Genomic DNA, 52,782 nt, shown 5'->3' on the forward strand with positions numbered 1-52,782 from the left:
GATCATTGTTTTTTAAATTGTTTGCTGTAAACAAGTGGATATACATTAATTGTTACCTTATTTGGACGGATGATTTGCTACAATCCTTTTTGAGAAGGTAGAGCTATCTTGAATTCCACTTCACTCTAAAAACAGTTTTCATGGGTGGGTCCGTTATACTGAACAGAAATATTAAGTGTATTTCCATGTACATTTAATATTTGTATTCTAAATATTTAAGTCTGACTACATATATCTGAATGCATTAAAAAGTAATTAATGTACAGCTGCCCCAGAAGGAAAATAACACTTGAAGATCCCTGTACTAATTTCTCATTGGTAACTTTATACATACATACAAGGTTAATGCAATTGGACTGGTTGGTTTAGAATTCAACATCTTTGTATGAAAAACAAACCCTCTGGTTTTGATTTTGAAACTGGCAGGGTAATACAATGGTAAAAAAATGGTAAAAAGTTAAGGAAAAATACCTTGTTTAGTAAATGCAGAGAGAGTGCCAAATACAGATCAGGAATTTCAGCATACCTCTTCTATCTTCAATCATCTGAAGTAGTTGTTTGGCACTGCCTGCCTCTCTGCTACTCTGAAATGTCCCAGAATGTACTGGACTGATAACGTGAATGACAAGCAGAGTGCCTGTCTTGGGACAAAAGGTAAGTTGAGCTTTACGCAGTTCTGTGTGAATATTATTCTATAAATCACAGGTGTGCAGAGTTTTTTAATTAACCAGTTCAAGTTCAGCATCTAAGAGTCTCATCATCTTTGATGTTTGAAAGGTGGAAGAGGAGACAATTAACTTTAGTCAAAAAGGAAAACCTTCAAGTAAGTACGAACTTTGCTTTCACATGGTTGCAGTAGAGTATACAGTAAGAGTGGTTTAAAAGCAAACTCTTATGAGAATGGCTGTTTGCACCCTGCAGCAGGCTGCATGCTCTATACTCATGTAAATGCCAATGTGACTGCCTTAGGACAGTGTGTACATGGGCATCTGTTTAAGAAAATTTTGGTAGTGAGGGTTTTGTAATGAGAGATGGAGAGAAGCCAAGACCTGGCCAATTACCATTGATTGAAGTCTCACAGCTTATGTTACATGCTTTTGTTGATACTCAAAAGTAGATGCTGTTTAAAAAATATTGCATCTTTTCTGTTGGCCCTGTGGTGTTGCAATTCAGAATCAAAAGCAAGTGGTGCTCTGTGTAGGTTAAAACTTTCAACATCAGACAACAAAATTCTAATAAAAAACTTTGTGCTGCAAGACTTTCAGTCTTTGTAACTTAAAAGTAATAAATACTCACTTGGGATAATTGGGGGGAAAATGGCAGTCTGAGCACACCTTTAAACATAAAAACTTTGAACCTACACCAGAGAAGAACAGGTATGAAATTGTCACACAGAAACAGCTGCAAAGGGCGTAATGCAGATTTTGAAGCCGTTTATTTAGACTTCAGAGAGGAGTGTAAGATACTGTATCTCAGTTACAGCTGTTAGCAAGCAGGAGTGTATGCAAAAAGCAGGAGGTTGCTTAAAAGCTAAGGAGCTACATATTCCCTCAACCAATAAACATAAAATAAAACAATCTAAATGTTATCTATGTATTTCTGAACACTTGGGATGCATAAATAGAATGGGTAATGTGCCTATGACATGGTCATTTTTCTTTAAATATATACTGGAAATGGATGTTGAGTTTTTTATTAAATCTGAGACTCACACCAGCAAATTTGTAACAGATGCAGAATCAACTTAGCGTCCTTCATCAGGTTACTTTCACCAATATGCACTTAAAACTAGGATCACCTGGGGCACAGGGAGATACCTGGGGTAAACTGTTATTTTGGGGAGGGTAGAGTTCAGACCTAAATGGAAATGAACTATTCTTCACTTGCAATATGGCAACAACGCACTTTTAAGGCTGCAGTTTTTAGCTATGAATATGTATGTCCAAAGACCTAGCTTAAAGAGGTGCTGCATCTGAAAAACATGTTGCCACACACACTGCCACGGTGAATAGCTATGGAATGAAACCTGGTGTAGAAGGGGGGTGGGGGGAGTCACTCTTAGTAGGTTTGATTAAGAAATACTGTTAAATCTTTCTCTGTCCCAACAACTTGATGACGATCTCAGTTTCAATTCTGAAGTCTTCCATTTTCCTCTTTCCACAGTTGGTGTCCCTAGCTTCTATTTTCAGTCATCTATCTTTCATTTGTTATGACTGTAATGCAAAGACATTTCCGAAAGACATTGTGACTTTCTCATTTTCACCTTTCTAAACTTAATATAAATGTTCTTGAATGTTCACACGTTACATTTATTTGCATTGGAATGCCATTGTCCTGTAAAGTGCAAATTTTAAAAATACAATTGGCAAAAAGCTTTGATAGTTTTACAGAAAGATTTGCTATCTTAAACTCAGACTGTTTTCTATTTTCATCTAAATGACTGGGATGCTATCTTTGTAATTCTTTGAGGTCATATTTGTGAAATAAACAATACATGAAAGCTTTCCTGTCATATACACTATATGTAGTCTGGAGTGTTGAGCAAACTTGAGTTCCCGAGTTGTAATATCTATCTACGTATGGTATTTACAATTTTGAATGTGTGCCACTACCAAGATAATAATGCTGTACAGTTTTGAATGGTGGTAGTTTCTGTATGGCAGTCCAGCTAAACTATTTTGATGTACTGCTTAATTTTTGAATTTTATTTTTTAAGTTGTATAATTTATTTTCTTGCAAAATAAAAATGTAATATAAAAGACTACTCATTTAGTAAGGTATTTTCGTATCATTCCCTGCAAAATTTTTAAGACAAATTTGGGCACTGTTCCTGAAAAATGCCACTGTAAAATGTGCCTGATTCTAAGAGAAAGACTTCCAGTTCTTTCCTTTTTGTGATTTTTTTTTTTCAGTTACCTAAGGTGTGATGTAGAGCTATTCTAAATTGTATTTAAATACAAGGTGTAGTCTTTCCACTTCACTGTATCAAAGCCTACCCTGCCAAATGTGGCTGGAAGTGCCCAATTTGCTTATGACAGGGTTATGTCTCTCTGTAACTTACTGAGGTATACTCAGATTGCTGAATATTTTGGTTGATTCTTGTCTCCAAAATTGCTTACAATGAGTGTCACTGAAAATTACTGGTATCACCAGATTGTTGAGACCCTCAGGTACCTGATCCCTGCAGTAAACAGTGATGTGAGAACAATGGATGGCATGAAGGAGAGCTTTTACCACAAATCCTTTTCTTCTCTGATTGTCCTTGCCTTTTAATGTGAATCTCTTTCTACATTTCAGCTCCATTGTTCTTTGAAATGCACCAGCTAACATCAGCGTTTTGTGCTTTGTTACATGCAAAGATTAGAAATTACTTGTGTGGAATAACTATTCTTGACTATTCGAATGTTCATGGCAATTTGCAAACTGGCAGTTCTTTGTAGGCAGGACTTTGATAGCAGGCTGCCAGTATTTCCAAAGGCTTTTTCTGTGTTAGGGCTGAGTGTGGTCTTTCACAACAGTGGTTTCCCAGGTGGAGTTGTTCTCTAGAAGTAAGCTAGTTATCACAGGAGTTGCTTAGCTCAATCAACTCCTACCAGTAGGAATTGATCACAGTTTAGGTAGAATCACTGACCTAAACATGAAAGGCTCTGGACCTGCTTCATTTTTCTGATAAACTAAGAAGTTAGGTTGCTTTCTTTTCTTCATGTGCCCACATAGAATCCTAGAGTTGTTTAGTCCTTAAGGATGGAGTCCAATCATGTATCTTAATATTGACAAGTCCACAACTAAGCCATGTTCCTCAGCACCACATCTACACATTGCTTAAATCTCTCTAGGGATGGTGACTCCACCACTTCTGTGGGCAGCCTGCTCCAATGCTTGACAACCCTTTTGGTGAAGCAAATCTTTTCTAATGTCCAACCTACATCCCCTAGTGCAACTTGAGGGCATTTCCTCTCATCCTGTTGTTTGTTACTTGGGTAAAGATACTGACCCTCACCTTGCTACAACCTCCTTTCAGGTAGTCATAGAGAGTGATAAGGTCTCCCCTCAGCCTCCTTTTCAGACAAAACCCCATTTTCCTCAGCTGCTCATTGTAGGACTTGTGCTCTAGACCGTCTATATATACACACGTCTCTTTTTGTCTCTCTCTAGGTGTTGGTGTGATGCCTGCATTTCACCTGCATTTTAGTGATGGAGATTTGCTATGTAACTTCAGCTGGATCCTATGCTCCAAGTCCTGCATGTGATCTGAGAACAGCTGGGACCTGATGCTTCAATCTGCTGATCTGAGGCACAATCAAAGCAAATCTCATCACCCAAGCTAAGGAAGAGCAGCGCAGTGTGGCTGTGTTTAAAAGACTGAACAGTGAAAATTAGCAACTTTGAAATTAGTATATTACAATTGATCTTGGGTGAGAAGAGATGCTGAAAGAAACTGAGAAAGGGAATGGAGCATGGGTTTCTTCCTGGTTTTAAGACCACAGTCTAATACTAATATGTACAGCTTGGGATTTGCCATCTATTGCAGGTGCTGATTTCTACTGCTGAAGGCATTAATGAAATAACCACACTCCCTGCTTTCTTTTTCTGTTGTTGTTTTGTTGTTTTTGTTTTTTCATTGTAGGAGGCAGTTGGAACTTGCTTCAAGCTGTGGTGTTGGGTTTATTGCACCAAACAGGTGTGATAGATGTCGATAAGCCCCAGATGAAATTCGGTCATCACTTCTGAAGGAATGGAGGTGTCAAAGGGAACTGCTGGCCAAAGTGTGTCATGTGGTTCTAAAAGCCACCTTCAGTGGCAGGGGACTGATGGGTTGTCAGCAGCTTTTGACTAGGTTCCCCACCAAAGGGTGGGAAGGAAACCAAATTGCCATGGAGCTAGGGAAGCTGGAGCTTCAGCTAGGAAAGGAGAATTCAAATATGGATGTGACCAAGCTTTACAAAAACATCAGCAGTGGCGCTACTTGATAAAACCAGAAGATTGCTTTAAAACACTAAAGGAACACTTGTTTCCAGGGTGTGCTGGGGAGAGTTTTCTAGGGAGAGGTATCAGCAGGTTCAAAAAGGATTAGACACTTTTGTGGGTAATAAGTATATGCTTTAACATCACTAAACAGTGAAGGTAGATGCTGGGGAAGTCCAGAGAAACTGCTCTGATTCTTCTGCTCAGCCTCAAGTAGTGGCTGTAGACAGTGCTCCTCTCCTATAGTCCCTGTTGAAGTCCCGAATCTGCTAAATATGGAAATCTTAAAGCCTTCCCAGAGGAAAAGGGCTGAAGAGGGGAAAGGTGGGGGCAGGGTGGAAGGGGAAATGCAACTAACTTACTAGAGGCAGCAGTAGATTGAGGATGGGCAGAGGGAAGATGTATGAAGATCAGTGTCCTGGGACCGAACATATACCATGTTGGAAGCACCCTTCTCAGTGCCTGCTATCTCCTGGAGATGTGCAAGCAGCTCCTGGACACTGCCTCATAGGGGAAGGACACAGATCCCACAGACAAAAGGGTTTCCTCCTGCTCCAGCTTGCTCCTGCAGGGCCAGTCGGCTAGGGCTAGCGGGTGGCTGGGGGAGGGCATCCTGCCACTGGCATAGCTTCATGATAGGGAGGGTGTAAATCAAGAGCTGTGGGAGAAGGTGCAGCCCAAACTGCTGGGAAAAGGACTGCACCATAACCCCAGGACACTTGTGCAGAAGGGAATTCCAGTTGCAGTGGATGTTGTGTTTGACCTTCTAAAGGCATTCCTTCTGCATTGATACTGCATTAGAGGATTTTTGTCCTGAAATACATCTATTAACTCTAGGGAAGGGATATTTCTTTTTTCTTCACTTAGCTTCTCTATGCACTGGAGTTATTACATGGCTCCAGATCACTTTTAAACTAATGTTACTTTGTTTAATGTTATCTTGTTGGAGACTTGAAGTTGTAGAACAATTAATTCATTTTATTGTAGTCCTATGTTGTAGTTCTAAATTTAGTTCTAAATAGAGTCAATATTTTGCTGAAAACTGGTAAATAATCAACTGACCTTGCTTACCTTGTAGGCCAGAGATGTGATCACTCTGTACATTACAACAGCCATATTTTAGCAATGCCCTAACCAGAAGACCATTTTATACCAATGACCTACATACAGTTAACCTGAGAAGGCACAGCCTTCTACAGCTATTATATGACAGCACAGCCTATGCCCTGTTATGGTGCAGGATAAGCTTGACCTTCTGGCCTGTCCTAGTCTGCATCTATCCTAGGGCGACAGAAAATACTTGGTCACCTAATTGTAACAAAGGAACACAGAGGAGTTTCCTTCTGGCACTGGCAATTACCACCTGCATGTTGTCTTCATCTCGGAGCAAATCAGCATGTTCTTTGTGGATATCCTTTTGACAGAAGAAATTATGACCAAAATTTTTTTTTTTTCCTCAGAAGATCCTACAAGACCTCTAAAGGAGAAAATGCTGGGGAACCTTCACAAATGGGATCTGCACCACCAGCCATGCTCTGACTGGAGGTGTGTCTGATGCTGCTCAGCTCTGGGTTCCCAGTACCTGAAGGGAGGTAGGATGATCTTTATTGTCCCCTTTTTCCTCCTTGTAGGAGCTCCAATAAAGGACCTGTTTACCAATATGTCTGGGAGTCCAAGTGCCTTTCTGACTGGGATGACACAAATGTTAGTCCTGATGCATTAGCAGGCTGTATCCCAGAAGAAGGGCAGCATGGTGTAGGAGTAGGGGCAAAGTTAAATAAGAGCATTCCTTTTTCATTTTTCTTTAGGGTTTTTTGTTTGCTTTGTTTCATTTTGGTTTTTGTTTTATATGCTTTTAGCATTACTAATTTCTAAAAAATACCCTCATCCAACCAAGTTGGAGGTTTTTCCTGTGTGATACATATATATATGTTCAGGGTAAAATCTGAAGTTTTTCTTGAGTCAATATTTGTCAGTTCCTGTTAATCTTGGGTTTGTGCTTGAAAACTTCAGCTCGAAATCAAAGGTCTAGACTAGACTGGTTAAACTCTCAGGACATCAGCTATCAGTGATAGTCAAGGATGCAAAACAGTACAAATACTTCCCTCATTCTTACCAGTGCTAATCAGCCTCTTACTGCATGTCTGGAGAATATGTGGAAAGAAGGAAAGAATTATTTTGAGAGGAAACACAAAGGGAAAGTGAAATCCTCTCTTAAAGTGAAATGAATGAGATGCAGAACAGAAGATAATCAGAAACAGTTTTGATGAGTTAGTTTTACAATGTGAAGAGAAAATAATAACAAAATCAGTCAAGATAGCAAGTGGATGGTAACAAGCTGTTGAGATACTCTTGTTTTTCCAGATGCTGTATTCAAAGCGTGCTTCTTGGCATTTGTCCCAGCTTGTGGCCTGAAGGTGCAAGTAAATGCTGCTTTACCTGGCTTGTAGATACCAACCCTGATGAATGCAGCAGTCATGGGTTACTGTAACAGAAGGCACGCTAACTCCTTCAAGAATTAAAAAAGTGGCTGAGGGGAAGGTAAGTGAGACTGAGCATTAAAAAATACAGAACTGCTAGTACTAGTTCATGGAGAATGTCACCTTGCCTTTTGAGCCTGTTCTTTTGAGATACAAAGCTCAAGACCAGGAAGAACCAAGCTTTCTTGGCTTAGCTCTGTGCATGTTGGATAAACAGTGGGAACAGGCATTGTCAGGCAGGCAGACAGCTGTAGAGATTTCATACTGGCCTTCATCTAGAAATCTAGATTGAGAGGCAAAGAGCATAGAGGGGTGCGGAAAGCAAAGTGCTGGGAATACCGTGGAACTGGTATGGACACCCTGAAAACCAGCTGGGGTCGAGTGGGTAGTAACCTTCCTGTAAAGGCAGGTGCCTTGACAGGTCTCAGCCAGGTTTGAATTTGAAGGTAACTCTGTTAGATAATTAGAGCAGGGCTAGACAAGAAGGTTTTTAAAGGGAATTATGTTGCTGGATTTTCCAAAAACAGCACAAGGGCACACTTAACAGAAAGTGGCCCGGACTCAGAAATACTCCAGAATTGGAGTGCTTCTGATAGGAGCTCCACATGGAGCTAAACTCCTTTGTCTCATTTCAGCTCAATAGGGGAGAGCTGGGCGAGGGGCTGGGCCAAGGATCGCAGGTGCGCAGCCTTGGAGTTGTTGTTGGAACCCTGGAAGTTGGTTCCTGCCCCGCAAGGATCCTCCACGCTGTCTTCATGTTGTTCGTTACTAGTTATTATTCTCAGCACGGAAAACACGTTTGCGCGTCCCCTACCCGAGGCGGTCCCACCGGTGCTCCCTTCCTTCTTCTCAGGACGCCTCTGCTCCGCCCCACCTGGCCTCCAAGAGGCAGTATAAGGAACGAAAGAAATGTGTCAGTCACTGCAGAAAGGGTTCCTAGGGAGGACAGCGGTTCCGCAGCAGCGTCCGGAGCTGACAGGCACCAACTACACTCCCAGCCCTCGGTGTCCGGGCCCGCCAGGGGCCGCTGCCTCCCGTCTCGGCTCGGCCGTGCTCACGGCCCGCCTTCCAGCCCAGCCAATGGCAGGAACTAATTTGGCACCGCCCTCGGTCTCAGGACCAATAGGAGCTGGGAAGAGGCGGGGTTTCGCCGTCTATAGGCCGCGGTGGGGGCGGCGGTGAAGGTGACGAGGGGCGGCCGGCGGCAATATGGCAGCAGTGGCGATGCTGGGCTGGCGGCACCCGGGCCAGAAGCTGCTGCGGGTGAGGCGAGGGGCGTGCAGAGCGGGCCCTTCCTTTCCCTTCCTTTATTCCTCCCTCCTTGTGCAGGCCTCCGCCTGCTGCTGGGCCTGGAAGGACTTGGCCAAGGTCACACCCACGTCTGTGGCAGAGAAGGCTTCGTCCCCCTCGCCTCACCCATGCGGCGCGGCGGCAGGGAGTTGCTGAGGGGAGGGAGCAGGTTCCCAGGCCGGCTCCTGCTGCGGAGTCTCGACCAGGGAAGCTAGAGGCTAGTGTCCGTCGCGGCCTGCGGGGCCGGGAGGGTCGCGTCGCCCCGGAGCTGTCTGGTCGGTGAAGGGTGGCTTCTGCCACCTCGGCAGCCCCGTGCCGGCAGCCGTGCTAAGCCAGAGGGACCTTTAGCCGCGATCCTGACACCGGCTTTTCTCCGGTGCCTGTCAGCCCAGGGAACGCAGAGAGCTGAGCGGGGCTCTTGCCGGACTCTTCAGTTCTTTCCGTCATAAGTTGCTCCCCCTTAGAGTCGCGTATCCGTCGCTCTCTTCATCGATAAGGTTGTGTAGCTAGCTGTCAGTAGCTTCTGCTACCCGGGGCCGGGAGGGGAAGCAGGTAGCGAACGTGGCTCCGTGTGCACCAGGGGAGAGTACTGGGTGCTTCTGCCTGAAGGGCCACATGTAGTACGTGGTTGCTTTGGGGCACTACTTACTTTATTGGTGAGGGTGCCTGGTTGGCCTGGAGTGCTAGAGATCCTGTCACTGGTGTAGAGATCTGTACGACCAAGAAAAGGGCAGGTGAAGTGCTGCTCTGGGTTGCATGTGGGTTGGAAATATTGCCATATGCAAAGCAGAAGGTTGTGTCTCACCAGCTGTAGAAAATGGCATGGGTGGGGTTTGGTCGGTTTTGTTTGGGGTTGGTTGGTTTTTTGTTGGTTGGTTTGTGTTTGGTTTTGTTGTTGTTTTTTTAAAAAGTCTGTAATTGACACAGACCATGAACACTACTAGCAGATGCCAGATACACTTAGAGTATTGTCTGGTTTGTTCAGGTTACTACAAAGGTAACCTTTAGTAGTAGCACAGTAAGGGCATGTTACTTTGCTAGTGGTTTTGTTTGTTGGGTTTTTTTTGATGCTAACCCTTGAACCCCCTCTTATTAAAGCCCTGCAAGGGCATAATTCATTCTTAAAGAGAAGTTTAACTTAAAACTTTCTGCTGGTTATTACAACCTGAACTAAAAACGCCACACCCACAACAAATTTAAAAGCAGTAGAAGCCTTTTTGTTAGTCAAAGATTGTCAAATGAAGAGAGAAACAGACTAAATTTTCCTGTTGTAGGCACAATGGCAGAAAATATTCATTGGTTTATAAAATTGATTGTGTTTTTCCTGCATCTATAAGTAGGTATTATTTTTAATTAGCATTTATTTAGCCCTTATTCATTAATTAGCAGAAGTTTCCAAAGTCCTGAAATATTGTCTAAGGAAATGGCTTAAACTCTTGATATGTTGAACCACTAATTGAAAGATAATTCTCTTAATGTATTAAACAATTCCCACTAATTAAATGAAGATAGATGCTGTTGAATTAGCCTGATCAATCAGATGCTAACTTTCATAGAATCATAGACTCACAGAATCAACCAGGTTGGAAGAGACCTCCAAGATCATCCAGTCCAACCTATCACCCAGCCCTACCCCATCAACTAGACCATGGCACCAAGTGCCTCATTCAGTCTTCTTTTGAACATCTCCAGGGTCGGTGACTCCACCACCTCCCTGGGCAGCCCATTCCAATAGGCAATCACTCTCTCTGTGAAGAACTTCCTCCTAAACTTTATTTTTCTTGGTTTTGTTGGTTTATTTGGTGTATTTTTTTTGTCGATTCGGTTTTTTATTTATTGTTGTAGCATTCTGAATTCATTCACCTCATGTTTGCTTATGAAACACCAATGAAATGAACCTGCAGACACAAACTACCACTGTTTTAAAAACAGTTAAATTAATGAGAGCAATGAATGAACCCAAGTCTGGAGAAAAGACAGAGAGACTAGTGAACTTTTTCAAGGTAGCACCACTGCCCTAGTTTAGATGTATGCTATGTGTGTACATAACAGACTTGGCCAAAATGAAGTGAGTTTTGGTTTTAAAGGAATATCTGTCTTTTGGTTTGGGTTGGTTTTTTGTTTGTGTTTTTTTTTTTTTTTTTTTTTTTTTTTGGTTTGTTTTTTTTTTTTTTTCCCCAGAAAATATTTTAGCACAGATGTTATGGTCAAACTGAACTTTTTTAAAAAAGGCATGTTATGATTGAAAATATTTTCCCAGTGTTTCCTAGATACTCTTTTTTCAAAGAGTGATTTCTGTGAAAATGGTACATTACTGAATTGTCATGGCATTGGCTTTCCTGATATGAAATTCTGTGGACTTTCTCATTTTCAGGCTTTGAAGTATACAAGCCGTGGCTATGCATCACAGCGTACTTTAAATGTAAGTAATAAACGACTAGTTTAAAGCTGTTTCTTAATTGCTGAAGTTTTAAAAAAGTTAGCACCAAATAAAATCTACATTGAAGGCAGTGTGAGTGATATCCAGGTCATACGTTACTGAAAAATACAGAATAAAATATTTCCTTTTTTATTTTGGTTTGCTAATTGGTAGCGTGGGATGGAATTGGGTAGAAATGTGTCAGCTAACATAGGCTTAGTGCAACTATCTACCCATTCCTGAAACATATAGCTTCTGAAGTGATTTATGTGTTATCCTGCAACTTGCTGTTACAAAGTAACCCCCCGATCTCTGGAGTCTTGGAATTCTGAAGGCTTGCTCTACTAGTGAAGAGTAAGATGAAGACAACATTCATTACCTGAGCCTTTTCTGTGTCCTGTGTCGCCAAGTCCCCCCACATTTTCCCTAGACTTTCATTTGCCTTCAAAGTGCTTATGAAAGCCTTTCTTGTTGCCTTTGATATCTCTTGCCAGATTTTATTCTGTTTGGGCTTTAGTTTTGTCTGCCATATTTTATTCTCTTTGGGCTTTATTTTTTTCAGCCTCATCCCTGCATATTCAGACAGCGTCTCCCAGATTCTCTGTCTATGCTTCCACCTTCTGTATGTTTCCTTTTTGTGAGTTTTGGCCATCTGTACAGACAGTGTGGCTTTTTCACCTGACTTTTCTGCTTGTTGGAATGGATTACTCCTGAGCTTGGAGGAGATAATCACAGAATTGCGAAACAGTAGAGGTTGGAAGGGACCTCTAGAGATCCTCAAATATTAACCAGCTTTCTTTGATGATGACTCCTTGCAGGGCTTTGGGATTGTTGCAAGCATCATCCATCCCAAGGCTGGGCTTAGTGCACTCCAGCTGTTCTTTCATGTAAAGGACAACTCCCTCTCCTCATCACCTTGATATGTTCTTCCTAAAGAGGCTGTACTTCCTCCATGGTAGTAGTACTCCAGCCTTGGGAGCCACCTCATCATTGATCCATGATCCCAACAAGATTGTAGTCCTGCAGGTCTACACCAATCTCTAATTCCTTCTGTTTATTGCCCGTATTACATGTATTAATAAAGATTATTTTAGCACTCTAAAATGCATGCAGGATAGGAAGGAAGCTGTGGTGGGAAGGAAAGAGTAAAAGTGAATAAATTTAAATAGTGGGTATAAGTGTGCCTTTGTGAGAGAGAGTGTGACCTTTACTCCATACTTTTCTTAGGAGGTGGTGATAGCAAGTGCTGTAAGGACACCAATTGGATCTTTCCAAGGATCTCTTTCGTCATTGCCTGCCGCTAAACTTGGTTCCATTGCAATTAAGGGAGCAATTGAAAGAGCAGGTATATGTAAATCTTTTTTCTGTGACAAAACCTGAAGTGTCTCAGAACAGTATCCTTCTGTCTTCAGTTGCTTGGTATATAAAAGATCCTGTGCTTTTTGCTGCTGTAGAACTCTTTAGAAGTCTTTATCCGTAAATGGTATTTAAGTAAAGTTGGCTGTTGAGCTTTGCTTCAATTTGAATTATGTACTATTTTTAGGAGCAGAATATTACTTAGGGATATCTGTGCCAATGCAAATCTGTCTGAACACGTTAGTTGTTTTTCTGGGCTGGGGTTTTATGGCACACCTAGGCCGATGCAAAGGCTACTTGTTGCTGAAACCAATGACCCTTCCTTTCCCTGCCTATTTTTTTTTTTTTTTTTTTTGCATGGAAACACCCTCGTGAGACAATTGATGGATTCAAATTAACAGAAAAGTCTCGTAGAGAGGGTTACTTTTCTCCAAATTTGGCTTTTTGAAACAGCACATTACAAGAACTTGAATCAGGGTTGTTGCGAGACATGCAGCAGGAGTGCAGCCTCTTGTGTCCGGTGGGAACTAGCTATGGCTTTGGCTTGCTGCTGTTAGGCAAACAGACAAATATGTTTTTTTAGGCATAAATGTGGCACGTAGAAAGCTTTGTGCATTTAATCATTCATGGAAACTAAGACTTGAAAATATTTGCTTTAGTAATCTAATTGTAGTTCTGCCATGTAACAAGGGAGTTCTGTCTGGGTCACCAGTTCACTGTGGTCCATGAATATGAGGGTAAAGATCTGGAATGCACCCAACAGGGGCCTGTGTGATGTAAGCACACAAATGGGACATGACACATTTCATCAGTCTTTGACAGAAAACTTTAGTGGGAAGGTTTGTTAAAGGGAATGATACCTTCCATGCAAAAAATCCTGAACTGGAAAAATTTTGTTTTATAGGTATTCCTGCAGAAGAAGTGAAGGAAGCATACATGGGTAATGTGTTGCAGGCTGGACAAGGACAAGCTCCAGCAAGACAAGCAGTCTTGGGAGCAGGTATTCATTGTCTTGTTATTGGGGATAAATGTTTGCTATCTTCATGCAGACAGCGTAGATTACTGAGCTGTGAGTTAAAGCAAAGCAGTGCCCAGCCCTTTGACAAGACATTCCATGTTTGCTTTTTGTCCTGTGGTGGGTGAATGTAAGTGAGCCTAATCATGTGTTCTCAGGAATCAATTTTTGTAGCCACAATGGGTGTAATAGTCTGTGGTATTTGCACCATGGAGAAAACAGTACTGGAGACTGGGCTGATACTTCTGGAGCATATTAAACTCCTGATGGGTGCTGCTCTTTGAATCTTTCATGAAACAGACTTTTTCTTCAGTGTATCATTACTCTTAAGCCTTATTGGGTAAGGGGTCAGTGAGTTTCCTTGAACTGCAGATAAGAGTACATCGTTACATTCTTCTTTTGGAGCGTGGAGCTGTTACTGGAAGGATTCACTTTGTAATGTTAACTACAGCATGAGTGTTATTGGGGTGCAGCAATTCTTTCTTCTCCCTTTTGCTTTGGGAATGGGGTGCCATACTTCAGTATGAATCTAGGAAAGTCTCTGGATAAGAACTGGATACTTTTACGTATCTTTTTGAAAGAGAAGGAACTGCTTCCATTTTGGCAAAGGGATGTATACAGCTCTCTTCTTTCCCCTGGCTAGTTTTTCCCACCTCGCTGTTGGTGATGTGCCGGTAGCAGCGCCATAATACTGGAGAGCAAGCCCAGGGCAGAGGCAGAGATGCAATTGTCTTGAGCCAAGCTGTGAGCAGCTGAGCTCAGAGCTATTGTAATGAACTGTCAAAACCAGCAACTTGTTAATAACCTTGTGAATGACACTGACTCCTAGGGCTTTTGGTCCTGTCCAATATTGCGTGTGTTTAGAGTCGCTTACATCTGTGGTCTGTCTTGTTGCCATTTGCTAAATTCTACAGCCCCCCTTTTCAGTTGTCAGTGTTTCTTAGAGGCAGGGATCAGGGTGTCAGGAGGAGGAATAGTTCTGGAGTTGCTTTGCCACTCTTCTGTCTCTTCATTTGCTTGGAAATCTGTTGTTGAGAGAGGAGAAACAGCAAGAATCTTGAAGGGTAGTAACTAGGGATGAGGGTAGGTAAGTCACTCTGGCTAGCTAAAGAGTGCACAATAGACATGCTGGGCTTAGGTAAAAATTGTTCTCATGAAATACTGCAGAAACACCAGTAAAGTGTTAGTCTACCCTTTAAATAACACATTTGTTTGTACATCATCTTTCACTCAGGTCTACCAATTGGCACTCCTTCTACAACTGTCAATAAAGTCTGTGCTTCAGGAATGAAATCGATCATGTTGGCAGCACAAAGCTTGATGTGTGGGAGTCAGGTATGTGAATTTTAGTGCTATATTATGTAAACCCCACAAAACTGATGTTGTAGATCCTGTCCTACTAATGACTGTGCTCTTTGATATAGGACTGTGCTTTAGTTTTGGATAATAAAGTCAATTAGTAAGGTTTTTGTTTTGCTTATGCAAAATTTTATAGTCATTTAAGTGTGTTTTGCTTAAAAACATTTTTAGAAGTGTATCATAATTAGGAGATTGTCAGATGAAGGAATTGGGATAGGGTTTGGTTTTGATTAGACATGTAATCTTGACTTGCAGACACACAAACACTTAAATGAATGAAATACGTATTAAAGCAGTGTTGTTTCAGACTGTGTGATCTATTGCCTCTGAATAAGCGTTTTCATTGCAGAGAACTTGATGGAGGAGAATTGCTTATCTCTGTCAACTGTGTTACAAGGTTCTCTGTACAATAGGGAAAAATAGCGTCACTTATTGGGAGGATAGGAGAATATGCCATCTTCAGCAAGCTGTTAAATGCTGTGCAGCAAAGGATGTGGGAGAAGTGTGAATGTGAAGACATTTCAGTTTTGTTTTTAATTCCATGCTTACAGCATTTGGGCAAGAACTCCTCTGAAGTTGAAAGCATTGTCAGTTCAGTATCTATTTTTGGTTTACAAAGTCAGTGGTTTATAAGTGAGAAATGTAGTTATTGCTTTATGTTTAATTTTTTGGTGTTAGTTTGTTTGGGTTTTTTTTAGAACAAAAGTAAAATATTTAAGTTTCATTTCCTTTCTGTGAAAATAATGCTGTAGCTAAGCTAGGCAACTTCTTATTGCTTTGGCCTTGCTCTGCAGAGAACAGCATTTTGTCCAGTGCCTACTGAAGGTGGTGGAAGTCTTGAACCAGGCCCAGCATGTCTGTGTAAATAACTACATTTGGATGTAATAATTCATCCAATGACTTGGTGTGAGTGGTTGTGCCTTTGGTTGGTTTGACAGATGCAGACCATGAGCTCTGAAACGTGGAGTTTATCATACATGGTGTGCTGCCAGTCACAGCGAAAGCAGACTCCACCAGTTGCTGGTCACTTAGAGTTCTAAATTATGGGGGATTTTGGTATTTGTTTTTCCTGGCTGTGGACTGTGAGGTATCTGTGCTATGAAAGTCAGTGATGGTTCCCAGTGCCTTGAATCAGTTTACATCATCATATAAACAATTGTATTACTTCTGTCTCCAGTTCTTTCAATTTTGGAATGCCAGGGACTCCTGTTCCTCTGATCTGTTGCTGCATCCATATGTCAGATACCTTTTGATTTATCTGCCTTTCTAGTTTGTCCCCTAATCTGTTCTGAAGAAACCATCATTTCAGAGTTGTAATTTAAAGGAACCAAAACCCCTTTGCTCTTTTTCTTATTGCTGTTTTGATGGAAAAATCTTTTTGAATTCATGTTGACAGCACCATTGAACTCTCAATAGTTCAACCTAGCCTGGTTATTGTCGGTGTGGGGGGAATTTCAGCTCACACTGACACAAAGACTCAAACTACAGTGTGTGACTTTTTCTTGAATCTATCCATATTTCACATATGCCATTAAATATAACTCTGTCTATTCTTCACATCCTGAGATGCTAAGGATTTTGGGGGTAAAGGCCTGATGAAGAGTAGATATGTTTATGGTCCTTATAGCTTTGCTGTTTGTAGGTTTTCTGTTTGGTTGCTTTCTCTCAGCTTGAAAAGTGTACTAATTTATAAATTCCCATAATGATTCATCTTAATTCAAGTTCCCCAATCATTAACATCTCTCTTTTTTGCCAACGATGTTATTAGTTATCTCTCTTTACACAGTAAGATGAAGCAATATTATTTTAAACTGCTGTTTCACTTGTAAATGTCTCTTCTTAATGGTGTCTTAGATTCTGTTGCTTGTTCCAGAGAGATATGGAGCTGCAAATGAAAAATAAAAATGAGAAATTCAGAGAAACTAGTGAAAGTAAATTATTTTTTTAATTTCAAAATTTCAGAAGGACATACTGCATTATTAATTTTAACTTGTTTGCTTTGAGCAGGATGTAATGGTTGCTGGTGGAATGGAGAGCATGTCCAATGTTCCCTATACGATGAGCAGGGGATCAACACCTTATGGAGGAGTAAAGCTGGAAGACCTTATAGTAAAAGATGGGCTGACAGATGCTTATAACCATATCCATATGGTAAATATTCCTGCACAGTGGTAAATTATCAGCCATAAACCTGGTGCAGCTTTGAAGAGCTTATTTGTAACGATCATGAAACTGTTTCATCTACCAAACTTGGAACATTCCATTGTGATCCATGTGTTTCATACAGACCTCCCTATTTCCATGTGCAATTCATTCTTTTTGCAGCGTAGCACAATGCTTAGGCTGTTGGTTAAAGTCCACTTCCACATTTCAGCCAAAATGGATTGTAATTGTGAGGATTTTTTATAGGAATGTAAATAACGATTTTGCTAGTTCCTGTATGTGGGGGAAAACTCTAGGAGTTGGTTGCACGACGTTTGCAAATGTTGTGACAATATTTCAGAACCTTTTGTCTTCATTGTAGCAGCTGCAGATGTGAATATACTGGAACTCCCATCCTATGGCCGTAGGAATTTGTCTGTGTTTTGGCAGTAGACTTAGGTTGCTGGTGCTATGAAGACTTTAAATTCCTTAACTACATAGATGTGAGCTTGCTTGTTTGAAGAACTGGATGAACAGGGTACCAAAGGGTTTTGTGTTGATTCACCAAGTTTTCTACAGAAACGAGAGGTGGAACAAAATGTGTTTAAGAACAAATCTTCCAGGTTGACCAAATGAGTATCCTTTTAAAATTACTTATTTTGTCACCAGGTATTACAGTGTGGGTAATGAATTAATGATTGTATAATTATGATTGACCTTTTTATAAAATTATTGGTTTCATTCTAGTTCTTTCATTCTGGTTATTAGACAAAAGGTGTTTGTACTTTTACTTGTATAGATTTTAGAGTACCAGATCTGGAAGGCTAAGTAAGCCCAGCATGCTGACCTGTTCATATAACCTTTGGAATAGCAACCTTTGGAATGAAAACGTGACTATGATGATGTAAACATTCTGTTCCGTGGCTGAACAGTCTCTGAAGACATCAGCCCTAAGCACTTTAAAACTTACTTTTCCATGCAGTTTTTTAACTTGGGTGGGGAGCAGGGGGAGCCTTTTAAGGAAAGTTCCTTCATGGCTTTAATTATTGGGTTCCAGAAGACTTTTCCTACATCTGAAGATCATATTCCAAAACCAAGTTCCTGTTTGATCACAACTATGTAAATTTAGAGGTGGACACCGAGTGCTAAGTTGCATTCAATTCTGGAAATTGGCTGGTTGAGTGTTTTCAATTACATGTCTATGTCACAGCACCAGAAATACCAAACCTAACATTCCCGGTTTCCTCCAAGGGCAACTGTGCAGAGAACACTGCAAAGAAGTTGACAATTTCACGAGAGGAACAAGACACTTACGCCATAGGCTCTTACACTAAGAGCAAAACAGCCTGGGATTCAGGAATATTGAAAAATGAAATAGTTCCTGTCACTATTTCACAAAAAGGTATTATGGAGAGGTGTGATGAGTTGTGTTTCTCATTAAAAGCTGTAATGTCATCTGTGTTCAGTGCCAACGTTGTTGTTTAAACAAGCAGATTTGGGGAACACAAATTTTAGATTAGAGTTTTTTGTTCTGCAGACTTTCTGTTGGACAGCAGTCAGTGACCTGTGATCTGGTTTTGGTTTTAAATTTTTCTTTACTGCCATGTACCATGGCTTCTTCCTTCTTTATGTAAGTGGAAGACTAGCTATTTTATTTAGCTTGTATGGCTTGAGGACACCTGTGGTCTTAATGTCTGTATTAATTACCTGAATTATATGTTCTTTGTCCCTTTTATTCAGACACTAGGAAGTATAAATGGATTTGCTGTGTATAAACTGTATTAAGGAATAACTTTTTCAGTTTTCGTAAGGATGTTTCTTGACATGCATTTTACATGTTTGTTTTTTTACTGAGACAAATTGTTTAAATAAGGCAGATTTTAATCCAAGTACTGTGTTAGAATGTCTTAAGCATAGACTGTCCTATAAAATACTAACCCAAATCTGTATTTCAGGAAAGCCAGACATGGAAGTGAAAGAAGATGAAGAATACAAACGTGTTGATTTTAGTAAAGTTCCAAAGCTGAAAACTGTCTTCCAAAAAGAAAATGGTAACTATTGATAAATTAACTGCTTAATTTTCTACAAATGCAGGGAAACTTTGTTATAGTAAGAAGTACTGTGGGAAAGAGCTGAATGCACTAACATTAACTTCCAAAGGTCTGCTAAGATGAAGAAATGTGTCACAAAAGCATGAACTGGCTTGGAGTAAAAGGTGGTCCAGGAACCTTAAACCAGGAAAAAAATGGCTTTTGACATTTAAAAAGACTGAAACAGATTGGTTTCCGTTTAGCTGTTGCCTTGGTCTCCATGAAGTACAAGCACCTGTTTCAGTGGGAGCTGGAGTGCCTTTACCTGGTTGTCTGTTCCAAGTCTGTAATCAGTGGCTAAATAAAACCTGCCACTCATTCACAACCCTTTGTGAGTTGGAATCTGGGTTAATGCCAGCAATGGAGCAGGAAGGTGTGATCTAAGCAGCCACTGGACAAACATATGAGTGGGTGTGACTTGTAGTTGTTTAATCCAATTTATGTAAAAAAACCCTAATTTTACGTTAACTCAGTGCAACAGCTATCACCATATCATTAAGATCTTCTGTTCAAGGGCATAAGTTAAAGCAAAAATCATTATGCATGAGTTATGTGACCCTTTCCCCTCTGTTTAAACAGCACTTTACCTTTTCTAGGAACAGTTACAGCTGCTAATGCCAGCACTTTGAATGATGGAGCAGCTGCTCTGGTGCTGATGACTGTAGAGGCAGCCAAGAGACTGAAAGTCAAGCCATTGGCACGGATAGTGGGTAAAGTTTTTCTTTTGTTATCTCTGATTACAGTCCTGGAAAATACTCCCCTTGTATACTCACAGACTGGGAGTGCTGCTTGGGCAGTTATCTGATGTTCATGGCACAGAAAAGCTGAGCCCTTAGGCATTATGGCTGCATCTTCTCAATGCAGTGCTTGAAACTTAAGTGTTGTACCAAGCAGGCTTTCGATCATAAAGAGTTTTCTATATGGAACGATATTAAATATTGAGAAAATTCTTCTGCAGCTCACTTAAGGTACCACACTTCAGATTTATATGTTTCATGGACCATTATATGCAGAATTTTTCTATCCTGGTTGGATTTGCTGCTTGCACAGATAAAAATCATGTCTGGTTAAAAGAAAAGGTCTTTAAACTAATCTTTTTTGTTTTTTTTACAGCTTTTGCAGATGCTGCTGTTGATCCCATTGACTTCCCAATTGCACCTGCATATGCTGTTCCCAAGGTAGGAATAAAACTGGTTTTATGAAAACAAACAAATCTTCCTAGCACTGGATCACTGGTTCATCACTCAGGTGGATCTTCCTGTAATTAGGATTTAAATTACATCATAAACACAAATAACTTGTTCAGAGCTTCAGTGCTAGAATTCAGATTTTTGGAGTTTCATGTTTTGAAGGAGAATATTGATTTATGTCACTTTCACCAACTTTGGGCTTGTTTGAATGCTTGAGGCTTTACAGCTAGTATGGCCAAAAGGCAAAATAAATGTGGTTATACAAGTGTAGACTAGTTCAAAGGGGAACTGAAAATGAGTGTGTGGTGACAGGCAAGACTATCAGTTTTAATGCACTTAGTGTAGGAACTCTGTTAGGATGAAAACCTGTTCTTGGCACAGAGTGCTCTCCGGTCTTCTCTTGCAAAAGCTTCAGTTTGGGCTTCGCTGTCTTGTTTTCTGTTTTTCCCATCTGACAAAGAGGTTCTGAAGTGTGAACTAGAATCAGACTATGGGCAGCCTGAGTCACTGACTTGAAAACAGACCTTACTATTTCTAGAATTAGTTTCCTAATTTTTTTTTTCATAGTAGCCATTATTCTTGTTTCTAGATTCTAAGTGAGACAGGGCTGAAGAAAGAAGATATTGCAATGTGGGAAATCAATGAAGCTTTCAGCGTTGTGGTGCTGGCCAACATTAAAATGCTGGGTATTGATCCACAGAAAGTAAATATGAATGGAGGTGCTGTCTCTCTTGGACATCCAATAGGGTAAGTAAAATATACACTGGTTTTGTTCTGCACAGAGGTGCTGTTTTCTGGTAATAGAAATCTGTTATCAAGCACACAGTGGCTTCATGCAGGTGTTAAATTTCAGGGTACCTTGAAAAGAGCATGATCCTATTTTCCCCTTCAGTTAGTTTTCACCTAGTTTTTATAAAGGATTTGTTAGCATAGCTACATGGGTTTATGAAGTATTTAAACCAGATCACTATTAACGTAACAGAATAAACAATAGTAATTAACCAGTTAGTATAAGCCAATAAAATTTACAGGTAAACTTATGAAAATAGTGAAGGATGTGGTACAGGGAATTTTAATTTTCTTATGTTAGCAAAGTGAAAGTCAAAGCATTTTTGGAATTGAATCCAAAAGTCTCCAAGCACCTAAGGCAGCAGATAGGGAGAGCCTGGGGAACGTTAGTGGGTCTTTTGTTTGGAGTTAAGTCAGATCACCTGCTGGGCTCCCCAACAGCTGTAACTTACTCATGACTGGTGTATCCCATTAATTCTCCCTAAGGGTGATCATGCTGCATGGCCCAGGTCTGTGAGGAAAAACCCATTTCAAAACTTAAGTAAATACAGATGTGAAGTAACCACACTGTACATCAGGAGGCAGGAGGACTTCATGGTTCAGAAAGAGCTCTTAACAAGGCATAATCCTGCTAGACATGCTTTCCTCTCCTTTGTAGTATCAGCTGCTTCTGATAAGGGAGTATGTTGGGCTTGTGTGGTTTTTGTGGGTTTGTTTGGGGTTTTGGTCTTAATTTTGACAGTGTAAGGACAGAATTCAAATACCTGATTTTGCACATTAGTTGGATCCAAGTAGCATACTGCAGTACAGCAAGCTCTAAGCAAACACATCTGACTTGGAGGCAATTTCCTTTTCCAGAAGCAATGTTCCCTAAACAAGGAGGTTTTGTGTATATGTAGGAATATATTTAAGTACTGTAGCTAGAGCAAACTAACCTGTAAGTGTAGATGAAGGGGGTTGTTTGGGCTTTCACTGGAGAGGGAGAAAAAACACCAACAAGATCAGGGCTATATTCTGCCAATTTAAGAATTTCATTTAACCCAAACCCATGTATATGTATTTTTTTTTTCTTCTGTTTATTTAGAATGTCTGGAGCAAGAATTGTTGTTCACATGGCCCATGCATTGAAACAAGGACAATATGGTCTTGCAGGAATTTGCAATGGAGGAGGAGGTGCTTCTGCAATACTGATAGAGAAGCTGTAGGCTTAAAGAGCATTGAAAACAAAGCCTTGAAGCCTCAGATCAGAATGTTAAGTGGTATATCTTATTTTTCAATAAATGGATGGATGCCATTGATTATTGACACAGACAACTGGGCTTTTATTACTTTTGACTCAGTGCAAGTTTTTTACAGTGCCAATAGAAAGTGTACAAGTTATGGTTATCAAGTTATGGTAATATCCTGACACCTGACAATAATGAATGTTTGTTAGCTACATCTATGAATGTTTGTTAGCTACATCTCCTCTGTCACTGATGTACGGTTTCACAAATGCCCCTGAAAACTAATTCTCTTGGCAACTCATGTAGAGCTTCTACTAGAAGTAGCTAGTTTCTTGCAGTTTTGTTGCTTAATTTTCCTGAATGCTAAGTGATTTTTCTGTAGAGAAACAGCCTTGGAATTAAACTATTTTTCCCATGGTGTGTGCATCACACCCCAGTTAAATGCAAAGGGGCCCTTGCTTGGGGCAAGTATTCAAGCAAACTAGGAGAAATAGGGTTGTACCTTAAACATGCAAGTACTAATAAAGCATCAATGTGCTACTAACAGTTTAGGGTTGGTTTGTTTTTCATTTAAACCTCTGTGCTACAGTTTCATAAACATGCTATTAAGCAGAGTACAATTACTGTTGCTGCTTGTCCATTAGGGAATGCCCAATACCTGGCTGCACCCTTGTACTCCCAAACACTACGGTGAATTCAGGGTCAAGCGATTCTGTTGTGGGTAGGGGAAGACAGGAGAATGCTTCTTTGCAATTAACCTTGTTCAAGATTTCAGTAAGCAGCTTAGTAAAAAGCCTACTGAAGAAATTGCAAAGAGGTCATTTCACCACTGTAAAGCCTATTCCCGTATTGCCTTTATCACAAAGGATGAATGTCAAACACTTAAGTTTTAGCTGGACTTTAGGACAACTGCTTGCTTATTTTGACGTTAATTGCAACAGGAAATCATCTCTACCCACTGATTATCACCACATTTTCCTCCATAAAGTAGAGAGAATAAATACTTTGATTGGGCTGTGGTGGGATCTGTTTTTTTCTGGGAAGCAGAGTACTTGAAGAGGTAGCAAATGAAGAATGGGGTTTAAATGCTATTTAGTAAGAAAATTAACCTTTCGTCATGCTCTGAAACCTGTTACTTGCCCTAGAACAGCAGTTTCTTCCTTTGAAAATAAGTGAACTGATGCCACGATAATTCACATCTTTAGTACTACCAGATCTGAAAGAGTATTGTGGACATTGACTGTCCTGTGGAGGTGCTAGAGTCTCTCCAGTAAATAGTAAATCTATTTAAAAATACGAGATACCAGCAGTTAGAAATACTATTAAGCATAAAATTCCAGCATGTAGAACACAGAGTTGTTTTCTTGCTGCTCTGACAATGGCTGCAATTGGAATTTAAATGTTTAGTACTGAGCTCTTCCTCTTCAAAAAACGAGTGAGCGACATTGACTCTCTATACATTATCCCCAAAGCTGCTTAGTAAACACAAAGCAAGGCACACATTTTAGTAAAACAAAAATATTTATTCAAGCCGTAAATGCTATGCAGTATTTAGTTATTGGATGGGTTTAATATAAACATCTACTGCATAATATTGGTTCCTTAGGAATCCTTGTATACTATCTGAACCATGGCCCTGTTGCTGTACAGATTTCTTACTAGAAAACTTGCATTTTCAAAGACCTCAACAATTTGAGAACAAAGGAGCAAATACCAGTAGAGAAAATTCTGCAGTACTGGAACAAGACTTACTGTGGTAACTTTCACCCATGCTAATTATTACTACAAAGTTAGGCTGAGCTTCTCCTGTGCCTGTTAGAAGAGAGTTTTATAATACCTGTGACAAATTCTACATAAACCAGAAACACTAGATGCAAAGTTTTCCACGTACAGCTAAAAGTGGATTAACAAACACTTTCTCAACTGTACAAATGACAGTTAAAAGAACTGACTTTTGCAACAGAACAGGTCAAAATTATTGTCTGGCTCTTGCTAACCTCTAAGTATTCATATCGGGATACGAGTATCGGGGTTAACCTACACAACAGCACGTTGTTTGAAAACGGTTTTTTGCATTCCAATGACACACTGTGCAGAAAATGCTGTAAACAGGTGAGGCCTATCTAAAGTTCTTAGCTGAACGACTGGTTGGGAATAGCTTCATTAGATGAGAAATACTTTTGGAGGTTTTACAGGCCTTATGCTTAGTTACCAGTATTGTTGTAAAGTCATTCACAGCCTTATAACATGGGTCATGAGACAAGAGTATTAGTACAAGCCAGTTACAGCTGCAGATTAAGTCCCTTTCTGATTCAGCAAGACAACAGGAAGTGGCCAAGTTAGCTGCCCATGTCTCAGCCCAATGAACTACAAACACTGCCTTCAAATTCACAGCCTCTCCCTGGACTGGGTAAGTAGTTCAGATGGGTGAGTAGAGAATGCAGCAGAACACAGACAATATGGTGTAACAGAAATCTTACAACTTTTCTTACATTTATACAAATGTACAATTTTGCAAATTCCATGGCTCTATAATTATGCAAGTGCTTGTTCAAAAATAAACATATACCAACTCATTGATATTTACACTTAGCAACCTGCTTCCAGAACAGCATGATTTTGCTATAAAGTGAAACTTTAGTGCACTGTAAGTGCAACTTATCTTTTAGAAGTAGCTTCGCTTCCCATGCAAAACCTCAGCACACCACCACCACCACTTAGCTTTAGACAGTTCAACCTTTTCTTTTTTTCATTCATCGTAATGCAAAGACAATAAAAACTTGTCCACATCCATTCCTGCTGGAAAAGAATTTGGTAGCTTCTTTTTCTGTAGGAGAGGAAAAGAACAGGTGGGTTAAATACAAAGAAGCTGGGGCTAGTGCAGAGTCTGTAGACACTCCTTTCTTACTCATCCTTACATCTACCTTGCAGACATAACTGTACAAGGCTTGCCTAGAAATCAGACACCAAAATGCATATACACTGAATGCGTGCCCACAAGCCATGAAGAGCATAGCTCTGGGCCAGGATTAGCTGAGCTCTTGGTTCAGCAGTGGCCCACCCAGCTCTCAGGAACAGCCTCTCAACTCTCCTCACACACACCGTGTGAACAAGTGAGCACTTTTCAGTTACAGTATTTCAGGAGTACTCTGTAACTGAATATGGTACAAAGTACAGTATGGTACAAAGTTATACCATGTCTCCTTTCTGATTATTTGCAGACATTCCCTTTTCACCCCTCACACCTTTACTATTTGCTGTTAAATCCCAAAGTCAAATGAAGATGCGTTAATAGCTTGAGGCCTAGTATGAGTTTGGCCTAGTTCCTACATTCCACCCAGAAACTTGAGTCTAAAGTTAGAATTTAGAAAGTCACCCATGTTTTCAGAGAAGTAATTGATTTTCAAAGGGTAGAGTCAGTAGGAGTTACTTGTGTTTATCTGAAGACTACAGTTTTTTTAAGAGCTTGTTAATTCAGAGTTGGCTCAAAAGCAAAGTTAGTAAAACTGACATAATGTCAAGGATTTGGACTAGCACCTCTGAACCATCCCATTACAAATAATACATATACAGACATCTACCATGTAATCTGAGTTTTAAATTAACGAGTACTTGCCTTTATTTTCTTCTTTTTTGATGGTGTTGGAGAACTTTGAAGTTCTTTTCTATTTGCAGAACGAGAATTCCTCTCACCCTCGTTCAAGTCCTCTAGTTTCCTTTTCTTTACTGCGCTCCTTAGGGGTCTGAACTGTTGAGTATTGTCCTTCAGGGGGGTTGTGGTGCTAGTCCTTGCAATAGCTGCCCGTGACAGGATCATCAGCGTGTGAGCAGCCATACTGACGCTGTTCTCACTGCTTGTTTCGCTAGCTGGGCTGCAGGCCGGCAAGTCTGGTGTGGCAGGGGGGACCATTATTCTAGGGGTTGTGCTGTCCTCATTGAAACGCCGACAGGTGGGTGTCCGTACGCTATCTGTAGTATCATCTGCATGCCTGTCCCCAACCCCAGATGGTGTACGGGGTACCGGCAGTTCTCCGTTTTCAACTGTTTTGCTGGTTGGGCTATGCCACTGAATGTCTTGCAACATTTCCACGCACTGTTTAGTGAACGGACTTGACAGGCAAAGGCCTTGGTTAGAAACTTTCGCTGGTTCTCGCTTTGGTTCCTTTGAAGACAAGGAAATGGACACTGAAGTTTTGCCATTCCCGTTTGCCAGTGACCCTTGCTTTTTGTTCAGCTCTTGTACCGAAGCAACAGTCTTCTCGTTCCATAAGCTAACACTTTGTTGGCCATTGGAGAGTTTGGCAGTGTCCTGGTTCTTCTGTTTTTCATCAGTATCCCTTCGTAATTCATTTTCCTTATTTGCTGTAGTCTTGTGGAAGGGATCTAATGGAAGTCCTGCAGTTGCCACCTTCCGCTCAGGCTGTGGCTCCTTTGCAGATGCACTTCTGTTGCTACCAACTTCTGGCTTACAGAGAATTCTAGGCAACGTTTTCTCTTTCTCTCTCTTTGTTATTTGTGCCTTAGCAGAGTCAACAGCAAATAAAGTATTTTCGTTTTTTTCTTTTTGGGCTAAACTCTTAGTAGCCTGAAACTGGGTGTTTCCTCCTGGAGCAGGTGGGACATTATCAAAGCAAAGCACCCTCCTGTGACTTTCACTTTGTCTTGAATTTGAACTTGTGCTCTCTACTGGTGCAACAGGTAAGTTATCCTCCGCTTTCTTTCCTAGATCTGTGGTGATACGCTTGTCTGAATTTCCAGTCCTGAAAGTGAGACGAAAACAGCTCAGCAACATACTTGTCCTTATCAGAAAAGTTAGTTTCAGCTGGCTAGAAGTCCCTACCTGCCCCTCAAAACACCTTTCAAGCTCTCTCCATTCTCCAAATGTAAATATTTTATGAACATACACAGACCAAGAGTAAGGGATGACAACTTCAGAAAGCTCAGCAAAGGCCAAAAAGGTATGAAACAGTCGGTACAAAGAACAAAGACTGGGGCTCTTCAGCCTGGAAAGGGAGATGGGAGAAATGCAACAGAGCTCTGGGGAAAAATAGCCAACCAAAAGGAAGGTATTTGCTCTATCTTCCAGTGGAAGGACTAGGGGCAAGTAAACTAGTACCACGTTTAAAACAAAACTAGGAGGTTTAGACACTGCATATAAATAAGCCCAGAACCTTTTTACCCCAAGATATTTGTGGATATGCATAGTTTACTTGAGTTCCAAAAGAAACTGTGTACACTCATAACAGGACAGTCCACCCCAGAATACTGATTGTGGCTCTGTAAATCCTTGGAGCTCGCACTGCTGAGAGGCTGCCAGAATATTCTGGGCAGTACCATCATGCACATGCTTTGTACTATGCCCTATGCATCTGCTGTAGATGATGGAATAGAGTGCAGGGAAAAAAAAATTTAGGGGGCATCTGGATGAGAACATACAAACTCTTCAGGGCTTGGTCTCCACCTGGCAATCTGCCACATTATCCTGAGAAGACCACCACTGCACTACAGCAATGTCAAAAGAAAAATACTTCTGCTCTGTCAGCTCAAACATTGCTATATCTGTACCATCTTAGAATCATAGAATGGTTCAGGCCAGGATGGGCCTCCAAAAGTCATCTAGTCCAACTTCCCCACCAGCAGCAGGGCCATCCCCAACTACAGCAGGCTGCCCAGGGCCTCATTGAGCCTCACTCTGACAGCTGAAACACAGATGCAGATCTAATAAGCTAAACTGAATGTGGGCCAGGGAGTGCTAAAGGCAGTGAGGCTGCACTCTGAAACCATGGGTACCACTCATCTGAAAAGGAAAAACAGTTTGGGTCATCAAAATCTCCCAGTAAAGCAAAATTTCTTCTAGTTTTTCTTTCTAGATTCCATTCAAATGATTTCGACAACTGAGGCAGAAGAAAATAAACAAACAGCCATACAAAATGCCTTTTTTAACAGCAAAATTCTAGCACAGGCTGCACCAGCACTAGCACACATCTACATTAATGCTCCTGGCAGACAGACAGGAAGAAATAAAGGGAATATTGTTTATGCCATTGTTAAAAAAAACAGCTGCTCTTCTCTCCACCCATACTGTATAAAGACATTCATGTCAGGAAAAAGAGAGCAGGCCTGACAACGTGGCACTACTGACCTTTGTGTTCGAGAAACTGTATGGTTCAAAGGCTCAGCTACACTTGATACCAGTTTTCCTGGAACAACAGATGAAGCAATAATAAACTACAATATTCCAAGTAAATCATCACACGGCTTGTATAATGACATTTCACTTGACAAAGACTCATTAAAGAAAAACCCAGTACCAAAACTTTGCAATTCTTTCATAAAGCCTTTCATTCAAGTTCATGCATTAATAGATGGGTATGAACAAGAAGTTGCTCTTAGGTAAGACACAGGCCTGGCAAAAGAAAACCAGCTATGCTGGATATAAAAACGCACCACAGGGATGTCCAAGTGGAAGGGAAATAACCACAGGGAACTCTTGAGCTATTTATCAGCGAACCAGAATGCAGACTAACTATACACTCCTAGCTTTTTTCTTTGGAGCTTCATTCTATTTTCACGTGTAAGCCCACTCTTTCAAAAAAGATACATAGGCCAAAGCACATGTTGTCCTTACAACTCGATTTATTTTCTATTTTCAATTACTTTTCTTTATCTCCTCCCAACAGTGAGAATCAATGTAACATGAATCCTGTTTCAATTTGCTATTTAAAAAGCAAGTTCTCAATGAAATCAAGATACAAAAGTGTACACCTGAAATGGCAAAGAGAAAATATCTGTTAACTCTTCTAATAACTTCTTTGTTACCATGTGGCTTGGTTTCAATGGCAGCGGTAAACTGTACATGCAACCAACGAGATTAAAAATAAACAGAAACATAAAAAGACCCTTTTAAAACAGCATTAGGGCTTTGAAACATTAGATTTTGGAAATATGCTTGATCTCAAATCTAGAGTTAATTATATGCTGGGATTTCTTCTTTGTAAACCGAGCAAATGAAGTTACCAACAGGCTTCTTTCAAAGCCACCTCAGCAGTTACCTGGCAGAGGACAACCGGTATTTACAAAACTGTTACTCAGAACTGACATTTCTGCAGAATTCCTACTTTCTTTCTGCCCTTCTCAAGAATGCCAGGTGGGTACCTGTATTAGTCTTGTTTCTTCCTCCAGGAATCTTTTGTGATTTGGGAGTGATGGGAAGTTTAGGGACACTTCTGTTACACACTGGACTAGCCACAGGCATATGAAGAACCTTGAAAGAATCAAAATATTCCATCACAATTCACCAAAAGGCTCCTCATTACTTAATTTTTGATTTTTTAAAAGCTTCATTTGTGATGTGCTACCTGGCAGGCAGGTGCTGAGAACGTATTTCCATTTTGTCCTACCACTGAGAGAGGTATCATTCCCACCATTCCTTGCAAAACAGGCTGCACTGGAGATGTAATTATAATGGCAGAACCTAAAGAATATCACAATGTTAAAGTCAAACAGAAACTAAAAAGATTCCAATGAAAATAAAAGCTTCAAGACAGGATTTCTTAAAATTTATGCATGGTCAAATCTGTGGCAAGAAAAGCTGTGGTCTCATTGTCCTTACTATATACAACACTACTAGGAAAGAGAGTGAGCACCTGTGTTATTCTTAGTTTATACCGAATTCTTTAGTTAAAGGTCATTTTAAGAAATGGTTCAAAATTAAGCCTGGAGTATGACAAACCTACATTAAGGATTGAAATCTGAGTTAAAGCAATTTATAAAACTCACTAAAAGTAACATCAAATAGCTCATTTTGCTGCTTAGTAAAAACAAACTATTGCTCGTATTGTTTTCTACAGCTGGCATGTTCGAAAGTCATTACTGTAATTATTTTTTTTTTTTTAATTCCAGTGCACCCCTAACACCTTCCCCTTACAAGCACACAGCAAGCTGGGAAACGCTGGCTTTGTATGTAGATATCTAATGTATATTCCTGGCTTGTATCACAGGATTGCAGGATGTTAGGGGTTGGAAGGGACCTCTGGAGTACAACCCCTCTGCCAGAGCAGGATCATAGAATCTAGCACAGGTCGCACAAGAATGCATCCAGATGGGTCTTGTAAGTCTCCAGAGAAGGAGACTCCACAACCTCTCTGGGGAGCCTGTTCCAGTGCTCTGTGACCCTTACAGTGAAGAAGTTCTTCCTCCTGTTGAGGTGGAACTCCCTATGCTCCAGTTTACCTCCATTGCCCCTTGTCCTATCACAGGGCACAAGTGAGAAGAGGCTGTCCCTTCCTTCTTGACACCCAGCCCTCAGATATTTATAAACATTTATTAAATCCCCTCTCAGTCTTCTCTTCTCCAGACTAAAAAGCCACAGGTCTCTCAGCCTTTACTCATAAGGCATGTGCTCCAGTCCCTTAATCATCCTTGCAAGCGCAGTACACAATAATTCTACCTAATTAGTTGGTTTAAGATTAATTGTAAAATAAAATAAAATAAAGCACAGTAAGACTAAGTCAGAATATTTAAGCCGGTTTCCTATTTAACTATTTATGTAATTTTTAAAACAGTTGTTTTAAAACAGTTATTCTACAGGTTGTAAGAATGTCCAACTGCTAGATATAAAAGATTTATAAAACATGGATACTATGATAGTGCATTAACCACAAAGTGGAAGAAAAGTTTCAGAAGTTAAAGAAAAATGTAATCCACACATTTCTTCAGTTACAGGAGCACTACACCAGGAAAAACATCCAATACAGAAGAATAGGCAAACTTCTGTTTCTGTACTGAAAAAAAAAAAAATCCAAATACTAGAACAACTGCATAAAGAAATCCTAATGACAGAAAAGGCCAAAACTCTTAAGATCTTGCATATACTGTTGCACTGGCCTCTCACCACAACAAAATGACTACACACAGAAATTTAAGGATAATGCAACAGGTTTCTAGCTTCAGAAAGAAATCTAAATGTGTTGATTATTTACAGTTAGGCTTACCCTACATATTTTTATTGCTGTTGTTATATGGATGATAGAACCAGGAGAGATTTTGTATTATTAAAAAAAAAAACCTACTTCTAGTATAGAGTATGTTTTTGGAAAACGAAACAAAAGAAGGGAGTAATTTTGGAAGAACTTTCCACATCTAGACAGTTATCCAAAGAGAATGTGGATACCTACAACGCTGAGCATTTTATTTGTGATGGGAATCTTATTAAAACCATAAAACCTGCTCTGTTTAGCTAAAACAATGCAATCTTTTCTAGTATAACCAAACATATGCTTCCTAAATTTATCACTGCTAAAATTATATAATTTAAGTTTCTGAAATATGAGGCTACTTTTTTTTAAAGCAGCCCGGTCAATGACTCCATTTTTCATTTCATTTTTAGTAGCAACTAATAATAGTAAACAGAGTCTAGTCACAACTCAAAAAAAACAGGCAACTCCTGGATAGATTCAAGGGGCAGGTACAGCAACATTTACAAACTGTTTACTTCTAATGCACTCACAAAAAGAAAAGAATTAAAGTGCTACATGAACACCAACCTTCCTGTCATTTTCTAGTAGTGAGATTACCTTGTGGGAAGTTTGAAGAGACAGCCTGGTTTGCTGCAAATGCGTTGCTGGATCTAGGAGGAGTCCGTAACTGTTGTACAGCAGGAGCTTGGGCAGCAAGCGGCATAGAGTTACCAGGCCATACAACTACATTTGATGGCGTGACAGCTGTGCCCAAGGTAGCTGGATCAGCCATGCAAGTAGCTATATAAAGGTTGTTTGAATTCCCCAAAGCTGTGCTTGTTGCTGGCATCAACTGTATGAATCCCCCTTCCTTGGAAAGATTAGTTGTACCTGCTACTGAAAAAACAGTGCAGTCTTCATTCTGAGTGTTAACTGAGGTGACCACAGGATCCTTGGGTCTAAGCACAAGAAGATTCTGCTCTGCCAAAGCTGTATCTACGTGTTTTTCCGTGTCTTCTGCAGTTAGACATTTGGACAGGCCTGCAGTTTTCGTCGGGGATTTGGCTGGAGAAGATAATATTATAGTCGGTAAATTCTCTCCGGTGATGCTGGAAACAGCATTATTTAACTCTGTGTCTGAAGAAATAAATGGATCATCACTGATGATGATCTTGAGGGACATTATGTTAGAAGGATCAACATCCATGGGTTGACTACTAGAAGATACACCACTTATACTTCTGGCCTCAGTACTTGTCTCATCTGTTGAGGATGTAGTTTCTGGGAGAGGAGATTGGTGAATTTCAGATGTAGTAAGATTATTTTCAGTAGATACTACAGAAATTTCTGTACATGTGTCATCACCAGATGAGAAATACATATTATCAGCATCTGCTTTTGTAGAAGACGATGGTTCTTGCATTTCCCCTTGTGTTCCTGAGTTAGAGGGTCCTGAAGCGAGGTTAAAATCCTTCTTACAAGGCTTATCAAGTGTATGCTGATCATTTGGATAAGTTTTGTTAGAAGTATCAACAACTTCAAGCTGCAACTCTGCTTTGTCAAGACCCAAAATCTTCACTGCAGATCCTGCAGTACAGTCAGACTGCATACTCTCTTCCTGATGGTCAGAGTGGTGGCTAGAGTTCTCCTGTAGAATAGCAGGTAAGGCAGCTGCATTGCTTGTTACAGCCTGTTCTTTTCCTGCATCTGATGATGGGCTAGAAACTGATGAAATGGTTTTTGTCAGCAGTACGCTCCCACCAGAAGGGCTTTCATTGAGTGTTTTTTCAGACAGTGATGTATCTGGTGATAAGTGACGTTTAGTTCCAGAATGTGTTTTGTTTTCACTGGCTGTAGTACCCTCTGCCAAGGAAATCAATGAAACCTGCGGACTACCAGAATGAACATATTCTAAGTTAGGACTACTTTGAGCGCTATGACTTAGTGGGCCTTTTTCCATTTCCACAGCTCTTTCACTTCCAGGTACTAATGCAGATGACTCTTTTTTCTCATAAGAAACTCCATAGTGTTCATTACATCCACTATCAGAACTCTGCCTCTTATTAGGTTCGGACAAAGCAGGCACAGAGTCAAAAGCAATTTCAAGCTCTCCGATATGTTCAGGGCTAACAGTTTTAAGTCCGTCAGTCTGCTTCCTTGCTCTGCCACTTTCATGCAACTGTTCGTTGGTTATATTTTTCTTAGCCATATCATGCTCATTAATGCTGCTCTTCAAGGCACATGGTGCTTCTCCCAACTGAAAACCTTTACAGGACAGTGATTCTCTAGGATTGTCACCTGTAAAACACAACAAATCAGTTCTAAAAATTATTAGAACAGATGATCCCTTTACAGCACTTTATAAGCAACTTACCAGTCTAAATGAAAACTGTTTCACATGAAATGAAGTGGGAACAAAGCTGCTCATCCTTACTTCCAAGCTAAGTACATGAAACTCATGGTTACATACATTAAGCAATTTGGCAAATTGGTTTGTATATAAACACTAAGCGTACACTTAATAAACCAACTATTTAAGTCACTAAATCAGATTTCCAGAAGCATGAAAGATATCCAGGGATAAAGACCTTTTTGCTCTGTTTCTCATACATTTTCACTAAACAACTGCTACTGATTGGCTATTGTTAAGAACAAGGTAGAAAGACTAAACATACCTTTTGTCTGGAGTAAGAATATTTAACTGAGAATATTTAATATTAACTGACCAATACATTACAGTATAGGGAGAAAAGATTCATATGGTTAGATGTAAAGTATTATCTTTACATATTCCACAAGGAATACTGCAAAGTATCTCTGTACTTGTGTGTATGCTGATGGACTACTGTTCATTTTAAGAGACTGAAACTTTCTAACAAACTAGAAAGATGTGCTTTTGTGGTCATGCAAGGCAAATGTCAGACTGGATATTGTCACTGAAAACAGAAAAATTCTGAAATGTACAAATGATCTGACAATATTTTGAAAATTAAAAGTGAACAGGCTAGAAGAGATTTAAAAGAAAAAACACCACCACCTACATCTACTAGTTTCTTCTGTTCCTAAAGAATTTTCAAGTGTTTCCAGGTTATCCTCATCCACCAGGATTGCATTCTCTACTCCACTCTGACCAGAAATACCAGCAGGTAAGTTCTTGTTTACCTTGCTCTTTCCTATTTTCAAAATACAGCATGAAGAATGATTAAACACATCATTTAACATACAAGTGTGATTATTACACATTTTAAACAAAGCATTTCAAATTCAAGAAATGCCATCCTAAACTCAACTATTTGTCTACATTTGTAACAAATCCAGAAATATCATTGAAATGTCCTTATATTTTATGTAAGGATATCCCTGATCAGAAAACCAGAAAAATTTTACAATACTATAGAAAAACAAATGTGAACCATCATCTTTTAGACCAGAAGTATCTAAAATAACAGCAATAAAAGAACCACAGAGCCAGCACAAAATCAGAATTTCAGACAAAAAATGCTGTACTTTATAGTCATGCATAAACACGTATAAAATATAATTCTGAATTGAGGGACACAGATGCCAACAGTCCACTTCTCTTGCAAAAGAGAATTACCTTTGTTTCTTCTTTCTTCACCATTCATGATGCTTTATACTAATGGTACAAGTAAGTATAACATAACCTACCATAATCAAACAAATCAAAGAGTGCCTGAAAAGCTGGATCTGATTCTGTCTGTTCCAGAATGTCTTGTATAGCCTCTTCTGACATATGAATTTCACCCTGTGAAAAAACAAAACATGCATAACTGTTAAGATACTTAAAACAGTCAAGATTTGTCCTCTTGTTTTCAGATTGTTTCTAGTTCTATTACTTCTGCTTAGCACAGAAACAAAGACTAACACTGGAAACATTTCTGCCACAACTTTACTGTCTGTTAAAAAATATTAGAAATATTAGAAATAAAGTCCCCTAAAACCCAAACGTCTTTGTCAGACATTACACCCTGTACATACATATTGGAGTATCGATAATCACACAAGTGTTTTGGTTGGAAGAGTCAGTGAGTACAACCCTCAACACCACCATGGCCATTAAACCATGTCCCCAGGTGCCATGTCCACACATTTCTTGAACACCTCCAGGGATGGTAACTCCACCAGCTCTTTAGCCAACCTATTCCTATACTTGACCACTCTTTCACTTCTGAGCAGAAATAAATCACAAGCAATCGAGCCCCGAATTGGAGCGCCAAAAATAAAAAGTGTGTCGGTGTGAGCTGAAATTGCCCCCCCCCCCCAACAATAACCAGGCTAGCCCAGTCTGGAAGCAAATGAAGGCTGTATTTACAAGCAGATGAAATGCAATGAATATGTACAAATATACAAAATTCACAACACTTACAAATATATACAATCAACAGAAAAGCACAACCAGGCTCCCTTTGCTTCCCCCCAAGGGGACCCTCCCAAAGGGGCCTCCCTCTCCCAGGAGCTTTCCCCCCAGACTCCCCTGGACAGAGAAGCAGAGTTAGTTAAGCAGAAAGTTGTTAACTTAGCTGCCAAGGTCAGTACGTGTTATCTTCAGCCAGAAGAGAAGAAGAAACAGCAGCCAGACAGCCCAGCAACTGCCCCCACTGCCGAATGCAGAATGTGCAGAAATGCCTATTTTGTTTTGGGTAATAGTTCTTAAACATTTCTATCTATCCAATGGAAGTGTTTAGAACAATCAGTATTTTGCTTTCTTACACCCAATAGTGACTTATTTACATTCTTTCACTTTCTCTGTTCTGAACTTTGCAAGGAAAAATTAAAAAGACAGTTTCAAACCATCACATCACTAAAGAAATTCTTCCCAATACTCAACCTAAACCGCCCCCAGCATAGTTTCAGGCCATTTCCTCTTGTTCTATCACCTGATATTAAGGAGTAGAGAACAACCCCTGACTCACTACAACCTCCTTTCAGGTATTTGTAGATAGTAGTAAGGTCTCCCCTCAGCCTCCTCTTCTCCAGACTAAACAATCCCAGTTCCCTCAGCCACTCCTCGTAAGACTTGTTCTCTAGGCCCCTCATCAGCTTCACTGCCCTTCTCTGGATACACTCCAGCACCTCAAGGTCTTTCTTGTAGTGAGGGGCCTAAAACTGAACACAGTATTCAAGGTGTGGCCTCACTAGTGTGGAGTACAGGAGCACAATCAATTCCCTACTCCTCCTGGCCACAGCGTTCCTGATAAAGGACAGGATGCTGTTGGCCTTTTTGGCTGCCTGAGCACACTGCTGGTTCATGCTGTCGATCAGCATGCCCAGGTCCCTCTCTGCTGAGCAGCTTTCCAGCCACTATGCCACCAGTCTAGCATTGCATGGGGTTGTTGTGACCCAGGTGCAGGACCTGGCACTCGGCCTTGTTAAACTTCATACAACTGACCTTGGCCCATCCATCCAGTATTGTTAAGAAAGACTAAATCTTGGGCTACACTGAAAGCTTATGCAGATAATATGGATGCCATGAGCCTGCAACAGCCAACCACTGGCAAAAAAATGTTCCCCAAATTAACCCTAATTGCTTGGTTTTGCATATATCTAGAAGACAGTGCTAAACAGAGGGAAGTTTTGTTTCATTTGCCCATCACATGTTCTGTAATAACTTATACATACTTTCCCGTGGAAGGCACAGCTGCACAGGACACTGCTCTGAGGTTCCTGTTTCAAGCTGACTTCTTTGGTAGCAGCCCAGGCAGAAAAGAGCTGGGCTCTCAGTACATACTCAAGTGTCCAAATATGAAGTTTCTTCTGCCTTCCTGGAGATCTTCTAAGCATTCTGTAACTTTTGATATGATGGTTGAAAGGGTGGATATCCTGTGTGATATGCCTTGATTATTCTCCTTGAACTACTCTAACTAGAATTGTCAGAGTTGGAAGGGACCTCATGGATCATCTGGTTCCATGTCTCACCACTCTCATGGTGAAGAACTTCCTAACACCCAATCTGAAGCTACCCACTTCTAGTTTTGCTCCATTCCTCCTACTCAGCATCCTGAAGAGACCCTCACCACTGATTTTAATTCTGCTCAGAAAAATGGAATAAAGCTTTTCAGCTCCACATTTTGACAAAAATGGACCTGAGAATCATCTAATGACAGAAAAATAGCTTTTAAAACCCAGACATCTCTAATTTGTGAACAGGCAAATGCCCCTACTCTCCTGTCCTTTCCATGAGGACCATGAATATTCTAATTCCGTCATTAAGAGTCCGTTATAACTCTGTGATTGCCAGATCCAGGTTTGAAGAACCGTGAACACTACAAGTTTCCTTTGTAGAAGTAAAATGTACATTTCCTCCAGAAGCAGGACAACATTAGATTTGAAGAAAAAAATCCTTACTCATACTTCAAAGGCAATTTTCTCCTGTTATTTTAGACAATCATGTTTATATTACAGCAAATCTGAAAGTCAGATCAGACTAAAAATGTCTGAAGACCACCAGATATTTTAAGTTCCTTTTTCTTTTACAAGGCTGTGATGGTTTAAAACTGTCAATTTTTAATTTTTCTTCACAAAGTTCAAGCAGAGAGAGCAAAAGAATGTAAATAAATTGCTATTGGGTGTAAGAAGGCAAAATAATGATTATTCTAAACACTTCCATTGGAGAGATAGAAATGTTTAAGAACTACTACTCAAAACAAGGTTGGGGAGTTCGGGCAGCTGGAGTTCTTGGCTTGCTTGCTGGGCTATCTGGCTGCTGCTTCTTTTTTTCTGGATGAAGATAACACACTGACCTAGACAAGCTAAGTCTAACAGCCTCTCTGCTTCTTGACTCTCTGCCTTCTGCCAGTGGAGTCTGGGGGGATGCCCCTTGGGGGAAGCAAAGGGGGCTTGGTTGTGCTTTTCTCTTGATTGTACATATTTTAAATGTTGTGAATAGTGTATATTTGTACATATTCATTGTATTTCATCATAGACTGTAGATTTGCTTGTAAATACAGCTTTCATTTGCTTCCAGACTGAGCTAGCCTGGTTATTGTCGGTGTGGAGGGGATTTCAGCTCTCACAAAGGCTGTTGATCAGATCACCAGACAGAAGCTGGTACCCATTTACCTGTACCAAAGATGCCATGCCAAGCTGGGAGGCAGTGACTGTGGGACGGTGTATTTAGACCTCAGTCTGCAGGTAACAATACCAGCTCACCACTGCTATAAGTGGTCCTGTTCCCTTGGCTTTTTACCTTCCTGCATGATTATGCTGCCTTGTGGAAATTAATTCAGTGCTAAACTGGCTCAAAATGAATGCCAGCAAAACACTAGTATCCTGTCACTTCAGATCTTCAAACCTGCCCGTCACATAAGGTCAGAGTTAATGCCTATGCAAGTGAAGTGTGGAACAGGCCCTGGGCAAAAGCTACCAGTTCAATAGACTTAGATGTACCATAAAACAAACAAAGAGAAAAAAAAGAGAAAGAGAAAAGCAGTCTCAGATCTTAGTCAGTAAACAGAGGTTCAGCATGACTCCCATAACTGATTATTCTCATGTGCCTTGTCTTCAAAAGAATGTAAACAACAATCCACACCTACCTGAAGTCCAAGGATTTCATCAATTGAAGTCTCCTGCTCAGTGGGACCACTGTCAGTCTGTTTAGGGGCCTGAGTGACATTGCCATCACTGGAACACATTAGTCATTAGTTCAGAATTCAAAATTAAATCAAATAAATAATATGTATGAAGTTCAGAGGTTCTTTTTATTACCTGCTCAGGATTTTGTTTATGTTCTCAGCAAGCTTCTCTTGAAGAGATTTGTTGCTCAAGATTTTCTCTCTGGCATTTTCAATAACCAGTTGCTGGAAAACAATTTTGAAGTGGTCAGATGTCTATTTTTATCATCACTAGAAAAGAAGCATGAATTTCCAACTTACAGGTTAAAAAAACCCCAAACGTTACTTCAACACAGAAAACACTCTTTAGAATAGAGAGACAGCCAATCTGTGACTACATGGCATTGCTATGGAAATCACCCCAAAACATTCCTGTACTTCTACTCTCCTAAAGTACAGCAAGGCTTATTGTGATTTCTGGTTTCTGTTCTCTAAAAAATTACTGTATTCTGACAGCTTACAGGTAGCTTAGCAAAGCAAATAGGTCAAGGAAAAAAACAAAACACTCCACACAGCCATGGAATCCTCAGTAGTTTAGAACATAGACCAGCCAGCTCAAATACAAAGCAAGAGAACTATTCTTCTAAAATTAATTTCTACAATACTGAAGACAAACACTATGTAAAACACTAGTTCTCCTTAGCCTGAATTTGTTTAAGTGTAAATACCTTCCACAAATGTATACTCACTGGGAAGTTGCCATCTATGAACTCTTCAAGTGGCTCACTCTCTTTTTCTGTTATTACTTCATCAGGGTCTTGAGAAGTTCTGGTTGCTGAAAGAGGTCCAGGTGTTGTAATATTTTTCCTCTTCTGAGAATCACTAAAACATTCCAGGAAGCTTATTAAGTATTTTCAGAGATTAAGCAAACAATAGACCTAATGGTCAGTAAATCAAGTGTTTCACTTCCTCGTTAGCAAACGAAGATTTTAATCAACAGAAAATGAGCTACATACTGAAAATGCAGTACAATCTGATACCCATTTCATTATATTGTATGCATATGTTGTGTCTGAGCTCACACAAGTTACAAACAAGCATACAGTCTAGGGGGCAAACAGCACAATGGCAAATTGAATTCCATGCCCACTGTTTGGTGATTTTTCTCCCCTTCAGTACACCTTACTTTAACTGGTAGTACAGGTTCTAATTAACTGCCACTCAAGAAATTGGGCATTACCACTGAAAATAAAGGTCTCTCAAGGAGCAGCTGCTGTCAGAGGCAAATGAGTATTAGGCTGCATAAGAATTTATATGATCAATAGGGAACATAATACTTTTATATGAAATCACAGCATAAGGTCTTCTGAGTTAAGATCACTCACATACCAAAAAACCATGCAGGAACAGAGAGGACTTGGAAAAAGTGTAATTTTCCCAGCTCTTTACTCATTTATAAGAAAAATCACCAACCGTGATTTAGTCATGCATAAAGACAGCAAATGGAACACAAATACCAGTTGACTCATTAAAAATAAAAGGACACTGGAATCAAAGAATTAAAAAATCCCAAACTAGTACAAGAACAGTTTTTCACACCACTTTTAGTGGGAATATAAAAATTTTAGCTGACAGAATTTACTGAAGCAAATAGTTTTTCTAAGTTAAAGGCAGGAAAAAAATGCACACTCGTACCAACATTGAGAATCTTCATAATTGATAAGGGTATTTTGGAAAGAATACCAAATCTCAGGCTCCAAGATTATTTGCCTATATCTAACACTGGAATAATGTAATGACCCACTATATGCAGTAAAGAAGCACAAGTAGCCTCCTATCAGTCTAATATTAAAATCTTTGACTTTTCTTTTTGAAACACTGGCCACTCTCAGTGAATCTTAAATATGAAACACTCCAACATCAAGGAAAATTTACACTAGACATTAGAACACTGCAGAACCCCTGAATGACTTTTAACAACCCCACCACACCAAAACAACAAAAAACCCCTCTGTGTTTACCTTTTTCGTCTTCCTGGAGAAAGCAAGTTTGAATGAAGCTTTCGTTCTTGTGATGCTGGAACTTGAATGTGTATGAAATCCCCTGCTTTATTAAAAAAAAAAAAAAAGGGGTCTTGATGCCAGTACTTTTTCCAGTGGCACTGTTAGAGCACCACCAAAAGTTACACATTACTTATTATGTTTCCAGTCAATTCCTGGGAATTCATACAAAATAATTTGGTATTATCCTGACTATAGAAAATAACTGCTTGTCTTTAAGAGGAAAAAGAATCCTGGGACAAGAACTGCCAGGGCTGATTGACAGGTCTTTAAACTAATTTCAAAGGGGGAAGAGGGAAAAATGAGGCTCACTGAGGACATTCCTGGGACAATTGTGAGACAGGGTACCAGCTCCACTGCTGTCCCAGGGGCTGTAAGGGAATAGTGAATTCTGCAACACCCACAATGGTAACAGATACTCCTCCGCTAATTCTCTGAAGTGTCTGTATACCAACACAAGAAGCATGGGGAATAAGCAGGATGAACTGGAAATCTGGGTGCAGTCACAGGGTTATGATCTTGTTGCAATTACAGAGACATGGTGGGACAGCTCCCATGACTGGAATGTGGTTATGGATGACTATGTACTTTTCAGGGAGGACAGACTGACAAGGTGAGGTGGTGGAGTTGCTCTCTATGTGAATAAGCAACTAGAATGTGTTGAGCTTAACCCAGGGGGAGATGATAAAAGAAGTAAAGTTTATGAGTAAGAGTGAAGGGACATACAAACATGGATGATGCAGTTGTGGGGGTTTAGTACAGACCACCAAACCAGGAAGAAGCTACTGATGAGGCCTTCTATGGGCATCTGGAAGTAGCCTCAAGATCAAGTGCCTTGGTGCTCATGGGTGTCTTCAACCACTCTGATATTAGTTGGAAAGATCACATAGCCAAGCACAAACAGTCCAAAAGGTTCCTGCACTGCACTGATGACAACTTTCTCCTGCAAGTAGTTGGAAGAACCAACAAGGAGAAGTGTAATGCTGGACCTGGTATTAACAAACGAAGAAGGACAGGTTGTAGCTGTTAAGGTTGTGGGTAATCTTGGTTGCAGTGACCATGACATGTTAGAGACAAAGAAGCAGGGTACTAAGTAAAATTTCAACCCTGGACTTTAAGATGGCAAAATTTCCCCTCTTCAAGACTCTACTTAGAAATATCCAATAGACTAGGGCTCTGGAAGGAAGGGGGTCCCAAGAGAGCTGGTTAATATTCAAACACTACCTTCTCCAAGCTCAAGAGAATTGTATTCCCTCGGAAAAAAAACCAAGGAAGGCAAGCAGAAGACCTGCATGGATAAGCAAAGAACTCGTAGTAAAACTCAAAAATAAAAAGGAGGTTTACAGTATGTGTAAAAAAGGACTGGTCAATTGGAAGGATTATAGAGATAGCCAGAGAATGTAGAGATGCAACAAGGACGGCCAAGGACCTCCTGGAACTGAATCTTGCCAGAGGAGTGAAAGAGAACAGGAAGGGTTTTTTCAAATACATCAATGATAAAAGGAAGAGCAGGCAAAAGGTAGGACCACTACTGCATGATATGGGAGATACAGTCACTGATGATGCAGAGACGGCAGAGGTGCTGAATGCCTTCTTTGCCTCAGTCTTTACTCCTAAGACCAGCCCTCAAGAATCTCAGTCTCTAGAAGCAAGGGAGCAGAACTGAGAGATGTGGACATTCTGCTGGTCAGTCAGGACTGGGTTAGAGATCTCTTACACCAGCTGAAGACAAACAAGTCCATGGGCCCTGATGGGCTCCATCCACGAGTGCTGATAGAGCTGGTTTATAGTGTTGCTGAACCTCTCTCCATCATCTTTGAAAAGTCATGGAGAACAGGAGAGGTGCCTGATGACTGGAAGAAAGCAAATGTCATTCCAGTCTTCAAACAAGGCAAGAAGGAGGACTCAGGGAACTACAGACCAGTCAGCACCTCCATCCCTGGAAACATGATGGAGCAGCTCATTCTGGAGGTCATCTCTAACCACATGGAAGACAAGAAGGTTATCAGGAGTAGCCAACATGGATTTACCAAGAGGAGATCCTGTCTGACTAACCTGATAGCCTTCTATGAAATTATGACCAAATGGGTAGATGAAGGAAGAGGAGTGGATGTCATATATCTTGACTTCAGTAAAGCTTTGATACTGTCTCCCATAACAGTGAGGTGGATTGCAAACTGGCTCGACAATAGAGTTCAGAAGATCGTCATTAGTGGCACCGAGTCAGCTTGAGGTCTGTGACCCATGGCGTTCCCCAGGGATCGGTTCTGGGTCCAGTTTTGTTCAGTATCTTTATCAACGACCTGGATGAGGGCATTGAGAGTACCCTCAGCAAGTTTGCTGATGATACAAAACTGGGGGGGTTGGCTGACACCCCCTCAGGCTGTGCAGCCATCCAACGTGACCTGGACAGGCTGCAGAGCTGGGTGCAGGCAAACCTCATCAAGTTTAATAAGGACAAGTGCAGGGTCCTGCAATTGGGGAGAAATAACAACAGGCACCAGGACAGATTAGGGGCTGCCCTGCTGGAAAGCAGCTCCACAGAGAAAGACTTTGGAGTGCTGGTGGACAGCAAGTTCTGCATGGAACAACAATGTGCCCTTGTGGCCAAGAGAGCCAATGGGATCCTGGGATGTCTCAAGAAAGGTGTGTCCAGCAGGTCGAGGGAGGTTCTTCTACCTCTCTACTCTGCCCTGGTGAGACCACACCTGGAATACTGTGTCCAGTTTTGGACTCCCCAGTCCAAGAAAGACAGAGAACTGCTGGAGAGAATCCAATGGAGAGCCATGAGGATGATCAGGGGACTTGAGCATCTCTCCTATGGAGACTGAGAGCTCTGGGGCTGTTTAGTCTTGAGAAGAGAAGACTGAGAGGGGATCTCATCAACATGTATAAATATCTGAAGGGTGGGTGTCAAGTGGATGGGGCCAAGCTCTTTTCAGTGGTGCACACTAATAAGACAAGCAACAATGGGTTCAAACTTGAACATGGAAGATTTCACCTCAACATGAGGAGAAACTTCTTTACAGTGAGGGTGACAGAGCACTGGAACAGGCTGGCCGGGGGGTTGTAGAGTCTCCTTCTCTGGAGACTTTCAAAACCCACCTGGATGCATTCCTGTGCAGACTATCCTAAGTGATCCTGCTTTGGCAGGGGTGTTGGACCCAATGATCTCTTGAGGTCCCTTCCAAACCTCTAATATACTGTGATATCCTAATTAAAACATGGGGATCATCCCTATCTGCTAAAAGAAATATTTTGGTTGAGGGTGAGAACACAGGATAGAATAATGACAAATGGAGGTACTTCTGATCTCCAAACTCATGTTAGCAAACAAGTATGCAAGAACCGTTTCTCTTTCTGTCACCCCTTATATTTTTATTACCTGAACCAGTTTGGAAAGCTAGGGGAACAAGGCATGAATTTTCTGAAACTTTTAGTGGAAGATGATTAGCCCTGATTGTAGAAAATGCCCATCCATATCCATAGACTTTGCACAGGAAAAAAACCAAACCAAAACAAAAAAAGGTTTAGCAAAGTGTGCAACTTACTGCTCATCCTGTTGTCTGCGGTTTGTGACTGGTTCACAAACAATGTATTCAGTCTTGTCTGTGATATATTTTGATTTATTGCTGGCCTGTGAATAACTTGAGAAGATACAGTAGAAGAGGAATTCTGTGTCCCTGACTGATGGGCTACTGACAACAATCCTGAGTTTGCAGGAGCTGATTGCTGAAGCAGTCTCTGCCTTTTCATTTCTACGATTCCACTTCTTGTACGTACTACAGATAAAAAGATGAAAAAACATGACAAGGGAATTTTAAGAGGTTGATTTCCCAAGAACTAATTTAAAAACACTAGTATTTCAACAACTAACTTAGGAACCTCAAAACATCTTCTGTGTTACAGGTTTGAGAAAACATAATTCGAGAATACAGTCAACTTATGTGGACATTGTAGTCATGCTTGTATCACTGCTTAAATACATACAGAATCATACAAAAATGGTGTTTCATTATATAATACAACACTCATATAATTGACCTTACACTGGTTTAGTTATTTCAGTTAAGTTTGCATTTATTTATCAAACTAAATTTGAGAACTTTAAACAGCAGACCACCACCAGATGCAAGATCAGTCACTATCTGTGCTTCGCATTCTCTTTTCTCATACTGGTTACTCAGCAGAAGTGCTACAGAAGGGAAAATTTATTTTTAAGTAAAACTTTTTTTTTGAGTGTTCATTTGGCAGATTTTGTAATGAAAGAAACAGTTCTAGACATAACAAGTATCTTTCCATATTTTGCTTAGATAGGTTTATATGTGCAAAAAATAATTGTTTCAAGATTGCAATCCATTTTTATGCTCCCCTTCTACAGAAATCCATCACAGTTAAGACTGCTTATGTTATCTATTCCTCTACAAACCACAAATTAAGTCAAGAGCTTCCCACCTGAGGCAGCAGTTTTTAAACTTTTCGACTGTTTAAACTTCCAAAACCTTTTCATCAGGGAAGAAAATGCTATATAGATAACTTAAGCCTCTTGCAAAAAAAGTTTTCTTTCTTGGTCATTTCCTTTCTTAATCATTAAAGTAATCCACAGACTGCACTGAAGACAAGAGACAAGCTGAAAAAAATACTGCAGAACAGATCTTACAACACTTCAAGAATAGCTGCAGTATTCCCTCATTTTTTTTTTTGAAAAAAAAAGATAATTTCAACATAAAGCCTACTGATCCCATGGAATTGGCTTACTTACTCCTTTGATTAGTAGAAAATCCTGTGAAATTCTGCATGCTCCTAAAAAATAAAGCAGGTGATATAAGTAATAGGAGTACAATGGAAATACTCAGCTACACAGTGCAATGGTATCTATCAAATGGTTAATGGCATTTTGGTCGCAACCACACATTACTTCAAAAAGCTTATGATTGTTAGTTTTGTTCTTTCAAACAATGGTCATAAATCCTTCAAACGAAGCTTACTTTTATGTTTTTGATCAAGTAACCACAATGGTATCAGATTCTAAATGAATCATAGTAAATTGCCTTTATTATAGGAAGGCCACACACACTAATGCCACAAACTCATGACATGTCTGCTCAACTATTAACTCTCACATCTTTTTTCACCACCTCTCAGAGGCAACAGAGAGCAAAACCGTTCTCATACAATGAAAAGGGGAGATGATCAACACACAACCTGCAAGTTTATCTTCTTTATTTCAAAATGTGATTACCTGATCTGAGAAAGTGTATAGTCTAATTTTTTCCAGAGAGATGACATCATTGCTGGAACTTCATTTGTTGTTTCTAAAATAAACCATTAAAAAACCCAATGTTTTAGATGCCTAAACCAGATACATATTAAGAAAAAGTAAAATCACAAGCAGAATAATTATCATGAGGCTGTTTCAGACATCCTCTAATTGTAGGTGTCTAGTCACCTTCTTAATATTCATTTGACAGCTCTATGCCTTAATTTAAGAACTTTGATTGGCATGAACATACACTCATCATGGATAAAGTTCTCAATTTTAGAAGCCTAAATAAAATTGAGGCAAACACATTCATGATAACAATTCATGATGATGAACTCTGACAGTCTTGGTGCTGCAATTGCTTCTTCCTTGGGGAGCCTGATTCAGTGACAGACCACCCTCTCAGTGAAGAGCCTTTCCTAATGCCCAGTCTGAACTTGCCCTGACAAAGCTTCATTCCATTTCCTCCTGTCCTATCAACAGTCACCAGACAGATCAGCACATCCCTCTTCTATTTATAGTGTATACAACAGTGTAATTTTACAAGCATACACCTATACATTTTGTCCACTTTATTACATCCTTGTGTTTTATTAGAGGTTCTGTTAAAATTTGAAATTAAAATATATACTGGCAAACCTAAACTAAGATAATAAATTCTGTTCACAAGACACTGATTGAATTGGCTGTTACCTGCCTAATATGGAAATCTTCAACTTCTAGCATAGATGAGGGATTGCTGTAAGTCCATGTAAGGGTAGAGACATTAAGTCTTCCTCAAGAAGTTCACAAGAGATAAGAAAAAGAAAATCTCATTCTGAAGACTTACCTTTTGTTTTCATGGCTACATACTCATTAAGGATAGTAGTCAAGTTTTTTCCACAAAGAGACTAGAAAAAAAAATACTGATCTTACAATCTTTATTCATAACTTTATACTTCACCTGCTTTATCACACTGTATTTAAGCAGTTCTTTACAAGACTATACCATGCTGACCCTCAATACAAGGAACTGTACACTGCTGGTGTCAAGCTGTTTCAAACTAGGTAGAGAGCAATCTATGAAACAAAATGCCATTATGAACATAAGGTCTGAAGTGACTGCTCTTGTTGCACAACACTGGTATAGCAGTTTGAGTTGCATGACCTCCTCTGGCCTTTCTTATTATGGATTAAAACAAAAAATAAGATGATAAACAGACGCAACAGAGTAGTAGCATGTATCATCCTGAAACATAACATGCATTAAGAGGCAAACCCAAAGAGAGCTTCTGTCAAAAGTAAAATTTTTAACAGTAACGTAGAATTAATTTTCGTGATGTTGTTCTTTTAGGTGAAACACACAGAATTAAGATTTTAAGGTTACCACTATCATTTGTTGTACCTTCTTTTCTTGTTTGCTAGTGGGAACTCCATGCGGTATGACAAATGCAGCACCTTACTGCAAGTATTTTGAGCTGCAACAAGAATTCTTTCTTAGACACTATCATATCATCACTTTTCCATGAAAAGTGGGAAAAAATTTTCTCCTGGTAAATGGAAGAGAATTAAAATCTTTAAGAATCTGGATTAATGTACTTACATTTGTGCTTTCTAATTTTTACTAGCCACGGCTTGGTTCTCCAACCAAGCTACTTCACCAACCCTGGATGCCTTTAAAGGTCATTTAGATGCGGTGCTTGGGGATATGGTTTAGGCATGAACTTTGTGGAGTAGGGTTATCGGTTGGACTTGGTGATCCTGAGGGTCTTTTCCAACCTGAATGTTTCTGTGATTCTCAATTCCCTACCCCCAAAATACAGGTGACTAAACAGTTCTAAATTAAGTAATTTCAGTGGTCTACCTTGAATAGGTGCATCAAGAACTTACATCTTAGAAAAAATATTTCACAAATTTTTAACACTGTGAACAAAATCCCAGATGATATAATTAATGGATATATTAAAATAATGGAATAAAAAACAGGATGAAGATGCACACATGCTGATACACAGCAAAAGCTAAACCCTGTAACTTTCATACTGCATTTCACTGAGTTTAAAAATGCATAGTATGTAATTACCCTGCAGCTATATGCACATATCTACATATGTAGCCACACACTATATTTACACAAACCTGAAGTTCCACATTTCACCTGGGACAAAGTAGATGATACTGATCAAAGAGGAAGCTCAATTGAAGCAGTTTTTGTTAACAAAATCTGTTAGACTTAAGATAAAGCTGAGGTACTACCTAAGTATTTAGTATGTACTTGGAATGGAGCATCACCTGCTACCCTATCTAGGATAGAAAACAATCTCCAATAAATGAAAAAAGCAGCCCTGAAATCAATAAAACCCTTGCGACATCATTCCACGAATTAACCTCAAAGCCAAAAAGCAGACTAAACATAATAATATGCTGAAATCAATTTGTGTATTTTATGCTTAAATATTTTAGTAAGGTTAAACACTAGAAACAAAATAACTCCTGATACCACAGGATGCAAAACCAAACCACCCCAAACCCAGAGGAGATGATCTAACTAAACATTTAAAGTATCATTTCAGAAGTAATTTTTACATTGAGAGAAATCTCAATTTTCTATTCCATAGATGCAAGACAATTTAACTGTCTGCTCAGCAAATACAAACTTACCAGCAAGCAGGCAGGAATAAACCCATCCTCTGTACAGTGCTCTGCATATTCTTTCAAATCTGAGCTTTCCAAAATGAATTCACGGCAGGTAGCTGTAAGCTTTTCCTGTTGTAAATATCCTGCAACAAATCGGATAGAACATTTTGCTATTTCATTCATTATTTCTACTCAATGGGTATCAAGGCATTAACACAATTAGCTAAGCACAATGTTGAAATAATCAGATAAAAAATTTGTATGTTACACAAGGAAAGTTACTTTGTTAGAATATCTGTTACAAAATATTTAAGAGGCAAAAGCAGAAAGAGCACAAAATATTACTGAGATTACACTAAAAACTCCTCAAAACTAGAAGTGTAGAAATATGAACAATTTATTTCCTTGTCTGCACTAAAGATCGATGAGAAAAGTTCTTGGCTCAGGTGGCTGATTGATTAACTCTCAAATGGACTGAACAACCCAGTTTGATAATTAAACGCAATTCTACGATACTTTGTTCATAAAACAAGCTGCTACAATGCAAGAACTGTCCATGCATCTTCCTGTTTCAAAACAAGCAAAACCTGTACAGCTTTACAACAGTGGAAGAATTACTTTAAAAATAAGCATTTTACAAAAATTAGTAACAGAAAAAGGTTTACACACACCCTTACTGTAATTTTCACTTTGAATAGATGTACTAGCTGCAACTTATGCTCTGTACACACCCCAAGTAGTTAGGCAACATCCTGAAAAAGTTTCCTTTCCCAAAATTCCATATTCTGCTTTAATCAAACTTCTAAAGCTTTGCCTTAACCTTCAAATGCACTAAATGTTAAAAAGTAGAAAGAGACTGATCTGAACAAAGGATTCTAGAACAAAGAACCACAAAACTTCTTGCTTGTAGCAGAACTGAGCATGCTATGTTTTGAAGAAACAAGAACATATGTGTCTAATTACAGAATGCAGGATATATATACATTAGCACACATATTTGAATAGTCCCCCCAAAATGTCCCATCTCAGTTCAGGAATGTCTACAGAAAAATGTGGCCTTAAAGTCTGCATAAAGACAAATCATTCAGCAGATCCCAGTAGAGCTTGGAAAAAACAAATCGTATTTCAGACACAGATGCTCTTGTCTTCAACAAACAAGCAAACTTGAAAGTTAAACACAATTTGGGAATAAGCACTGTGAGTTTAATCACAATATATGAGCTGGTCTATCTGACAGAAAATACCAGTGGTACCCGTGGAAAGGAAAGGACTGTCCTATCTAATTTTTCAAACAGATTTAGCTAGAAAATTCTCAAGCCACAAATTGCTGGAAGCTGAAAGCATATTTTGGGAAATGCAGTTACACAGTAGTCTCATCCCTATCAACTATACCATCTGCAGTTGGACAGGATGGAAGACAGGGTGTTAGGCTAGGCGGAGCTTTGATCAGTACTGGTATGGCTGTTCTTAAAATAAAGCTCTTACATTTATGTAAAAGTTGCAATATTATTTTCTTGAACCTACTACTACAATATTGCTTTCATACAGACACACTGACACATACACCAATTTCCTGCGAAATAAGGGCATTCTAAAGTTTAAAAACACCTGAATTAAGACCTTGTGGAACTGAACTGAGCTGCTTGTGCATACACTGCATGCAATCATTAATGCTGCCAAAACCATATTAAAGGCATAAAAGGTACAGCATCTCCTGAATTAGGAGTGATTGAATATTGTTTTATTTCAAGAAATGTAAAGACACATCTAACTCACTAAACATTCATTCTAAGATTAAGAAAAAAATACTTTTCATATGTATTTTTCTATGTGAGCTCAATCTATCATTTGTTTCTCACACCAATAGTCATCAAACTTCACAGCACAAGAATGACTGAGAAGAAAACAATGAAAACATTGAAAAAATAGTAATAAAGAAACAGAAACAGAAGAAGAGATGCACTGTTGATCTTCCCAAGTTGAGAGATGCCTGATGGAACACGAATGCCTATTAAAAGACATAAATAGCTACAAGGAATATCCTGTTCTACAATGTTAGGCTGCTCACAAGTTTTCTAGACATGATGCATGCACCATACCACAACAGACACAAGATAGGATGGATCATCCCTAGTACACGTTGTTGCCAAGATTGCGTACTATATCTGCAAGTCTCTGGTAGATAAGCTTTCTACCCAGAAACCTGTAACTTAAGCAATTTTTGATAGAAAAGTACAGTGAGAAATGTCCCTCACATAGTTTTAAATCTTCTTATACAATACATGGAGTTTCTAAAAACTGTCCACTACTTTACAACAATAGCAGTACTACATCTTACTAGCCCTGTTTCTCAAGACAATAGCAAGAAACATTTCAGATAGTAATACACTGTCCTATAAAATACTGAAGAAAAGATTCAGCCTTAACAGCTTTGGTGTACAAAGATTATGGACCACTGAAACCCCAATGTCAGAATACAAGCCACCAAGAAATTTGGGCAATCCATGCCAACAGGTACTTACATGAGGGACTTAAATGCGAGTTATGATTCTAATTACCATTTGTTCTTGTCTTTGGCAGTATCCAACTAATCCAACCCATAAAGTCACTTAAAAAACTCAGTCTACTGCCAAGGTTCTGAATACACTTTGGGCTTTCCACTGACACTGAGCAAACTCAAACTCGAAGCAACCTCATAGGTGACAGAAACAGGGAGAGAAAGAAAAAAAACAACTAGCTGAACCTGAACATTAACCTAGTCTACTCTGTAACTGTGGATCGCTCTTGTGTTTCTCCTGTAATCCGTCATTTTACTAAACCCCAAACACCAGGCATGTTTATAGGTGAACTACCACATTTTTCTTGATTCCTGAAAAACTCGAGATCAAGGCACAGCGGGCAACAGCCCGCACGGCCTGCTGGGCTACCCTGCGCCCGCGATGGCTCCAGAGGCCCAGAGTCGCTCAAAATGGAGCTGCGTTTGTTTCCCGATGGAGACCAGACAGGGGTGGAGTAGCGGGGGGCCAGCCCAGAGACCGCCAGGTCAGGGGCTACTCTTCGAGAGCAGAAAGTCAAGAAAAATGAGCCCATGGAAGGAGAAGCGAATCGCGATCGAGGGTCAAGGGCGCAGCCGCTTCATTCTCCTGCCGCGCCACGGGCGCTGCCGGCGTCTGACAATGCCCAGCAGACGCCCCCTGGTGCGGCCACCACCTCCAACGCCTCCTCGCCCCGGGAGACCCCGCCGCGCGTCAGGGGCAAGCGGCGACCCCCGCCCTCACTGGCTCACTCACCCAGCACCAGCCGGGCTACGTCGGAAGGCAGCAGCATGGCTCGCGGCAGCAGGGGGCACGGGTGAGGATAGAGGGAGGCAGCGGAACACAGCGCCTAGAAGCGCAGCACAGCGGCCCCGCCACCGAGGCGAAGGCGCGGAAACTCCGCCAGGCACAGCCGCGCCCGGCCCCTTCCGCCGGAACCCGCCGCTGCCGCGCATCCGCTTCCAGGTCCGTTTGCGGCCGCTGCCGAACGTGGAAGTGGAAGAAGTGTGTACCGCAGCCGGGGCGGCCGTTCTGCCTCCCCGGCCGGCACCCGCCGCTCGTAGGTGGGCTTTCTTCTGCCTTCCCTTTCCGACCGGCACCAGGCCTCTCCCCGGCCGAAGTTTCGTGGCCTCGAGGGGCTGCTCGACCTTCCCCTGCCGAGGTGAGGGCCCCGGGCTCCGCGGGGCGGGCGGCCCCTGAGGGCCCTCACGCGTGCTGTGGGGCGCGCTCGCGGCGAGCGGCCAGGGCGGGATTGGGAGAGACAGAGCTTGTGGTGCCGGAGCGGCTGGGTAGCGCCCGTGGGTTGTGAGTGCTCTGCACCCCTCTGCGGCTGCTTAGTAAACGCCTTCCCATGATTGATTGTTTTAACGGCTGTTTGGTTATTATTGCTGTTGAAATTAAGAACAAACAAGGGCTGGCTTCTTCCACTTTGATACCCAGTCCGCACAACATAAAACCCA

General features: G+C 40.4%; 2 protein-coding genes across 2 annotated transcripts; one reads left to right on the forward strand and one right to left on the reverse strand.

The window, feature by feature from the left end:
- Nucleotides 1–8,656: 8,656 nt before the first annotated feature.
- On the forward strand, nucleotides 8,657–23,306 carry ACAT1 (acetyl-CoA acetyltransferase 1). The gene is made up of 12 exons (XM_054400213.1): nucleotides 8,657–8,708; nucleotides 11,110–11,157; nucleotides 12,382–12,499; nucleotides 13,415–13,510; nucleotides 14,760–14,860; nucleotides 16,892–17,035; nucleotides 18,278–18,428; nucleotides 18,982–19,077; nucleotides 19,713–19,826; nucleotides 20,230–20,294; nucleotides 20,896–21,053; nucleotides 22,180–23,306. The coding sequence occupies exons 1-12, from the start codon at nucleotides 8,670–8,672 to the stop codon at nucleotides 22,298–22,300; spliced, it is 1,251 nt and encodes a 416-aa protein (XP_054256188.1). The 5' UTR covers nucleotides 8,657–8,669; the 3' UTR covers nucleotides 22,301–23,306.
- A 1,764-nt stretch (nucleotides 23,307–25,070) lies between these two features.
- On the reverse strand, nucleotides 25,071–52,115 carry LOC128969315 (protein NPAT). The gene is made up of 18 exons (XM_054384128.1): nucleotides 52,079–52,115; nucleotides 48,813–48,931; nucleotides 47,002–47,062; nucleotides 46,152–46,224; nucleotides 45,672–45,712; nucleotides 44,461–44,691; nucleotides 40,871–40,955; nucleotides 39,599–39,731; nucleotides 39,004–39,095; nucleotides 38,832–38,919; nucleotides 34,948–35,044; nucleotides 34,320–34,451; nucleotides 31,897–33,576; nucleotides 29,680–29,795; nucleotides 29,477–29,585; nucleotides 28,464–28,521; nucleotides 25,938–27,081; nucleotides 25,071–25,148 (listed from the first exon to the last, which is right to left on the reverse strand). The coding sequence occupies exons 1-18, from the start codon at nucleotides 52,113–52,115 to the stop codon at nucleotides 25,071–25,073; spliced, it is 4,374 nt and encodes a 1,457-aa protein (XP_054240103.1).
- Nucleotides 52,116–52,782: the final 667 nt, after the last annotated feature.

The sequence above is a fragment of the Indicator indicator genome, chromosome 1 (assembly GCF_027791375.1).
Source record: "Indicator indicator isolate 239-I01 chromosome 1, UM_Iind_1.1, whole genome shotgun sequence".
NCBI classification, from domain to species: Eukaryota; Metazoa; Chordata; class Aves; order Piciformes; family Indicatoridae; genus Indicator; species Indicator indicator.

Excerpts from the sequence above, each read along its gene's own strand:
- ACAT1 (XM_054400213.1), top strand. The coding sequence starts at position 8,670 with ATGCTGGGCTGGCGGCACCCGGGCCAGAAGCTGCTGCGG. Across the intron at positions 18,429-18,981 it reads TGTCACTATTTCACAAAAAG|GAAAGCCAGACATGGAAGTG; the intron begins GTATTATGGAGA and ends TCTGTATTTCAG. Across the intron at positions 19,078-19,712 it reads TGTCTTCCAAAAAGAAAATG|GAACAGTTACAGCTGCTAAT; the intron begins GTAACTATTGAT and ends TACCTTTTCTAG.
- LOC128969315 (XM_054384128.1), bottom strand. The coding sequence starts at position 52,115 with ATGCTGCTGCCTTCCGACGTAGCCCGGCTGGTGCTGG. Across the intron at positions 45,713-46,151 it reads TATACACTTTCTCAGATCAG|GAGCATGCAGAATTTCACAG; the intron begins GTAATCACATTT and ends TTTATTTTTTAG. Across the intron at positions 38,920-39,003 it reads ATAAACAAAATCCTGAGCAG|TGATGGCAATGTCACTCAGG; the intron begins GTAATAAAAAGA and ends AATGTGTTCCAG.